General features: G+C 37.0%; 1 protein-coding gene and 6 pseudogenes across 2 annotated transcripts; 5 read left to right on the plus strand and 2 right to left on the minus strand.

Moving 5' to 3' along the window:
- Positions 1-1,701: 1,701 nt before the first annotated feature.
- Positions 1,702-2,625, minus strand: LOC146406213 (olfactory receptor 5AR1-like; annotated as a pseudogene).
- Positions 2,626-11,172: 8,547 nt separating this feature from the next.
- Positions 11,173-14,861, plus strand: LOC146406214 (olfactory receptor 5AP2-like). 2 transcript variants are annotated; one of them, XM_085002870.1, is made up of 2 exons: positions 11,173-11,184; positions 13,941-14,861. In XM_085002870.1, the coding sequence occupies exons 1-2, from the start codon at positions 11,173-11,175 to the stop codon at positions 14,859-14,861; spliced, it is 933 nt and encodes a 310-aa protein (XP_084858996.1). The 2 variants fall into 2 exon arrangements, with proteins under 2 accessions (XP_084858996.1, XP_084858992.1); XM_085002866.1 differs by lacking the exon at positions 11,173-11,184 and having other exon boundaries at positions 13,908-14,861.
- A 4,524-nt stretch (positions 14,862-19,385) lies between these two features.
- Positions 19,386-20,323, plus strand: LOC146406215 (olfactory receptor 5AP2-like; annotated as a pseudogene).
- An 8,488-nt stretch (positions 20,324-28,811) lies between these two features.
- LOC110258902 (olfactory receptor 5M10-like) lies at positions 28,812-29,760 on the plus strand (annotated as a pseudogene).
- An 8,317-nt stretch (positions 29,761-38,077) lies between these two features.
- Positions 38,078-39,048, minus strand: LOC146406216 (olfactory receptor 5M11-like; annotated as a pseudogene).
- A 9,872-nt stretch (positions 39,049-48,920) lies between these two features.
- LOC146406217 (olfactory receptor 5M5-like) lies at positions 48,921-52,058 on the plus strand (annotated as a pseudogene).
- Positions 52,059-66,010: 13,952 nt separating this feature from the next.
- Positions 66,011-66,992, plus strand: LOC146406218 (olfactory receptor 5M11-like; annotated as a pseudogene).
- The last annotated feature ends 5,097 nt before the right edge of the window (positions 66,993-72,089 follow it).

The following is a 72,089-nucleotide window of genomic DNA, read 5'->3' on the forward strand; positions in this document are numbered from 1 at the left end:
TGACATTAGAAGAGAGGTAGAGAAAAAAACATAGGGAAAATTAGGGATGGGACCAGGACAAGAAATCCTGTAGATATTACAGTCTTGTTAAAATTAGCCTTAGGGATTGATCAACACTATATCCTAGGGCATTCTTGAAGACTAAAAGTATGTTGATATGTGAAGTTGATCCAACTGAGATGACTACCAATTCTGAACATTAGGCAAAAGAGACCAAAGGGGTTCAGTGGTTACTAGGTGAAACCAATGACTCGCCATAAGTGAAAACTGAGAACAGAATAAAGGGTATTTTCAATACTCATATGCTAGTTAGAGCTCCAGCTCTTATTTTTGAGTTTTGCATAGCTCTTGATTTCATTGGCGGCAGCAGTTTCACAGAGATCACAAAGTAACAGGAAGCACAACAAAATCCTTGTTGTTGGCACATACCTGTCTTATGTTTATATCCTCTCTTACCTGACACATGTCTAGCATTTATAAGTTTTTGCTGAATATATGAGTAGGTGGATCCTGGATGAGTTAAGTCATCCTTCATACCAGCTCTGTTCCCCATGTTTTTAACTAGACTCTTTCTAACTTACTTTCACAGCTAAGAAATTGTCAATATTTGGATCTAACATTCCTCATGACCCTGAAAAAATATGCTCAGAGTAATTGGCTATTTATTTCCCCTCTCAAGTCCTATCTCCATTTCTAATCAATATGTGAACCAATTTTGAATTAAAAAAAGAGTGCATATTGATTAAGATGAACTTCAAAAATATTAACTTATATTTGCTTCAGATGATAGAGTTAAAGTTTACTGAAAACTCTTCAGTATTTAGGATTGACTTGGAGGATATTATGCTTAATGAAATAAGTCAGACAGAAAAGCAAATACTGTATGATATCACTTATATGTGGACTCTAAAAAAAAACTAGTAAATAAAGCAAAAATTATTATGTATAAAATAAATGTTACATGGATATGTTGTACAGCAAAGGAAATATAGCTAATATTTTATAATAATTATAAATGGCATATAACATTTAAAACTTTTCAATCACTATGTTGTACACTTGAAACTTACATAATATGGTACATCAACCATACTTCAATTTAAAAAGAAAGAACTTAAGATTGAGTCAGCAAGTAGTTGGTAATTCCAGTAGTGTTTATTGGAAAGTTTTTTTATTCTCTATCTTCTGCCACTAACCTTCTGCCCCTATCGTTTACCTGTGATAATAAAATATTTTCAATTTTTGTTATCATTGAGGTTGCAATACTCATATCAGACAAAATTGACTTTAAAACAAAATACATAAAGAAAGACAAAGAAGGACACTCTTTAATGATTAAGGGATCCATCCAAGGAGAGGATGTGACTATCGTCAACGTACATACCCCAAATACAGGAGATCCCAGATACATACAACAAATACTAACAGACATAAATGGAGAAATTGATGGGAATACAATCATAGTAGGAGACTTTAATACCCCACTCACACCAATGGACAGATCCTCTAGGCAGAAAACCAATAAAGCAACAGAGATCTTGAAGGAAACAATAGAAAAGTTAGACTAAATTGATATCTTCAGGACACTACATCCAAAAAAAGCAGAATACACATTCTTCTCAACTGCACATGGAACATTCTCAAGAATCAACCACATATTGTGACACAAGGCTAACCTCAACAAATTTAGGATCATAGAAATTATCTCAAGTATATTTTTCCAATTAATTTTCTGAAAGCAGCTTTCACATCCTTGTTCCGTAAACTGTAGATCAAAGGATTCAACATCGGGATGATAATAGTGTAGAACATGGAGGCCCACTTGTCATGATGCAGGGAGTAGCTGGATGTTGGCCTCAGGTACATAAACATGACTGTGCCATTAAAAAGTGTGAAGCCAGTGAGGTGAGACCCACAGGCGGAGAAAGCCTTTAGGTGGCCTTCAGCTGAGCACATCTTGATATTTGCAATGAGGATGAAGGCATAAGAGATAAAAATGATGAGGATGGTACTGAATTCAGTGAAGCCATACAGACAGAAGAGCAAAATCTCACTGATGTGGGTGTCTGAGCAAGAGAGGGCTGAGAGTGGTGGGATTTTGCAGAAGTGGTTGATGATATTGGAACCATAGTAACTCAAACTGAAGGTGAGGGAAGTGTGGGCTACTAAACTCACCAGACCAGCCAGGTAGAAACCCAGCATGAGAGCCAAGCAGACTCACTTGGACATGAGAGTGCTGTAGTGGAGGGGTCGACAGATGGCCACAAAGCGGTCATAGGCCATGGCAACCAGGATGTAGCACTCAGCATCCACCAAACCTACAACAAAAGCAAACTGGGTGGCACAGCTGGAGAAGGAGATAACTTTGCATTTTGTTAGGAAGTCAGCCAGCATCCTGGGGGCAATAGCTGAGAAGTAACCCAGGTCAACAAAGGAGAGGAAAAAATACATGGGTGTATGCAGCTGAGTGGCTGTTATCATCAGGATAATCATACCCACATTTCCCACTTCATTGACCGGGTAGACTAAGAGGAAGATCACGAAAAAGATGATCTGGAGCTGAGGGTCTTGAGTGATGCTCGTAAAGATAAACTCAGTCACCATCGAGTGGTTTTATTTATCCATCTTTTCCATTTATGTGTGCTTGGATTTGGATAATTGTTTGGGGTGATTCTTAAAAATCCTCCCAGTAATTAGAGTCAATGACTGACCAATAGAGTAACTCGAATGACTTTGCAGAAGACAGTGGTCACATGTCTTCACCAGGAACCCAGTAGAAATAGGACAAGATGTTGGTGTTTTAGGAATGGCAAATTCTGCTTCACCAAAGACCTTGGTGCTCTGAAATCATTTGTCACATGGTACCAAATGTTTGACCTGATCTGTGCAATTATCTGCCTAATTAATTACTGAAGAAGAGCACTTTTGAGTGTGCCTTATTCTTTCTAAAACAAAGCAGATAATGACTAAACATTAACCCTCATTGCAGATAGGCACAAAAAGAAAAATGAACGTTTAACAGATGTGTAACATATCTTGATGTGTAACCTCTCTCTCTTTCTCACACACACAGACACACACAGACACACACACACACACACACACACAAAGTGAAATACTTGGAGAAGAGGGTGAGCATTATTACAATGAGTAGTGGATAAGAATACATTTTAAAAAGCCAAGAGTTACTTACTGAATGTTAACTATACGCCAGCATTGTTAGCACTTCCACACACTACATAATTTCATCCTCACATAGCTCTATGAAACAGGTACCAACATTATCTCCATCTTATATCTGAAAAGAACAGACAATCAACAGCCAGTAAGTAGCAGATCTGGGTCAGTCTGACTCTAGAGTCCTCTTCACTTTATTGTCTTATGTGTATATGCAATTTGATGGAGGTTACATATCCTTATTTTTGTGCCAGCTTTTCTTTCTCCTGTCTTGCCTATTATGCACTGACTCAGAATTAACCCTTTGATTTCCCTGATCTTTAGAAGCACTGAGAAGTTTGGTATGGGTTATAATCAGGATGAAGACATAGCTGTGTCTTTAGGCAATTCCATCACTCACGTAGCCAACAGATTGTCGCACAGCTTGATTCAAGGATCTTTCTCTCAGAGAAACAGAGAAAGTGTTACCCAGCTCTGTGGACACACAGAAGCATGTATTTGGTCATCTTTTGTCTCTTTGGTTGGATAGATATTTGATCCACTGAAGAATTTTCAGGAGGAAGTGTGCAAAACCATAGTAAACCAAACCAAAACATGATATAATTTAGAAATAAGTAGCATCCTCTACCAAAACCTGAAAGGAGAAGTCAGACTTTATCTATTGTAATTGGTTTACTGCTTAAGAACAAAATCGGATATCAGAAAGCAGAAAGAATGCATCATTCATGGGGCTGTGGACGTTCATAATATATTATCTAAAATCATAGGGTGGTTGAAAGTAGTGTTCCATCTTCTAGTTTATGTATAGACACAGGCAACTGCAGCAAAGAAGGTGTCCTATAAACAAACAATCAATAACTTATATATGTAAAAAAGTATATAAATGTAAAATAACTTTTACTTTCAAGTTTATAATTTGAAAGTAAGTATGTTTACTCCTATTGAACTCATCCATAATACGCCGGGAATGTTTTCATTGTTTCATACATTAGGTCAATTAAGAAACAATGAAAAAATAAACCTTGGAGAAATTATTTGAAAAAATATAATTCTCATAAGAATGTGTACCCACAATGCAGGAAGAAAAACCCTTTAAAATTTAATAATAAGAAAACAAACAACCCAAAAGAAATAGGCAAATGTTTGAATAGACACTTCAACAAAGAGGTATATGACTGACAAATAAATGTATGAAAATGCTCTAATTATTTGCATTAGGGTCATACAAATTAAAACCACAAGGTGATATTACTACACATCTATTAGAATGGTTAAAGTGAAAAATATGGGCCATATTGAGTAATGACAAGGAAGGGAGGAACTGGGAATTTCATCACTGTTGGTGGGAAGTGTACAACCATTTTGGAAAATACCTTGGCAGCATACAATTAAACATACAAATATCTACAGTACGGTCCAGCTGTTCCAAAAAAACCTGGGAGCAATCTAAATGCCCATCCATGTGTGGCAGGATAAATACATTTTAATATGTCCAAAAAATGGAAACCTACCCAACAATTAAAAATAACCCACTGTTGATATTTGAAACGTGATGTATGAAACTCAAAGTAATTAAGCAGAGAGAAAACAACCAGATAAAAAGAGTACATCTTATATGATTTTACTTATAAAAATTTAGAAACTACATGCCAAGTAATAGTGAATCTAGTGATGAGATAATGACTGGGGAGAGGTGTGTGTGAAAAGGAGAAGGAAGGAGGGACTAGCGGGGGCATGAGAAACTCTTGGGGGGTGATGTATTTGTTTGCTATGTTGATGTGATGATGCTTTAGTGATATATATATATAAACATTAAATTTTTACTTTACATATATACAGTTTATTGTATATCACTTATACATCAATAAAGCTATTATTATACTTATTATATTATTATACTTATTATACATCAATAAAGCTGTCTCAGTGAGTTTGTTGTAGAATCATTGACTGAATCAGGAGCTGCAAATTTCAACTATACTGCTGTGTTCATCCCGCCTCCAAGCCCACTGCTTTACACAGGAATATAAAAATAACCCACCATGAAATAGCATAAACGATCTACTCTAGCCCTTCTCTTTTTCAGGTTACTCTCCCGGTTTAGCAAGAGAAAAAATAATCCTGTTGTTGACCCCAGGAGGACTCAATTATTCCAACCTCACAATTTTGTAGATGAAGAAACAGACATCAGGCATGAAATGCAAATATGATATTCAACTGTAGCATTTAGAGGGGTGTGCGATGTCTGGTAAGAACACAGCATGAGAGTTAGGACTTATCTGTGTCCAGGTACGTGCTGGCCAACTCATTTCCCTCAATTGGAAAATGTGATTAGAAAATCATTCTTTCCTCCATTATAGATTCAGTGGTCCAGTTAAATAAAGAAGCATATGAGAAGGGGTCTCACTGATCATAAAGCACCTTGCTTGTTCTCAATTATAAAGATCGGACAAATGCAGGTTTTGCCACTTTCTGCTATTGATGGCTATCATTCAACTTATCTTCTCAGAGTCTTGGTTTTTCATTTTTTTAAATTAAAAACTTTGTGCAAGAATAGAATATACATACATATATATTCTTTCTCTCTCTGATGTTTAGTTCAGTGACTGTTATGTGATAATTTATTTATGCATTTGGCAGTTGTGTGTAAGTGAAGATGATTTAACTCAATAGATGAGCGTACATTCAAAATTCCCAGAAAAAACAGAAAGATTTAATGCTTATTCCATAAAAGTGATGTATTATGGACTGCCTTAACATTTAGGGAAGGTGTGATTTTAATGGTACAGCATTTCTATTGAACAATTAAACAGGTAGAGATGAGGCTATAAAATTAGGGCTGATTAAAACAAAAGAAAAAGAAAACCTATGTTTTTCTTTTTAGTCTCTTGTAACTAAAGTACAAATGATTGGACTCTTGAAATGGCAGAATAGTGAGTAAATAAGAACATTCCATAATTAACAATAAACTCCAATATTTAAAAAATACCATCAAAATACTGTCTTCCAGAAGCAAATTAAAGTCAAACATATTTTAGATTTCTATGTTATCACCTGTTTTTGCATATTTATATGTAAAGAATACTGGGGTAAGGCCACGGAATCCTGGATGTGGTCCCCTTTCTCCAACTAATTAATTATTTGAACTTGATGAATTGCTGTGTGATATGCAGCTTCCTTATCTGTGAAATGAATGGGGCAGAGAATGCAAACTCAATTCTAGCATTTTTTAAAATCTGACTTAGAGTGAGACACCTTAAAACCTAACAAATGGTCTATTTCTCTTTTTGAAATTTTAAGATGGGATGAACCTGGGGCCAAGGAAATCCATGCCCAAAGGCACACTGGGTTGTATAACGCTCCACTCCCAATAGGCCACATCTCTTTCTCTTTCTGTCCCAAATTCTCATCTGTCTTTCACTTTCTGGGGCCAAGTTGAATGTTTCCTCTTCTCTTACTGGGTTATACTGGACAAATACTCTGAGGAGAATCCACAGATGGTCAGTCACTCTAGTGGTTGTCTCTGAGTCTCCTGCTCAGTCCACCTTTGCTTCTGTTTGCTGGAAATATTTAAGTTGCAGAATCACAAATTATCCTCAGAGAAAATGTGATGACATTACTTCTGCACTCACAGGAGGCCTAACAATTTGATGAACCATCATCCCCTAAGGGATTTTACTCTCTATTTCTTCAGCTTTAATGATAAAAGAAGGGAACACAGGGGAATTCTTTTCTGCTCTTCTAGTTCTGATGGTTGAGTCAATAATGAGTGCTGTGCATGCACTTTTTTTTTTTTTTTTTACAATCCCATTGCTGTCTTCCTGGTATGATTTTGATGGCAATTTAGAAAGGTCCGTTTGCTAATACCTGAAGCCCTTTCAAACCAGATGCTACTTTCAGTGTTATATGGAGTGACCATATTTACACTGTATTTTAATCTGAGAGAATCTAGCATTGTGACTAAACTCAAAGTAACAAAAAACAAAAAAAAAAAAACAAATCTAAACAAAATGTATGTATCTGAAAATTAACGAAAAAAATCAATGAGATTCATCTTTTTTGAAAGCCTAGTTTGGTGGATAGGAAAAGGAACAAGTGAGGCTCTAGGAAATTAATAATTTTTGCTTAAAAATATTTATTCACCAGAGACTCTTCAGGGCACTTTCTGTATATGATCCATTGGATTTTCTGTTGATAATATTATTGCCCCAACTTAGGATGAAGTGAATGACTTATTGATATATAAGTAAAGTGCGTGAGTGAAGACTGTTTGACTTTTCCAGGAAGCACAATTAGTAGTTTCAGAATGAAAACACTCACCTATTTAAGTCTGACAAGGTCGCCATTCATAGGTCAAAGATTCCTACTCCAGGAAGAGATCTAGGGTAGCTTACCAAACATTGTTGTTTCTTTCTTTGTGTGTGTGTGTGCTTTTTAGGGCCTCATCTGCAACACATGGAGGTTCCCAGGCTAGGGGTCTAATCGGAACTGTAGCTGCTGGCCTACGCCAGAGCCACAGCAACACCAGATCTGAGCTGCATGTATGACCTACACCACAGTTCACAGCAACGCTGGATCCTTAACCCACTGAAGGAGCCCAAGGATTGAACCTGAAATCTCATGGTTACTAGTTGGATTCATTTCCACTGCACCATGATGGGAACTCTCATTATTGTTTCTTATCCCATGATAAATATTTGTAAGGAAAACAGGATGAAAAACATGATTAAGGAGATCCTACTGTGGCATGATGGGATTAAGCACACCTCTGTAGCATCAGGACACAGATTTGACCTCCAGCCCAGCACACTAGGTTAAAAGATCTGGCATTGCTATAACTGCAGTGTAGGTCACAGCTGTGGTTCAGATCTGAAACCTGGCCAGGGAACCCTAGAAGCTGTGGGGTGGCCAAAAAAAGAAGGAAAAATGATTAAGTTGGTAAAAATTACATGCTTTAATTTTTTTTTAATTTTAAGAGATAGCATAAAAATTTTTTCAGCTTTTCCATTATATAAAGTAAAAGGCAAATGAGCAATTATAAGGGTCTCACTGCCTACACGGCCTGCATTTTTAAAAAATGTATTACAGTTGATTTACTATGTTCTGTCAATTTCTGCTATACAGCAAAGTGACCCAGTTTTATAGACACACATGTGCACACACTCTTTTTCTCATATTATCTTCCATTATGTTCTATCACAAGTGACTGGATAGAGTTTCCTTGCTATAGAGTAGGACCTCATTTCTTATCCATTCTAAGTGTGGTATTTGCATCTACCAAGCCAAAATTCCCAGTCCACCCAGCTCCCTCCCGTGGTAACCACAAATCTTCTCTTCATGTCTGTGCATCTATTCCTGTTCTTAGATAGGTTCATCTGTGCCATATATTAGATTCCCCCCATATGTGATAGCATATGGTATTTGTATTTCTCTTTCTAGCTTACCCCCACAGTATGAGAATCTCTAGTTCCATTCATGTTGCTGCAAGTGGCATTATTTTGTTCATTTTATGGCTGAGTAGTATTCCATTGTGTGTATATACCGAATCTTCTTAATCCATTCACCCGTCAATGGACATTTAGGTAGTTTCCACGTCTTGGCTATTGTGAATAGTGCCACAGTGAACATAGGGTTGCATCCATATTTTTGAATGAGAGTTTTGTCCAGATATATGCCCAGGAGTGGGATTGCTGGATCACATGGTAGTTCTGTATTTAATTTTCTAAGGAAACTCCATCTTGTTTTCTACAGTGGTTGTACTAATTGACATTCTTGCCAAGAGTGTAGGAAAAGCCTCCTAATTTGGAAATGCTGTTTGATCTGAGAAGAATTTTCATTCTAGAAGAAAAAAAGATTCAAAAATAAAATAAAATAATACAATATTTGTAATATATATATATTTTTACCTTTTTAAAATTAAAGTATACTGGATTTAAAATGTGCCAATTTCTGATGTAATAGCTTTTCAGGTTTTTTAACTTTCAGCCTATGTGTGTCCTTAAAGAGCTTTTAGACAGAATATAGTTGGATATTGTCTTTAAATCTAGCTTCTTTAATTTTATTTTTAAATCTCATTTTATAATGAAAAGTTAATTTCTAATAACATTTACATATTCTATTATTAATAATATTTGTTTTCAAGTCAGATTTCAATTCAAAATAAATATTATTCTCTCTTTTATCCAGCTGAATAATACTCCCTTTCATGGATATACCATTGTTTATTTATCAAGTATCCTTTTGATATACATTTGAGTTCATTTTGGTCTTTTGTTATTGGAAGAAAGAAATCTGACAATAAATAGCTTAGTGCACATTTTTTTCCTACTTTTACAAGCACATCACCTAAGTGGGTTCTGAGGAGTGGGATTGTTGAGTCATAGGGGAATTTAATATGAAATTTTGCTAAATATTCCAATTTTTCCCAGGCAATGTAAAGGAGTGCTTGTTTCCTTACAGTTGATAAATACATCCTCAATGTTTGCAAATTATGTTTCAAACTGTGTGTTGATTGGAGCCTACTCTATTTTCCCTCCAATGTACTAACATAAAAAAGCAAAGGTTTAATATTTAACAAAATAATGCAAATATTGTCTGAATTGCTAGAGGTAAAGCAACACATCTTTTAAATGTTTATATCCCTTAGTATTTAGTGAAAATTTCAGTGATTACATTGATTGAGAGATGAACTTATTAGTGTGTCTTCTTAAAGATAGACAATGTAAATGATCATAAGATATTGGTCTTTGTTTCAGACTCTGCATCTCTTATATGGAAGATATATTCAGGCAATGGGAAATCTTGTACATCTCTCTCTAGGCTACATAGGCTGATAATAATTTCTTACTCGGGACTGTTAGGAGTCAGAGTGGGGAAAACATCTATCTACGATCATTGGATGCAACAGTTCACATTCATTTAATTATCTGCAGAGTCATCCCATGGGGTATATATCTATATTCTCACATAGAAATGAACAAGCCAAGGCCCAATTGGATTTTATGCATTATCTGAAGTCACACAATTGGTGAGATACAGAGCCAGGACTGAAATCTAAGACAATCCTTGTTCTGGCTACATCCTTGCACCTCCTGCAATTAGTCCCCCACCATGATTCAGGCAGGATAACTTATATGTGCCCAAAGTACTTACACAAGGCAAGGCCAGAAGTGGAACTAAAGTGCTCTTTTTTGGAGACTTTAAATATTCCCAAGGGGACCACCACTGACTGTCAGGAAGGGACAAGAAAAAGATGTTTAATAGTGGTTAGGAATATGGGACTGAAAATTCTTTCTCTGCTGGGAATTGAGCCCAGCTGTCTTGAGGGTAAAGGAGAGAAATATGAAAGGGACATGTAATTTCTTTAGTTCCATAGAGAAATAAAACCAGTGGAATAAAATGAAGTGACATGAGGGATGTAGTCCCCAGAGACCAAAGAACAAATAAAATATCCTGTTTAAAATAAGATGAGATGCTTCTTCTAGCCTCTGGACTAGGGATTCCACGATTCGAAATAGCTGGAAAAAAATATTGCAGCTGCACTGCAGCAACATACTCTATATTTTGAAATGTATTTTACATTTTAACAGATTGAGGTACTTACCTTTAAGGAAAATAAAGAAGGATTCAGTCTCTGCTGAATTCAAGATAAACACTCTTATTACAGGGAAGGTATAAAGTGTTGCAGTTTTCTTATCTCTGTAACAAATGGTGTTTTAAGTCTCTTCCACCTGAGCCTACTGCTTAACCTGGGAGAATTATAGTGGAAATCTTCTCTAAGAATATTTTAGTTTTTATTTTTCCTGATTTTCTCTTTTTGGTGAATTTAGGCACTGGACAAGAACAAGCAAAGGAATCAAATAGAAGTCAAGCAGTTAAGAATGGTAAGAGAATATATTGAAGGTTCTGTCCATGTAAGTTACTAACCTGAAGAAAAATTCACAATCCTGTTAATTTTTCCAATCACCTTTACACCCAAAGTTCCAAGGGCACTGAATGGCTAAGAAAGTATGTTAAATAAATACTCTGTCCATTTTTATCAATACATGATCTGTTAGCCATTAGGAGAAATATAAAGGGCACTAAATAATATGATTTTAAGGTCTTTTTAAATACCAGTAGTCTCAGGAAATCTCACTATTATTTCCACAAACTCTTAGAAATTGACAACCAAGATGGAAAATCTCTGGACTAGGGTGTTGACTGTGAAATTTCAGAATGAGAACTGAAAGTTTCATTAACTGGAAATAAATTAGACCTCCATAGGCTATCTCTGGGATTCTGGACAAGTCACCGACCTTCTGCTCCTTCCATTTCCCATGTGCAAAAAATAGTTATAATACTGTTTATCTCATACAATTTAAATAAAATCCTGCAGCAAAAATCTTAACACAGTGCTTGCAAAGCATAGGGAGCGCTCAATACATCTTGGGACCTTGTTGTTTTTATTCATCATTGCCTTTGCATGTCTAGCACACATACAAAAATGTCTCAGGCATTTTATTCCTTTTATTATTTCTGATAGGAAAGGACTCTCAGGGAAAGTTTCTGGTTGAAGATGAGAGGAAAAATCCATTCCTCCTTTTAATTCCTTCCAGAGATGCTTATCTTTGAAGTTTAAAGAGAAAGTTTAGTCCAAGGAAGAGGACCAGGGATATACATCTGTCCAGTGAAATCAGAAGAGAGGCAATGCAGTGTTGGGGAAGTAATAATGTGGCCTCCAGAGACCTAGGTTCTGGCTTGGATTCACCATGGATTATCTCGGAAAGCCCTACATTTCACTGACCTGTTTAGATAATCTTATTAATATAATCAAAAGATAATCTTATTAATGCTCTTGAACTTGTACTTGCTTATTTTCTTCACTGATTTGTGGCAAGCCTAGATAAGATAAATGGGTATAATGACACTTTGAGGGTATTTTAATACTGTATAAAAATGCCAGGTTTTATTGCTGGTTAGGATTTTGAGGCCCTGTCCCACTGGAAACTAGGTGAAGCAGAGCATGAATAGGCACTTTTGTATACTTGTGTGCAGCAGTGTCTGTGATAATGGAACAGTTGCTGCCCACCCTTCTTCCCAACTGTGCTTAATAACTCCTTTAACTCCAATATTAGCATAGGTGTTGGGTTGCTTTGATCTGTGTTTCGATTTTAGATAGCATCAAATAACTTCCTGCTGTGAATGATAAAGAATTCAACACTTTGAGCTATAAGTTGCCAGCTGGATTAGAACCATTTTCACTACTGTTTAATAATCTGAAGTCATGGATGAAGTAGAGAATTGGAGTGGAAGTGGAGAAGATCTCCACTGGGGTTGTTGCCTAAACTTTAACTTGGAAGATCTAGGTTGGACATCTATTCTGAATTTTCTTTTTGCCTTCTTTCCTCTCCTCCACTCCTTCCTTCCCTCCCTCCCTCATTTCTTTCTTTCTTTCCTTCTTTCTTTCCTTCTTTCTTCCTTCCTTCCTTTCTTTCTTTTTCTTTCCTTTCATGATTTTGTTTTGTCTTTTTAGGGCCACACCTGTGGCATGTGGAAGTTCCCAGGCTAGGGGTCCAATTGGAGCTACAGCTGCCAGCCTATGCCACAGCAACACCAGATCGGAGCTGCATCTGTGACCTACACCATAGCTCACAGCAATGCCGGATCTTCAACCCACTGAGCGAGGCCAAGGAATGAACCCACAACCTCATGGTTCCTAGTCAGAATTGTTTCCACTGTGCCACGACAGGAACTAAATCCCTTCCTTCCTTCCTTCCTTCCTTCCTCCCTCTCTTCCTTCCTTTCTTCCTTTCTTTCTATCTTTTCTTCTGTCTTCTTTTCTTTTGTCCTAGATTTCACTTCATTACATGTTGCAGGGAGTGGATTTTATTTCCATTTAGATGATCTGGTGTTAAATTATTCCCCAGATTGAATATGGTAGCTAGAATATTCCTCTTGCTGATGGTGATATCTCTTTGTTCTGTCATGATCCTGTGAATCCAAGAGTTAGGAGCTTTCACTGCTATGGCTTGTTCTTACTGCTTTTGACTGGGATGTCTACTCATTCTCACAGTGTGATTCTCTAAATATTGGAGGGAATTATTCAAAATGCTCAATATTTAACTGATTTTTTTTCTGTAAATGCTGATGTTGGAAAATGTGAATAGGGTTGGAACCATGCTAGCTGTAAGGGGTATCCTATCTCTTGGCTTGGCCAACAATTTTTAAAATTCCCCCCACCCCCATGAAACCAAACTCTTTTTTATTGTTTGGCATTGCTGATTAGTTTTATTGACTTTCAATATTTTTCACTCATGCCGTTAATACTGTAGAGGAACAGTCAGGGGCCTGAATTCATTTGGACATTTTTCTCTAGAAGTTGTGTCTAAAAGGGTATGCATTTATTTATTTTTCATTATTTATTTATCATAAATAATGACAAAATACTTCTTCAGGATAGGTTTCTGTAATTACCCAATAAATAGTTCATGCTAGAAGTGATCTTAGTTAAGAGCTATTAAGTCACTCTTCTGAAAATCATTTGCTAGTGGGCAGCACACATAGAGCTCAACAGTCTTTCATGTATTTTTACTTGACATCAAGTCTAATACACATTTTAATAAGGTTTTCACGTTGCACACTTCTGTTAGAATTTGAATGTGTACATGTCAGCAAAAATATGTTAATAGCTCTGTCATGTATTCATCTGACCAAATGGATGCTCTATCTTCTTTCTTATTGTAGCTCGAATGATCAGATATACCAAAGATGTCCAAGGCAAGAATCAAACAGAGGTGACAGAATTTATTCTCTTAGGACTCTCAGACAATTCAGATCTACAAGTTGTCCTCTTTGGATTGTTTCTAATAATCTATATGACCACCATGGTGGGTAACTTGGGGATGGTTTTGTTAATTAAGATTGATCCCTGTCTTCACACCCCCATGTATTTCTTTCTCAGCAGCCTTTCCTTTGTTGATGCCTCTTACTCCTCTTCTGTCACTCCTAAGATGCTGGTGAACCTTGTCGCTGAGAGCAAGGCCATTTCTTTTAAAGGGTGTGCTGCCCAGTTCTATTTCTTTGGCTCCTTCTTGGGGACTGAATGCTTCCTGTTAGCCATGATGGCATATGACCGCTATGCAGCCATTTGGAATCCCCTGCTCTATCCTGTTCTCATGTCTGGGAGAATTTGCTTCTTGCTAGTAGCTACCTCATTCCTAACAGGCTTTGGGAATGCAGCCATACACACAGGAATGACTTTCAGATTGTCTTTTTGTGGTTCCAATAAGATTAATCATTTCTACTGTGATACTCCCCCCCTGCTCAAACTCTCTTGCTCTGACACCCACATCAACAGCATTGTGATCATGGCTTTCTCCAGTTTTATTGTTATAACCTGTGTTATGATTGTCCTCATTTCCTACCTGTGCATCCTCATTGCCATCTTGAGGATTCCCTCCCTAGAGGGCAGACACAAAGCCTTCTCCACCTGTGCCTCTCACCTCATGGCTGTCACCATACTCTTTGGGACAATTCTCTTCATGTACTTGCGTCCTACATCCAGCTATTCAATGGAACAGGACAAGATTGTCTCTGTTTTTTATACAGTAGTGATCCCTATGCTAAATCCTCTCATCTACAGTGTGAAAAATAAGGATGTGAAAGAGGCCCTAAAGAAGGTTTTACATAAACAGATATTGTAAAAATCCATGTTATCCATCATCTTGTTATGGAAGAAGAAAATGTTTTCATGTTAACTGTATTGTCTACGTGCTTATGCTGTTTTTCTATGTTAAAGTAGATTGTTTAAAATGAGGTATACTGATGTGGGGAGTTCATTTCAAGAAGTAATTATTCAGTAATTCCTTATTAAATAAACAGTAATGGTTTACAATTATTAAAAAATAAAATAAGTTGTACTTCTTAATCTTCTGGTGTCTTAAATGTGTATCCATGGGCTAGAGGATCAATAAACACAGTTGGGGAAGAAGTGCCTGGTAAAGTATCAAACTACTTGGAATTGGCAGTCCTGAGTCTAAGACTCTATTTCAATATTTTTGTTTTTTTACACTCTGTTTTATTATAAATACATATATATAATAAATGTGTGTATGTGTGTATATATGTATATATATGTGTGTATGTATATATATCTATATCTATATATCTATGTCTATATTTATATATATGTTAGTGTTTGATTAGATCTGGGCAAACAGACTCTGTCACGAGACATGTTTCTACAATATTTTCTTAGCCTCTTTTCTGAAAATTCCATCTTGTCCTGCTTTACTTTACCCCATCTTCCTGCTTGGAAAACAGTTGCAGTGCAGGTAAATGACTTAAGCTTAAGAACAAAGACCTAAAGGTAAAAGTTATTCATAGGGTCAGCTGAATGAGGACTTAATCAGTTGGTCTAGGCCCGCAGTTTGCACAGCATGATACGTCCACTTAAGAATAAAAGAAAGAGGAGCCTCATGGCCCCAAGGGGTTTATGAGGGGTCTTTAGCAGGATATGCATTAGCAAGGAGAACTGAGGTGCAAACCTAGGCACACCGTCTGCAGAATCACAATGGTGATTCTCTAGATGCTATGCATAGATAGCTCATGCCAAGCTTCCTCAAATGTTAATGATTGTTAAATGCCTAAAGGTCAGAATAAAAGCTTAATCAGCAACCGGCTATGTGACTTAAAATAACTAAAAAAAAAACCCCTATATCCTGTGATATTAGCTTGGTATAAAAGAGGTATGTTGGTGCTGGACAAAGCCAACCTCTGGATGAGGTGGGCCAGGTGCTGGTTTGGAGGTGCCATCCATGGTAAAAGGTTTGGGTGAGCTGGTCCTCTGGGTAATGCTGGGGCAAGGTGTGTATCAGCTAGATTGATGGACAGTGACAGAGATGATGTCTGCCAGTACTGGGCCAGGTAGGTGGAAGAAGAGAAAAACAAAAGGTGCCCATCAGGGCTTTCATTCCTAGAGAAAGTTTCACCAGATACCAATCCCTTTAGCACAAGTCCTAAAATGAATCAAGGAGTCTCCTCATACAACTCAGGAGCTTTCATTCTTTTACCTCTGTAAAAGATGGTGATATTATGTGCAAGCCCTTCCAGAGTGTAGTATCTGTTTCCCATAGCACTCTGGTTTCCAAAGCCAGATGTTATGGAGGCTCATGTTCCTGGTGCAGATCCCCAAAGCTGGGGAACCTGACGCAAGTCTCAGACCTCTCTCCCCTCAGAGAGGATCTCTGAGGTTATGATATCCCTCCTACTTGTAACTTTCCACACTGGCAGTGTGAATAAACAAGATTGATTTTGATTACTCTACCAGTACCACGGATACTTCCACCACATAAAACAAATTCACTCCTTATTTGTTGAATGAATGAATTAATGCAGTGAGATTCATATTCTAATAGAAATAAGTGAGGATTACATTTTAAGTGGAATTCTGAAATTGAAGGAAGGACCTAATAAGTCCTGTTCCACTTTTTTCAATTTGATGTGCAATGGATTCTGAAGACTATCAAAGAGATTTTGCCTTTCTCTAATTTCTAAGTTATCCTCCAGGGTATGAATGGCTCACTAGGGAAAATGCAGTTCAATTATCTCAGTGAAAAATAAGTGGATGTTTTAATTTTGGACTAGCTTATATCAAGCTTTGTATTTTTTAGTGTTTTGTAGAGATGATTACCTCTCAAGAGCACTGTCACAACTATAATAGGCTGAACCTCTGCCTCAGATTCAGAAGCAGCATTTTCTACTATTTGTTGAATTAATTAACCATGTCTTAATGGTGTCATAGCTGAATTCTTTATGCCACTTCTATTTTCATTGAAGCTATAAATTTCACATTGCAAGGAAGAAAACTCATATTCCTCCAAAAACCGATAAATAAAACTAGACTAAAATAATAAATACTACTACTTCCAGTGAATATTTCTTAAAGGCAAAAGGTAAGATGATTTAATTTATCTTAAGTGTTTGAATATAGAAAGTTTTCAAGAGGATTCAAAAAACATTCAAGTAATTAAGACTAAATTTCTTAAATGTAATATGTCTGAAACATTTAATTTAATATTGCCAACTAAACAAACATGGATTTTTCTAGAAGCAAGGGTTAATAACAGATGATAATTTTATACAATACTCCACACATGCATACACCATATATATGTATACATGCATATATGTGTGCATATATGTATATATGTGTGTTTTTGTGTGTGTATAAAGTTTGGATATTTAATTAATTTCATGAAGAAAGAGTGCCAAAATACTTGGCATATTTAATGTTCTCTGCAGGGCATTAAATAAAATTATTTTGTACAATTAAATGCACAGATAGAGAAAATACTTCAATATTCAGCCTTTATCTGCATATATATGTACATTTATGTAAGATTCTATACATCATATAGAATATAATTCCCATTTCTGTCAATTTATATGTTTGTTAATATATATGAATATTTCATATGTATGCATAAGGTAGAGCTCTACAAAATGGCTGCACGATTTTAAAGGTAGCATTTTACAGGAAAGGATTTTGGCTGATTTTAGAGATAGAAAGATAACTTAAAGGGCTATTGCAATAATCTAGATGGAAAGATGATGTGTGCTTGAGGCTTCCTATCGGAATAGAGGTGGTTGGAGGTGGTTGGCTTGTCGATATAGTTATTTTGAAGGTAGAGACAACACAACAATCTGATAGACTGGTTACAGAGTGTGTGAGAAAGAAAAGAGAACAATTTTTCTAATATCTATTTGTTTGTATTTAGTTTTATCTGAACAAATGGGAGTAGAGAGTTGTCATTTACTTGAGATAGGGAATGTTATGTTTTGAAAAAAATTAAAGGACCAAATAAGTTGTGGGTCATGTTGAGTCACTATCAAGTAGTGACTCAACATGAAGATGTAAATAAGCAGTTGAATTATAAGCCAAATTTGGAGAAAAGATCAGGATTGGAGATATAAATTCAGAAGTCATAAGTGTATAGATAGTATTTGAAGTCATGAGGCTGAACAAGATCACCAAGGTGGAGTGTAAACAGAACAGCAAGGAGGATCAAGAAGTGAGTAGCTCTGAGCTACTCTAACCTTCAGAGTCAAAGAAAAGAAGAGGGACAAACAAAGATTGAGAAGAAGCAATCCCTACAATAGGAGGAAACCTCAGACTGGTGTCTGAGTAGTGAGATAAAAAAGTTTTTCAAGGTGTAGTTAGCAATGAACTCTGCTAAATGTTATTAATAGATCAAAAAGATGAGGACTGAGAATTGACCACTGAATTCGGCAATGTAACGACCCCTGATGACTTTGATAGGAGCAATTTCTGTGGAGTGATGAATGAAAGCTTGATTAGACTGGGTTTAATAGAAAACAGAAGAAACGGAACTGTATACAGCAAGTGTATTCAGTTGTATCATACATTTCACTGCCAAGGGGAATACAAAGAAATTAGATAATCATGAAGTCAGGAACAAGGGAGGAGGAGATAAAGGTTGGGAAGTAGAGTAGGATATAGACGAATGGGGTTGATTATGAAAGACCACACACACACACACACACACACACATATTTAATTGCCACATCTGTGGTATATGGAAGTTCCTAAGCCAGGGGTCAAATCGGAGCTGGAGCTGAGGCCACAGCCACAGCCACAGCAACAGTGGATCTAAGCCACATATGTGACCTATTCCATAGCTTGTGGCAATGCCATATCCTTAACCCACTGAGTAAGTCCAGGGATCAAACCCACATCCTCACAGAGACAATGCTGTGTCCTTATCCCACTGAGCCACAATGGAAACTCCTAAATATTCATTTTTAAATAAAATAGTTTACTGAGTTTACTTAAGAAATCTGTTTTATTCTGTTGCAGTTTTGCAGAAAAATGAAAGAGAAGGAAAGAAAGAAAGAAAGAAAGAAAGAAAGAAAGAAAGAAAGAAAGAAAGAAAGAAAGAAAGAAAGAAAGGGAAAGAAAGAAAGAAAGAAAGAAAGGAAGAAAGAAAGAAAGAAAGAAAGAAAGAAAGAAAGAAAGAAAGAAAGAAAGAAAGAGAAAGAAAGAGAGAAAGAAAGAAGTTTAGTACACACATTCCTAGGCCATTTTGGAAGAGATCTTACTTAGAGCAGAAAATTAATTGTTTGATTTTCTTGGTATTTTTTGTAAAATTTATTTCCTTGGGTTCTGTCTTATCTCCACAAGTGAATCATCCATTCTGAGACAAGGTATGTGCATCTATTCATCAGTGACTGAATTCATTTTCCTGGGGTTTAGCGATCATCCAGAGCCACAGTGTCTTCTTTTTATGGCACTTCTACTCATCTATATGATCACTGTGTTTCAAAATCTTGGCATGATCCTAATAATCAAGATTGACTCACATCTTCACACTCCAATGTACTTTTTCCTCAGTACCTTGTCCCTCATTGACTTCTGTTATTCTTCTGTCATTACCCCTAATATGCTGGTGAATTTCTGGGTGAAGAACCCCATCATTTCATGTAGTGCATGTGCCACTCAATTCTTCTTTTTTGGTTCTTTTGCTGGCATTGAGGGCTTCCTGTTGACCATGATGGCCTATGACTGTTATGCAGCCATTTTAAGCCTCTTCTTTACACAGTCACTATGTCCCCCTATCTTAATGTCCCGCTGGTGCTGACCACGTATCTTGCAGGCTTTATAAATGCTGCCATTCACACTGGCCTTACCTTCCAACAGTCATTCTGCCATTTAAATGTCATCAACCACTTTTTCTGTGACACGCCACTGCTCCTGAAACTCTCTTGTTCTGACACACGTGTCAATGAAATTGTCATTTTTGCTTTTGACAGTTTTAATGAACTGAGTTGCCTTCTGACTATTCTCATTTCATATCTCTACATCCTCACTGTGATCTTGAAGATCAGTTCTGCTGAGCGGAGGCACAAAGCCTTCTCCACCTGTGCTTCCCACTTGGTGGGGGTCACCATCTTCTTTGGCACAATCCTGTTCATTTATCTCTGCCCCAGCTCCAGTTATGCGATGGACCAAGACAAAGTGGTGTCCGTATTTTACACGGTGGTCATCCCCATGTTAAATCCTCTTATCTACAGTCTGAGAGACAAAGAGGTTAAAACCTCCTTAGGTAAAATTTTTAAAACAACCTCTTTTTGCTTCTGTATTTAGAATGATTAAAGCCTGGGGTTTTAGGACTCTGGGGGAACTTAGAAATGACAAAATCCACCTTCATGTACTCTGGCTCCATATCATTCTGCTACAAAGTTCTGATAGTGGAATTTGACCAAATGTCTCAGACATCCTGGAGAATATTGTTGCTCTGTATAAATCCCACTTACTCCATAGAACCTATATACTTGAAAATAAACATATATCACATTTCAACTCCCTGCTTGGAGGCATAAAACCCAATACAGGCATACACCTTGGAGATACTCTGGGTTCAATTCCAGATCAAAGCAGCAAAGTAAGCATCATAATACAGCAAGTTACAGAATGGCATATATATATATATATATATATATATATATATATATAGATGTATGTGTGTGTGTGTGTGTGTGTGCGTTGTGTGTATATATGATATATATGGCATTATATATTATATATATATATGGTTTTTCAATGCATGTAGAAGTTACATCCTCATTGTACTATAGTTTATTAAGTACACAATAGCATTATGTCTAAAAACTAATGTATATACCCTAATTAAAAATGCTTTATTGCTAGAAGATACTAACTTCATCTGAGCATTCAAAAGTCATAATCTTTTTGCTAGAGGAGGGTCTTTCCTCAATGTTGATGCTGACTGACCAGGGTGGCAGTTGCTGAATGTTGAGTGGGCAATTTCTTAAAATGAGACAATAATGGGAGTTCTTGTCATGGCTCAGCAGTTAATGAACCTGACTAGCATCCATGAGGATGCAGGTTTGATCCCTGGCCTCACTCAGTGGGTTAAGGATCCAGCGTTGCCATGAGCTGTGGTGTAGGTCACAGACATGGCTCAGATTCAGAGTTGCTGTGGCTCTGGTGTAGGCCAGTGGCCAGAGCTCCAATTGGACCCTTAGTCTGGGAACTTCCATATGCCACGGGTGTGGCCCTAAAAAAATCAAAAGGAAAAAAAGCGAGAGAGACAATAATGAAGTTTGCCCATCAACTGATCATTCTTTCACAAACAATTTCTTTGATGCAAGCAATGCTATTCCATAGTATTTTACCCACATTAGAACTTCTTTTAAGGAGTTCCCATCATGGCTTAGTGATAATGAACCCAACTAGTATCTACGAGGACATGGGTTTGATCTCTGGCCTTGCTCATTGGGTTAAGGATCCAATTTTGCCATAAGCTGTGGTGTAGGTCACAGATGTGGCTTGGAACTCATGTTGCTGTGGCTTGGGCATAGGCCGGAAGCTACCAATTTGACTCCTAGCCAGAAATTTCATACGCTGTGGGTGCAGCCCTAAAAAGACAAACAAACAAACAAACAAAAGAAGAACCTCTTTTAAACTGGGGTCATTCCTCTCAACCTGCCAGTACTTCATCAATTAATTTTATATTATATTCTAAATTCTTTATTATCATTTCAATAGTCTTCACAGCAGCTTCACCAGTAGGTTATCCCTCAAGAAACCACTTTCTGTGCTCATCTATAGAAGCAGCTCCTCCACTGTTAAAGTTTGATCATGATATTTCAGCAATTCAGTCACATCTTCAGGCCCACTTCTAATTCTAGTTTTCTTGCTATTCCACCACATCTGCAGTTATTTTCTCCACTAAAATCATAGGCCCCTCAAAGTCATCTAAAAATGTTTTTCCAAACTCTCATTAATATTGATATTTCGACATCTTGTCCTGGATCATGAAGGTTCTTAGTGACATACAGAATAGTGAATCCTTTCTATAAGGTTTTTAATTTGTTTCGCCAAGATCCATCAGATGAATCACTACTTATGACTACTGTAGTCCTACAAAACCTATTTCTTAAATAAAGACTTGAAATTCAAATGATTCTTTGATTCATGGACTACAGAATGGATGTTGTGTTAGCAGGCATAGGACAACATTAATATTATTGTACATCTTGATCAGAGCTCTTTGATGAACATGTGGATCATTGATGAGTAATCATATTTTTATTAAAGGTATTTTTTTTAATGAGCAGTAGTTCTCAATAGCTGGCTTAAAATATTCAGTAAACTATGTTGTAAATAAATGTGCTGTTTTCCAGGCTTCATTGTTTCAGGTAGAGTAGATTTAGTATACTTTTTAAGGACCCTAGAGTTTTCAGAATGGTAAACCAGCATCGGCTTCAATTTAAAGTCATGAGCTGCAATAGCCTCTATTGAAGAAGTCAACATATCCTTTGAAATTTTAAGGTAAATACTTCTCTCTAGCCATGAAAATCCTAGATGGCATCTTCTTCCAATTTCAGACTCTTTCATTTACAATGAAAATCTGTGGTTTAGTGTAGACATTTTTATTATCTTAGCTAGATATTCTGAATCTAAGGTTACTATAAGGTTAATGATCAGCTTAATTCCAATGTCATTGTGTCTCAGATAATAGATAAGCCCTAGTAGAGGAAGAGAGGGAACAAGTAGTCAGTGTGCCAGTCAGATCACGCAAAACATTTATTAAGTTCATTCTCTTATATGGACACAGCTTGCGATGTACAAAAAAAATTTAGAGTTTTGGGGCACCAAAACTGTGTCCATCAAAGACCACTGATCACGGATTACCATAACAACTGTACGAACAGTGAAAAAAAAGGAAATAATGTGAGAATTACCAATATGTGACACATATTTTTCCTAGTTCATGTCTTGTTTTTTCATTATTGTAACATTACTTTTGAAGAATACAAATGAGTGAAATTTTCATGTTTTGACACTTGGTGACATGAAACATGTAATTTTTTGTTTCATGATTAATGATTCTCCTGTCCTTCATAAGACAGATTTGTTACTTCAAGATCATGCTACCTCCCCCCACCCACCCCCAGAGGACTTGTAGACTTATTTATTTTTCATCTTTCTTTGTGGGGGGGTTGAACCTGGGACATATGGAAGTCTCCAGGCTAGAGGTGGAATTGGAGCTGTAGCTGCCCACCTACACCAAAGCTCACTGCAATGTGGGATCCTTAAACCACTGAGCAAGGCCACAGGTTGAATCCTCATCTTCATGGATATTAGGTGGGTTTTCCGCTGAGCCACAGTGGGAATTCCAGACTTATAGACTTAGGAATCACATTTCAATGTATGATTCACATCAAGTTAATTTTGGAGTATTAGGTTATGATATGATATAAAGATGGAAATTAAAATTTTCTATACAGATACTCAATTGTCCCAGTAGTATTCTTCATTGAAATACATTTGTGCATTTGTTCTAAAACCCACTTACCATATATAAATGGATATATTTATGGTACTCTATTCTGTATCATTAATCTCTTAGCCTTGGTTCCACACATTGTTTTGAGTACTGTACTTTCTTATTGACACTTAACATGAGGTAGTATATATCCTTAAATTTTTCTTCTCAAAATTTTTTTGGCTAACCCAAGTCTTCTTTTATATATTATATATTTTAGAGTCAGTTATAGATTAAAAACATAAGCTGTTCAAATGTTGACTGAACCAGTGTTAAAACTATTAATCAATTTAGGAAGACTTGGCAACATAAAAATATTGAAGATTCCAATCCACAAGTGAGAAATATCTCTCCATTATTAAGGTCATCTTTAATTTCTTTCTACATTTATTTTGCAGTTTTCTGTATGTACCCCTTGCAGTTTTTTAGCAAATCATTTCTATCTAGTTTATGCTTTATTTTCTTTTTTTCTTACTCCATGAATTTATTACATTTGTAATTGTACAATGATCATCACAATCCACTTTTATAGGATTTCCATCCCACGATCACACTAGTTTATGCCTCTGCTGTTAAAACAAAATAATATTGAAAATATTTTCCAACTGTGCTTTGCTTTCATATTATAATGTAATAATCTATGTATATTGATTTTATAATGATATGACCTTCCAAAATATACTCTTAACTTTTCTTTTGCACATTAAAAAAATTTTCAGGGGTACAAAATGATTCAATATTAGTTTATATTGTAAAATGATTACCAAAATGTCTAGTTAATATTCCTTTTGCATATACTAAAAAGAAGATTCTAACATCATGGGCTCTAAGAATAACATAACTTTTATTTTTTCTTTCTAGTTAGCATAACTTTATGGAACATATTAGAACTTCCAGTAAAATGCTGAACATGCTACAACTTTAACAAAATAGACAATTAAATAATCACAGAAAGACAAGTAAAAAAACTAACAATGTTAGGGTGGCATTTCTAATTATCTGACTCTTATGATGTTTATGTATCTAAAGTCAACAGGTATTCATTTAGCAGACACACGTAAGTGTTTATAGAGAATCATTGAAGCTTTCTGATGAGAATATTATTATTTTACATATTAAAATTCCAAATTCTTCCATCCATATTCTCTTCCCATCATAATATTTTTTATTATTGATATATATTTTATTTTATTTTATTTCTATTTTTTTGATTTTCCCACTGTACAGCAAGGGGAAGAAGTTATCCTTACATGTATACATTACAATTACAGTTTTTCCCCCACCCTTTCTTCTGTTGCAACATGAGTATCTAGACATAGTTCTCACTGCTATTCAGCAGGATCTCCTTGTAAATGTATTCCAAGTTGTGTCTGATAAGCCCAAGCTCCCGATCCCTCCCACTCCCTCCCCCCCCATCAGGCAGTCACAAGACTCTTCTCCAAGTCTATGATTTTCTTTTCTGAGGAGATGTTCATTTGTGCTGGATATTAGATTCCAGTTATAAGTGATATCATATGGTATTTGTCTTTGTCTTTCTGGCTCATTTCACTCAGGATGAGAGTCTCTAGTTCCATCCATGTTGCTGCAAGTGGCATTATGTCATTCTTTTTATGGCTGAGTAGTATTCCATTGTGTATATATACCACTTCTTCCAAATCCAATCATCTGTCGATGGACATTTGGGTTGTTTCCATGTCCTGGCTATTGTGAATAGGGCTGCAATGAACATGCAGGTGCATGTGTCTCTTTTAAGTAGAGTTTTACCCGGATAGATGCCCAAGAGTGGGATTGCGGGGTCATACGGAAGTTCTATGTATAGATTTCTAAGGTATCTCCAAACTGTTCTCCATAGTGGCTGTACCAGTTTACCTTCCGACCAACAGTGCAGGAGGGTTCCCTTTTCTCCACAGCCCCTCCAGAATTTGTTTGTGGATTTATTAATGATGGCCATTCTGACTGGTGTGAGGTGGTGTCTCATGGTAGTTTTGATTTGCATTTCACTCATGATCAGTGATGATGAGCATTTTTTCATGTGTTTGCTGGCTATCTGCATATCTTCCTTGGAGAAATGTCTATTCAGGTCTTTTGCCCATTTTTCCATTGATTGATTGGCATTTTTGTTGTTGAGTTGTATAAGATGCTTGTATATTCTAGAGATTAAGCCCTTGTCGGTTGCATCGTTTGAAACTATTTTCTCTCATTCTGAAAGTTGTCTTTTTGGTTTCTTTTGGGTTTCCTTTGCTGTGCAAAAGCTTTTCAGTTTGATTAGGTCCCATGGGTTTATTTTTGCTCTAATTTCTATTGTTTTGGGAGACTGACCTGAGAAAATATTCATGATGTTGATGTCAGAGAGTGTTTTCCTCTAGGAGCTTGATGGTGTCCTGTCGTATATTTAAGTCTTTCAGCCATTTGGAGCTTATGTTTGTGCATGGTGTGAGGGTGTGTTCTCGTTTCATTGCTTTGCATGTAGCTGTCCAGGTTTCCCAGCAATGCCTGCTGAATAGACTTTCTTTTTCCCATTTTATGTCTTGCCTCCCTGGTCAAAGATTAATTGACCAAAGGTGTCAGGGTTTATTTCCGGGTTCTCTATATTCTGTTCCATTGGTCTGTCTGTCTGTTTTGATATGAGTACCACACTGTTTTGATTACTGTGGCTTTGTAGTATTTCTTGAAGTCTGGGCGAGTTATGCCTCCTGCTTGGTTTTTGTTTCTCAGGATTGCTTTGGCGATTCTGGGTCTTTTGTTGTTCCATATAAATGTTTGGATTGTTTGTTCTAGTTCTGTGAAAAATGTCATGGGTCATTTGATAGAGATTGCACTGAATCTGTAGTTTGCTTTGGGTAGTATGGCCATTTTTACAATATGGATTTTCCCAATCCAGGAACATGGAATATCTTTCCATTTCTTTCCATCTTCTTTGATTTCTTTGATTAAAGTTTTATAGTTCTCGGCATATAGGTCCTTTATCTCCTTGGTCAGGTGTATTCCGAGGTATTTGATTTTGTGAGGTACAATTTTAAAAGGTATCGTGTTTTTGTATTCCTTTTCTAATATTTCATTGCTGGTATACAGAAATGCGACTGAGTTCTTATACCCTGCTACTTTGCTGAATTTATAAATCAGTTCAAGTAGTTTTGGGGTTGAGTCTTAGGGTTTTCTATGTATCTGCATACAGTGACAGTTTTATCTCTTCTCTTCCTATATGGATGCCTTTTATTTCTTTTGTTTGTCTAATTGCTGTGGCTAGGACTTCCAAAAGTTATGTTGAAGAGCAGTGGTGAGAGTGGGCATCCCTGTCTTGTTCCAGATTTGAGTGAGAAGGCTTTCAGTTTTTCCCCATTGAGGATTATATTTGCTGTGGGTTTATCATAAATGGCTTTGGTTATATTTCGGAATGTTCCCTCTATACCCACTTTGGTGAGGGTCTTGATCATGAATGGATGTTAGATTTTGTCAAATGCTTTTTCTGCATCTATTGAGATGATCATATGATTTTTAACTTTTCTTTTGTTAATGTGGTTTATGATGTTGATTGATTTGCATATGTTGCACCATCCTTGTGAACTGGGGATGAACTCTACCTGGTCATGGTTTATGATTTTTTTCGTATGTTGTTGGATTCGGTTGGCTGATATTTTGTTGAGAATTTTTGCATCTATATTCATCAATGATATTGGGCGATAGTTTTCTTTTGGTGGTATCTCTGTCTGGTTTTGGAATGAGGGTGATGGTGGCATCATAGAATGTCTTTGGGAGTATTATTAAAAGGGTTGGTTAATTTCCCTATTTTTATCAAAGATCTTAGGCATTTAGTACCAAACAGAATAAAACGATGTTGGGTATAGATTTTGGCCTTGAAGGAGAATCTAAGACCTCAAAGCATGAAATTAAAGTTATGCGCTTGAGAAACAAAACTTATTTTGATTGTATTTTAATATTTATTTTTAAAATGCCCTAGGGAACATTCCTAAGAAATACATTATAAATCTTCCCATCTTGTTTTCAGAAAATATGATGTCATCATTTACAGGTAGGTCATTTTCTACATTTATTTGTTAAAAAGATATGTTTGTGCTTTTGTTTGATATCTCACTAATTTTGAAAAAAAATAGTTTGATCTATTGTGCTTGATTTTTCTATTCATATGTTAATATTTCAGAGCATCTCTAAATAATCAGTTCTAACATGAAAGCTCTTGTGATGTCCATGTGAAAACTAAATTTAAAAAGGCCAAGGTGCAATTCTTGAGGCACATTTTTTTCAGTCATATCTTTTTCTTCTGAAGAAAAAGTAAAACAAAACAGAGACACTGACTCCATCTGGGAGCTAAGTCCACATTTAAATATTATCCTAATGTGTTACACATATATTAGTTAAAAAAATGTTAAAAATGGAGCCAAAAATGACGACTTGCTTCTCTAGATACTTGAATTCTTTTTTTATTGTTCAAATTCTGTTTTCTCTGAATAGCCATCTAAAAGCACACCATCTTTGATAGCTTACAAGTATTTTCTTCTAATTTACATTCTGTTGTAGATCTTTGTCTATGTGGTCCGTATCTCTTCTTTCTCCTACAATGCAAGCTTTATGAAGATAGAGAATCTGCTCACTGCTATAAACCCAAAATCTAAAAAAGAAAAAAAAAGTAATTAGATTGTACATAAATATTGAGTGGGTGACTTTACCAAGCAGAGAAAATAATTCTTCATTCTGTCATTTCTTAGTCATATTTCAAGAGATAAATTTACTAACTCAATGTCCTCTGAATGTAATGAAGACAGAAAAGTCTGGGTTTCAGGTGAAAATGCTGTTCTGAAGGCATGCCTTAGATTTTGTGTCTGAAACACTGGGATATCAAAACTAGAGGGAGTAAAAATTCAACTACTTTCACTTGTCTGTTTGAATGATGCTACTGGTCTGCTGTTTTTCGTACATGATATTCGTTTCCCTGGTTTTCATTTTCACAAATATGAAAACATACCATATGTGGAGTTCTCCAAGAAGACAGGTATAAATGTGCATGTGTATATATACACACACAACTTAGAGATACATAGGAAGAGAGAGAGAGAGTTTGTGAGTGTGTGTTTGAGATATATAGGGAAAGAGACAACACAAGATTAATGTTTATGATGATATTTTGACAAATTTGTTGAGAAGAGTAATTTTTGCACATATAAATAGACCGAAAGGAATGGCATAAGAATGGAATAAATCTAAAGTCAAGATCAGAGCAAATTCTTCGCATTTTTGTGACTTTTGGTTTCAAGCGATAAGAACATGTCTTCCTCAAACCACACTGTAGTGACGGAGTTCATTCTCCTGGGACTCACAGGTGACTCAGTGCTAGAGAAGATCCTGTTTGGGGTGTTTCTGGTGATCTACCTAATCACACTGGCAGGGAATCTGGGCATGATCCTGCTGATCAGGACCCATCCCCACCTCCAGACGCCCATGTACTTCTTCTTGAGCCACCTCTCCTTTGTGGACATTTGCTATTCCTCCAACATTCCTCCAAACATCCTGTGCAATTTCCTCACAGACCAGAAGACCAGCTCCTGTGCCGGGTGCTTCACACAGTGTCTTCTCTTCCTTGCCCTGGTGATCGCTGAGTTTTTTATCCTTGCTTCAATGGCCTTGGATCACTATGTAGCCATCTGCAGCCCTTTACATTACAGCACCAGGATGTCCAAGAACATCTGCCTCTCTCTAGCCACAGTCCCTTACACCTGTGGCTTCCTTAATGGACTCTCGCAGACACTGCTGACTTCTCACTTGTCCTTCTGTGGCTCCCTTGAGATCAATCATTTCTACCGTGCTGATCCTCCCCTCATAATGTTGGCCTGCTCTGACACCTAGGTCAAAAAGATGGCAATGTTTGCAGTTGCTGGTTTTACTCTCTCGAGCTCTCTCTTCATTATCCTCCTGTCCTACCTTTTCATCATCACAGCCATCCTGAGGATCCATTCTTCAGAAGGCAGGCACAAAGCCTTTTCTACTTGTGGTTCCCATCTGACAACAGTTACTCTATTTTATGGGACCCTCTTCTGCATGCACTTAAGGCCTCCATCTGAGAAGTCTGTGGAGGGGTCCAAAACAGTCGCTGTCTTTTAGAGTTTTATGAGCCCAATGCTGAACCCATTGATCTACAGTTTACAGAACAAGCATGTGGTCCATGACATGCAGCAAATGATTAAGGGAACTTTTTTTTCATAGAATTGCAGTTTAGGTATCTGTTCATTTGTAATTACTGAGTATCTGTGATTACATAGTGACTCCCTTTAAAAGAAAACTTACTGGTTAATAGTCATAGTTTTTTCTGTTTTCACAAACTCCCCTCAATCTTAATACCTTCAAGATAAATTGTTTCATTAAAAACTTTAATATTGAAATTCAAAATTATTTTCTTTAGCAGAACCTCTGAAAATAAATTGGGTGGTATTCAGTAATTCCATATTATAGTTTAATATCTTTACTGACTTTGTGAGTAGATATTATAATTAACTCACTCTGATGGTTCTGCTAAAAATCCATTTCATTTGAATTTTATGGTTTACATAACTAATGTTATGTTCAAAATAAGATGATAGGTTTTAAACTTAATTTTTTAGAACTTTACTTATTTATACGTTTTTCTTTATATGGCCACATCAGTGGCATATGGAAGTTCCCTGGGTTAGGTGTTGAATTTGTGCTGCAGCTGCAGGTTTGTGCCAGCGTCACAGCAATAATGGATCTGAACCACATCTTCAATCTATGCCACAAGCTGCAGCAATGACAGATCTTTAACACACTAGCTGAGGCCAGGGATGTAACACACATCTTCAGTGATACTATGTGTGGTTCTCAACTTGCTGAGCCACAATAGGAACTCCCAATGCTTCCTTTTTTTTTTTTTTTTTTTTTTTTTAATTTCTTAGGGCTGCACCTGGGACATATGGAATTGCCCAGATTAGGGGTAAAATCTGAGCTACAGCTGCTGCCCTACACCACAGCCAGAGCAACAGGGATCCAAGCTGCATCTGAGACCTTCACCATAGCTCATGGCAATGCTGGATGCCCAACACACTGAGCAAGGCCAGGGATTTAATGTGCATCCTCGTGGATACTAGTTGCACTATTTTCCATAGTGCCACAACAGGAATGCCTTAATTTTTTTAAATTATGAAGTAATTTCTTCTTCAATGTGTCATTTAGAACAATGGGTCTGGTGCCTGATTAATCACTAGAATAATCTCTGGGAAATTTTAAATATATGGATCACCCACAGGTTGAAATTACTATGTTCTTTTTTTTCCACAACCCAAATCAGAGATATCCTGAGAAACTTTTTGTTCATTTTTAAACAGTGGTTATGCTTCTCATTATGGAATATAATCTGTCAACCATGTTTAAAAATTTTCAATGATACAGATTCAATCATCGGTAAAGTTTAGTGGCACTGTAGGAATATTTCTCATGTAGTAGCTCTGACCTAGGTCTAATTTATTTAGAGTAAATAGAGCCTATCATTTGGATCAAAACAAGCCCTGAAACAGCACACAAATGAATCTATGTTCAGGTAACTCTCTGGCAGAGAACACCCAATGTTTACTTCATTTCATAAAACTGTGACATTACTTTCTACACAACATTGTTCTAGCAGTTTTCAAAATTCCTACTGAGAAAACCAATAGTGTAGAAGCTTATAGTAAGAGATACATAGTTCATCCTCATTGTATGTGCATTAGTGGTCAACTAGATGATGATGTGTTGAAACACAGAGTAAACTTTTAAAAATTTGTCCTAAGTGTTTGTATTCTAATATCGTGCACTCTGATTTTAATTAAGACCACAATACTAGGTACTAATATGAAATCAACTCCTATATTCACTGTAATGTGTTCAAATTATTTTCCAGAAAATCACCCAGATGACCATCAGTTTTAGAAAATTGGGCTCCATTCTTAAGTCTTAATTGATTGAAAAGGGTTGATTGTGTTCACTAAAAATAAATGAAAATACAGATGGTTGTGAGGAAGTAATTTTATCAGCAATGTCTTCCAAACCAAAGGACAACTTCTGTACATATTTTGCTATATATTCTCAAATAAATTGGCATGCATACATATTCTGATAATTCATAAATAAAAATTGGAATAGTATGCCATATACAAGTTTGAATATTGATATTTCACTTGCTAGTATAATGTCTGTATTTTTATACAGGCTAAATTTTTCAGTGAACATAATTTTTGATGTAGTATAATACACAATATCCAATCATACTTGATTTCAATTATAAAAATACTATATATCAGTGCAGAAAAGCACATTGAAATATACTGAAGATTTTTGTAACTTTTAACATTTAAGATTTTTCAATTTTAGAATATTATTTAATGTCAATTTTAGAATAAAAGCAGCACAATTTATTTGTAATCTCCTAATAAAAGAGAGATCCTCTCTGCATTTGATGTATTTTTTCCATTTACCTTATCGCACAAACCACTATTCCATCATATTGATGCTCTTAGCATTAGAATTGATTCATATCTCTAAGTATATATTCCTCTGATTTCCCTTAGGATAGATTTATAAATGTGGAAATAATGATTTTAATCTCGGACACTTTAAAAATCACTCACTGCTAAATTTTTCTGTGAATAACATTTTCTCCAGAAGACATGAACCATTTACATTTGTGACTGGTAATATTCAAGAGTAATCATTTCACCATAGCCTTATTTTTTCTTTTGAAAAATAAAAGTTGACTTACAGTATTATATTAGTTTCAGGTGTACAGCATAGTTATTCAATATTTTTACATATTATATTCTATTTAAAGTTACTGTAAAACACTGATGATGTTCCTTGTGTTGTACATTATGTTTGTAGCTTATTTATTTTACCCATAGTAGCTTTTATCTTTGAATCTCTTATCCCTATCTTGCTCCTATCCCCTTCCCTCCTCTCATCGATAATCTCTAGATCTTCATATATGTGACTCTATTTCTCTTTCTGTTTGTTGTTGTTTTCTCTCTCTCTTTTTTTGTTTGTTTGTCTTTTTGTCTTTTTAGGGCCTCACCCTAGGTATATGGAGGTTCTCAGGCTAGGGGTCTAATTGGAGCTGCAGCTGCCGACCGATTTGTTTCCACTGTGCCATGATGGGAACTCCTATTTTGTTACAGTCATCCACCAAAATTTATTAACATTAGAAAATAATATTTACGCTTGTCTGCTTCTTTGTTATTTCATCTAAGATTCTTGGGAAAGGAATATGTTTTCATTCGAACAGAAGAATTTGAATATATATTTAACAAATAAAGAATATAATTTCAATTGAATGATCATTTTTGATATTTCTGATGATTACTCACTTGAAGAATATATTTTTGGAAAAACGATAATTTTTCATTTGTCTTATGGCTTTTTTCCATCCTAAAATTAAATAATCAATTATCTATAGTATGTCATCATTTTTTCACAGCCTTCTCATATAGGAACATCTTTAATATTCTAAATAAAGTTTTGTTGTCTATTGTAATATTACACTTAACTTTTTTCTTACATGTTAATCTATTTCCTCCTGCTATTTATTGAGCAATGCTTTATTGTTCTACTAATTTGTGATATTTTCTTCATTGTACACTGAATTAATCATTTTTTATATTTGTCTAATCTCTATATGTATTTTAAATTAAATTGTAATTTATGTGGATTTAATGTATGTTTTAATTTCTAGTTGAGAAATTCCATCATAGGAGTTCCCGTCGTGGCGCAGTGGTTAACGAATCCGACTAGGAACCATGAGGTTGCGGGTTCGGTCCCTGCCCTTGCTCAGTGGGTTAACGATCCGGCGTTGCCGTGAGCTGTGGTGTAGGTTGCAGACGTGGCTCGGATCCTGCGTTGCTGTGGCTCTGGCGTAGGCCGGTGGCTACAGCTCCGATTCAACCCCTAGCCTGGGAACCTCCATATGCCGCGGGAGCGGCCCAAGAAATAGCAACAATAATAACAACAACAACAACAAAAAGACAAAAAAAAGACAAAGACAAAGAAATTCCATAATAATAATTTGTCCCTTTCAAATTTATCTCAGGATAATATGAATCAGAGTTTCCAGTTATCCAAATTTTTTTTTTTGGCATTTTGGGGCTGAACCCATGGAATACAGAAGTTCCCATGCTAGGGGTCGAATTGGAGCTACAGCTGCCAGCTTACACCTCAGCCACAGCAGTGTGGGATCCAAGCCATGTCTTCAACATACACCACAGCTCACAGCAATGTCAGATCCTTAACCCACTGAGCTAGACCAGGGATCAAACCTGCATCCTCATAGATACTATTGGGATTCATTTCTACTGGGCCACGATGGGAACTCCTATCCAATATTTTAAAGTTGGAAGTAGGAGTTCCCTTTGTGGCTCAGTGGTTAACGAATCTGACTAGGAACCATGACGTTGAGGGTTCAATCCCTGGCCTTGCTCAGTGGATTGAGGATCTGCCATTGCTATGAGCTGTGGTGTGGGTTGCAGATGCAGCTCAGATCCTGCATCACCGTGGCTGCAGCATAGGCCGGCAGCTACAGCATGGATTAGAGCCCTAGCCTGGGAACCTCCACAAGCCACGAGTGAGGCCCTAAAAAAAAAACTTGGAAGTAATGCATATCACTGTTCAGTTTATGAACTATATCTATATCTATATACATACACATACATAAAAATCAAACAATCAAGTATGACTATATATATATAATACATATTCATTGTAAATTATTTGAAAAAATGCAAAAATATTTTACTATTATATTGCTATAGTTTGGTCCCATGATCCAGAGAGGAGATGTATGGAATGGGGGAGAAAATTAAGTAACCTTGGGATATTAATGTTTTTATATATGAACACTTTTACATAAACATTTATTTTGCACTATTTCAGTGTCTGTAATGAAAAATATTTTTTCAACAAAGGTATCTAAATACAGAATCTTATTCCTGACGGGATTTTCCTTTTTCCAACAACCATTCCCTAAAAGAATTGACCTGCCCATTTGTACCCTCAACTGTGAGTCATTTAATCACTGAAAAATTTTTGTGTTTATCATAGTGAACATAAGCATTAAACATTTCATATTGAGAAAAAATCTCTCAGCTTTATAGGAGTGAGAGCAGTTCACAATAGAAAAGTCACTTGAATTTGACTTAAAATAATTTAATTATTTTGCTCGAATAATGTAAAATTAAGCAACACCCACCAAACTGACAAAGGATTTTGTCTCAAGTCAGAAAAAAATGGAAACAGTATTAAACTTAAGTCCATAGAAATCACATGAAAAATGGCATGTTGAAGGCTATGAATAGAAAAGTAATAAAAATTAACAAATGTTAAAATTAATGACTAAAATTACTGGTTATCAAAAATACAAATTAAGGAGTTCCAGTCATGGCTCAGTGGTTAATGAGCCTGACTAGACTAGTAGCCTTGAGGACATGGGTTAAGGATCCAGTGTTTCCATGAGCTGTGGTGTATGTTGCAGGCACAGATCAGATCTGGTGTTGCTGTGGCTGTGGAGTAGGCTGGTGGCCACAACTCTGATTCAACCCTTAGCCTGGGAACCTCCTTGTGCTGTGGGTGTGGCCCTAAAAAGAAAAAAAAAAACAAGTACAAATTAAGATACTGTTTTGTATATCTATATTTGTGAAGAAAACAAAAAAACAAACAAACAAAAGTCCTGGCCTTTTCATACACTGGTGATGTCAGGAAAAATAATAATACAATAAATGGAAATCACATAATGTTACGTTTTAGGGAGTCTTAAAAAAGTTTCTACCCTTTTACTCAGTCCTGTTTTAAAAATGTGCTGAAGGCATAATAAGAAACTTAGGTAAAGATTTTCATTGCAATGTTTAGAGTTGAGTTAAAGGGGAAAAGTGATATGCTAATACAGGCAGCCCTCACTTTGCATGATCTTGCTTAACTGCACCCACAGAACCAGGAAATATGTCCTTGCTTTGAGTGAATCTCAGTGACCACAGCACTGTGCAAAGGGAGGACTTCCTGCATTCAATACACACTTATGCACAGGCAGATGCCAGACAGAGCAGGGGCTGCATGAATATAACTAGAACCCCTGGAAGGGGTGCTGGCTGTGGTCATAAGGGAGAGCGTCACGCTCACATGACAGATTTTGCATTAGAATGTTATACAGACATTAAAATAGAGAACCTCCCAATTAAGAAAAGGCCATGTCTTTTCATGCAGTTTATTTACAGGAAAAGGATACTTCAATACATATTAACTTTGTAAAATACTAGGATTAAGGAAAATTAAAACTCATTCTTTATATCTATGTGCCAATTTTCTTTTGTAAAGAGTTATTGCTTTTAATTTTTTTTTTTTAATTTTTTGTTGTCCTCTTAGGCCCACACCCACGGCACATGGAGGTTCTCAGGCTAAGGGTCGAATCTGAACTGTAGCTGCCAGCCTGAGCCACAGCCATAGCAACTCGGGATCCAAGCCAAGCTTCATCTACGACCTACACCACAGCTCATGGCAATGTTGGGCGATCCTTAACCCACTGAGTGAGGCCAGGGATAGATCCTGCATTCTCAGAGATACTAGTCAGACTCATTTGTTTCTGCTGAGCCACTGTTGGAACTCCAAGTTATTGCTTTTATAAGCAAGAAAATAAAAAAAAAATAACAAATGCATATTTCCAGATTCATCCAGATCCTGATATAAAATTAAAGCATCTTTATTTATTGATGTTAGAATTTAAATATGATAGTAGGAAAAAGCAGGGTTTAAAACTTGTTCTCTAAAGGTATTAAAGTGATGATCATCCAGAGTCCTAATTCAAGCTTCTATTATTTTTCCCTTTTAAAATATTGTGCTTTGGAATAGATTGAGATCTTCAGATATTTAACAAAGCTATCTTTATATGTTAGTAGTGAGGGATGAGGGCATATGAAAATCACTATCTCCCACTTCACTGTTTTAATCCAGAAACCAAATTTTTCTTTCTTACAGAAATTTACTTCTCAAGAGAGATTTCCTCCGAATAAAGTATTTATTCTGGAAATTAAATATCACTAGCCCAGTAGCTATGATACTGTATTATAAAATTGAGAAAAAGTGAAAAAATATGGATTCCAATTGTTTCTGTTGCATGAATATTTTCTATATTGCATTTATATCTACTATTTTCACACAATAAAATGATACTCCTAATGTTATTAAGGATATAGGGAAACTAGGGTACACATTTTTTGGTGTTGATTTCATATGTGACTACATCCAAAAAAAAATAAATAAATATGAAGAATAAAACTGTGGTAATTTATTTTAACATAACTGATTGGAAGTAATAACTTATACGCATAAAGATTTTCCTAAAAGTGGAAAAATTAAAATTCCCTAAGTATTAAAAGGAAGTGATGAACGATATATGTCATATCACAGTTAAGTTATATTATGCTTTTAAGTAAAGACCAATTCCAAAGATTATCAAGCAGTCTGGATTATGCTTGCACATATTTAGCTGCAAAACACTAAAACAAAATTTTCATGTGTATTAGACCAGCGTTTATTTTAAAATTGTTTGTGGCTGGACAAGAACCAAAAGATACTATTTAAAATTATGTTAGAAATAATGCTAATATTGTAGGGACAAAATGATCTAAATATCTTACGTAAGAAATAAAAATTATAAATCAAGCTTGGGAACCTCCCATTCATAAGGGTATCTGTTTTGATTAAAGGACACTAATGAAACAAATCATTGGGTTCATAAAATGTAAAATATCAAGTATTTTTGTTGAAATAATAAAACCCATATAGTTTTACACTCAAGAGGAGTAAACACAAAAATTAATCCAAAGTTTATTCAGGACAGATATTGAAAATTAGAGAAATGAAATTTTTTTGAAGATAATCAACTTTCATTAAAAGAATACATGAAATATGTCCTAGGGAATATGTTACCATATATTTGAGGAAATATACTGTAATGCACGTCACTTTGCTGGAACGAATAGCTCAGTGATGCTCATCATCGGTAACCTAAGAAGTAAAAGGAAGAACTGCTCTCTGCCAGTTAGTCAAGAGGAAGTGAATTCTTGAGTGAGACTAAAACTTGAACCTGCTTAATCATAAACAGCTGACTTCTGTTGCTCTTTCCTACCAATCATCATCTCCAAACAATTCCTCAATTATTTGTTTGCATTAGATTCTCATTGATCCTGCCCTCTGCATATAGAATGTTATTGCTAGGAGTTCCCGTCATGGCTCAGTGGTTAGGGAACCCGACTGGCATCCATGGGGATGCAGGTTTGATCCCTGACCTTGCTCAGAGGGTTGAGAATCTGGCATTGCTGTGGCTGTGGCATAGGCCTGCAGCTTTGGCTCCAATTTGACCCCTAGCCTGGGAACCTCCGGATGCCAAGGGTGTGGCCCCAAAAAGACAAGAATAAAATAAAACAAAATGTTATTGCTAGTCCAGATAATTTCATTCCAATGTTGGCAGAACCTACAACAGATACTTTTGGATTGTTTTAAAGACTTATTTTTCATTGGGAAACTGTTAAAATAGAACTTTTCTCCATGGTCCTAAGTTTTCTTGTACATGTGCTTCTTAAAGCCTGTTCCACATCCTTGTTCCTCAAGCTATAGATAAACGGATTCAGCATGGCACTCACAAAAATGCAAAACACTGACACAATTTTCCCTTGTTCAACCGGTTGTTCATTTGTGGGTCTCAGATACATGCAGAAAAGGGACCCATAGACCATCGTGACAGCTGTCAGGTAGAGAAGGCTTTGCACTGCCCTTCATGGGAATGGATGCTTGTAATGGTGTTGAAAATGAAAACATAGGAGATGAGGATGATGAGGAGGGAACCTGTGAGGTAAATCCCTGCAGACATAAACAGGGCAGTTTGCTTTATGTAAGTGTCAAAACATGTCAACATTAGGAGGGGTGGGTCAGCACAGTAGAAATGGTTGATGGTGTTGGGTCCACAAAAGGACAAGTGAGAGGGCAATATTACCTGCATGGTGCCCACTGTAGATCCCCAGAAGTAGGGGAAAGTGACCAGGCAGATGCAACGTGGCCTGGACATTCTGCTGTTGTAATGCAAAGGTTTGCAGATTGCCATGTACCTGTCATAGGCCATGGCACCAAGCATGTAATACTCAGTAAGGAACAGAGTCACAAAAACAAAACATTGGGCCAGACACCCTGTGTAGGAAATGTTTTTCTTCTCAGATAAGAAATTAAAAAGCATCTGAGGAGAGACATTAGTAGAATAAAAAATATCTACACATGCTAAGTGGGTGAGGAAAAAGTACATGGGGGTTTGCAGCTGGGGAGTGAATCTGATTAATAAAATCATCCCCAAGTTTCTGGTCAGGGTGATGAGGTAAATCAGGAGAAACACCACAAAAAGGATGGGCTGCAGCTCTGGTTGACTGGTCAGTCCCAGCAGAACAAACTCAGTTGCTTCAGTGCCGTTGTGTTGGGGAAATATCTTCCTCTTCATTTTCTCTATTAAGAGAAGAATAATTTTTCAGTTATAAAATTCAGAATTTATTTTTCAGATATAAAAAGAGAAATGAATTGTATGCAGTTCAAGACCAGACAAAATTAGCACTAAAACCAATTGGTTTTGAAAAGAGAAGTTAAAATAAGTTATTGCAAGAGTTTCAATAGATGCCTTCAGATGGTTGATGGTGCTGATTAAACTGGACAATATATTTGATAAATATGTTTTGAAGTTCATGCACCACCTGTGTTGGCATCTTTGAAACTCCCACCTTAATTCATCTAGCCCATATTGAATTTGAGTTAGCCCTTTGGTGTCCCTCTGTAGAATCAGAACACCTGATACTCAGCCATAACTACTGCCATCATCTGATTATGACATAAATGCTCGATTGGGCAAAGAAGAGAATGGTTGGCTTTCTCACATCGGTTCTATTATTGTCACCGAAGTCAAACCTTCCACAATCGAAGAGGCATATACTTCTTGAGAGCCTCTTGTACATTTATTAAGATTCAGTTTCTTCTTTATTTTTCCCTTACTTTCCAGTAGCAATAAACTTCTCCCAGTCCTTTGATGTTCTCCATCCCATCTCCATGTTCTATGTCAACAACTGGTAATCTGGGTTATTTCTTACCCTAATACCTGCTATATATTAGATTCACATTTCAGTTAATCTCATACCTTTGACTTCACACCTTATAAATAAATAAACTATCAGAAAGTCTCATCTGCTCTACCTTTAACACATTTTGTACTGAATCTTAAAACATCTTGGCAGCATTTTCTCCTTACCTGTCAGGTCTACAGTAAAATTAGCTCTTACTTAAGCTACTTAATAACTTTCCCTCATCCACAGTTGAAAGCTTTTACCCTCCCACACAAGCCACTGATCTTTTATGAACATAAAAATATCATGCTACTGATCTGGTAAAGTGGTCCAAGACTTTTCACTAGACTTCTTACCAGAGTATAGAGGGACTTGTGTAATGTCTTTCAGACTCTTCCACGACTTTCTCTTTAGTCCTTTTCTCCTGCCATATTGACCTTTATGCTGTTTATTTCATTTTTTAAAAAAATCAAACTATAGTTGATTTACAATGTTGTCTCAATTTCTACCGTACAGAAAAGTGACCAAGTCATACATGTATACATATATATGTGTATACATATGTGCCTGTGTGTGTGTGTGTCTGTATACACATGAAAGGGATATGTGTGTGCATTCCCTTTCTTATATCTTCCACCATGGTCCATCCCAAGCTGTATCTTGAACATTCTGACCACATTCTTGCTTCAGGGCCTTTGCACATACTGTTCCTTCCACCTAGACTGTTCTTCCCTGGGACCCATAAGTGACTCATTTCATCATTTCATTTACATCTCACTTCTAATAACATATACACTGAAAGGCATTGCCTGGTCTCTTGTCTCAGTTACTCCATCCCCAAAACAGTTGAATTGTAATCCATATTTTTTCTCATATCATTTATTGCTTCTGAGATTATTACTTATTCATACAAATAACTGTTAGTTTCATGTATTATTGTCCGTCCCTCCCATCCTTGGAATGTGAGCCACATACGGGCAGGAATTTTTTGTGTGGTATAGCCCCAGAATATGAGAAAATGCTTAATTATGGTCAATAAGCAGCATCTATCTCTTAAGTAAATGGATGAACTAGTGAGGTAACTTTTCCACTTACATACATTAATTAATTTTCCATGGCTTGTAGATCTCTTACCTCCATGATGTAAGAGAGATGGAGTTACCAAAAACAACTACAGATGTCATGGAAACAATGTACAGGAAGGAAGCACAATTAAGGCGTGGTTATAATAATGCAATCTAGTGATAATGATTCCTGATTTAAACCCTTGATAACTGACAGTTAAAAATGGCAGGGTGGTCTTTTGGGAACAGGTGGAAGTTGACTGAAATGAGTTATAGTTATCTCTATAGCAAATTTTGCAAGGGTAGGAGGCCATAGAAAGATCACATTTTTAAACAGATAATTCTATAGCTTTATTAAAGTAATATATTCATATATCTAAGACTCAGATCAGTGGTTACAGACACTGTCTTCACATTGGAATCAGGTGTGGAGCTTCTAAAATCACTGATCCTTGGGACCCAGCTCAACCGAGGTGGGTACACAAGTTGGTGTATCTTTAACAAGTTTTAATGCACAGCCAGGGCTGAAGAATTTAGTAAAACAATTGAGATGATATACTTAATCTAAATAAAAGGAGTCATATAATTTTACCCTATGATAACTTACACCATCCCTTTTCAGTGAATTCTGAGGCATTGCACTAAACCCCCTAATATAGAATTATCATCATCAATGGTATACAGACACTTGTTGATTAACTCTTTTTTTCCTTGTAGGGTTGCCCATGGCCCATGGCATAAAGAAGTTCCCAGGTTAGGGACTGAATAGAGCTACAGTTGCCAGCCTATGCCATAACCACAGCAATGCCAGATCTGAGCCATGTCTATGACCCACTGAGGAGGGCCAAGGATAGTACCCATATCCTCATGGATACTAGTTGTGTTCTTAACATACTGAGCCAAAACAGGAACTCTGTTAATTAACTATAATGAAGGAAAAAATCCCATTCTATGATTTCAGCCCTTGTAACATTCTTTAGGTTTTAGGAAGCTGGGAAAGAAAATATCTTCCTGAGAGACTCTGTAATTTCATCTTAAGTTTTCTCATATTCAGGAAATAGAAGGAAAAGGAAGAAACCGTATCAAGGATAACACCCTTTTATTATTAATTACATGTGGTTGCGGGCTTAGTTCTGGGATTCACATGCAGAAACACCATTTTTGAAAAGATTTAGTGTAGTTATGTTTCAAGTTAGGAGCTGAAGTGAAGGAGTGGAAGTGAAAGATTTATTGTTCTCATTCTCACTAAAGTATTCAGAGTTGTAAAAATACCAATGCACATTGCTTGTGCTGAACGGTGTCTGAGAATTTTTCAGTCCCCCCCATTAAATATCACAGCCCTTGATGCCATGGATCTCCACCATATGGCTTCATTCCAAATTGTTGAGATCCTCTTCATTCCACAAGGAAGGTGTGTGAGAAAATGAGAGTGATAAAGATATTCCAAAAGAAGATAACAGTTAAATGTATAAAATCATTACAGTTCAAATAGTAGAACTATTGAAAAGAATCACCATTATACTTAGCATAGGTAAGAATTCAAAATTAAAGATCCATGCATGGAGTTCCCTGGTGGCTCACTGGGTTAGGAGTTGAGCATTGTCACTTTCGTGGCTGGGGTCCCTGGCCTAGAAACTTTCACATGCCATAGGTGCAGCGAAAAAAACAAACAAACAAACAAACAAACCCCCCCCTCCACACAAAACAAGTTTCATGAACAATGCAGGGGGAAGAAAACCAATTTTTTTTTAATCTCTATAAGGTCTTTTCTAAGAACATTGGTCAAACAGGATGATTCAGCTGAAATTTAAATAAAATTCACAGCAGTGTTGGAAGGAACACAAATACGGTAGAGAAAAGTATATTCCCCTTGAATAAAACACTGTAAACCTGTTTTGATGATTCTGAATACACCAAAGCTATCATATTTCAATGCAAAACTAAATTGGAAAAACCTGAGAAATTCTTTCAAATGAAGAAGACATTTGTTTCATTTGTTTTATTCTTTCTCACCTTTAACCTAATGCTCATTTACCCAAATCCCTTTACACTTTCCTCTCAAAAAATAAGTGTTTGAAATCATTAAGAACATATGGAGTGGGAGTATATTGTCTTGTGCCAAATTCTAAGAGGCTAGGATTGAAGAAGGAAAACATGTTAGAAGGGAAGTACGATATTTGGACTTTTTAAATTCCAAAAATTAGCTAACACTCCATAAATTACTCTAAATCTTAACTATATTGTGAAATGAACCTGTAAGTAAAGTCAGGGGTGGTTGTAAGGCCTGTCTGACCTCTTAATACATCACAAGTCACCTGCTGTCTTTGACAGAAAAAGTCTGGGGTCTGTCTGTCTGCTGCTTGGTCTTAATGTGGCATTTTTAGAGTCACTACTAATTGCATTTTTATGTTTGAAAGAGGAAATAGTAAGAAATCAAATAATATTTCTTATGAATTCTTGGTTTTCAGAAATGTCAGACTTACCTGTGAAGGAATGGTGGTTTCTTAGGTTCCTTAGAGGTCCCCAAATAGGAGGATTTACACCTGAAGGGCTAACTGGGGAGGGGAGTGGGGCGAGGCTCATCCCTGAAGCATTCACCAAGAAGTTACCTAGAGGATGTTATTAGAACTCCCTCTGGAGGTGGTTACAAAAGTCACATACTAATAAACAGGATCTTAATGTATGGGTTGATCATTAGAAGCTCACAGTGTCTTTTAGTAAACGTAAAAGCACATAGTACCAATTTTGACATTGGGAGTAGTTCTAAGGCAGCTGAAACTACATTCCCACATTCTTTGTAATAAAAGATCTCTTATCTTATCTCTTTGTAATAAAAGATTTGCTTATCTTATCCTCAGCTGGAATAACTTTCTGTCTTCTGAATCCCCATGGCTGTTTCTCTGCCTCTTTCACAATCCTTGTCTCCTTTTATAACTTTTCTATTTCTTTTAAGGACAGTAAGTATCTGAGGACAAACTTCATGTCAATTCATTTGATTTCTCCAGTTGCAATCTGTAAATATTTGGGTTCATGGGTAAAATGTAGTGAAGACTTATTGAATAAACACCAAACGGTGATGATAGAGTGTTGCGAATTAGTGGTTTTTCATGTAAACTGTACTTTACCTCATTTTCACTGGTAATATAAGGTAATTTCATCTCATGAACTAAAGTGCAAGTTGCAGGGGAATCAGCTTTTAGACTCTCAGATCTAATGAACAGTTAGTTTACATGAAATTAGTTCAAGTAGACGTATTAGCTTGGAACACTTGTTTAGTTTATGATCCTTGATAACTATTAACTCATATACTATTTCCTTTTAGGGTCTTGTCTACACTAGTATTTGAAATCAGAGTCAAATCCTAGTATTTCTGGCTAGGTTTATAAGAATATTATTACAGATAACAACGAAAATAGGATGATAGTCTTACATCTTCTATATGATTAAACCAATCTTTCTTATCCAAACTCCATTCACCTTTTATGCTTGACATTTAAAAAAATGTTGATTATGACAGAAAAAAATTAAAGAGCTCTAAGCCATGCCTTTCAGCATGGAAATACTAACAATCAATAGAAAAATAGCAAAAGGTTATTCAAGGGTGTAGGGGATCTGTCTGAGGCTGGGTATCCCAGTCTCCTTGCTATAGACTCTGGCCTTGAGTCATTTGGTTGGACAGTCAAAGCAAAGTAAACTTTGGGCTCAGCTTACTTAAGCAGTTCATACTTGGACTTGAGTTAATGCTCCTACAGTAACTTTAGTTTCCTTGAGGTATAACCAGTAACCTGGTTCCCAAATTTCCAGTGTCTTCCTAATCGTCCTAATCGAGAAATATGAAAACAGCTAAAATTTGATGATGAAGACATGTTGCACCAGAGAATTGGAATACTGTACAGTAGACTTCCTAGACCAGGTCCCAGTAAATATAAAGACCCTAAACAGAGTCACTAATTCCCTCAAGAGCCAAGCTGCAGCTGGGCCAGCAGAGAAAATTAGCAGGCTCTGTCCAGCAGAGAGAGTAACAACCCCAAGACACATTTGTGCTGGTGGATAGCAGCAAAGCAGAGTATCCATGCAGGTGAGAGGCCAAAAAATACTAGAAAGAAGCAGACAAATAATAGATGCAGATCAAAGCTTCTCTTCCCCATGCTGGGAGGCCTCATGAGTCATATGAGGGGGAAAAGCATTAAACTATGAGGATTGAGCATTTACCTAAAAGAAAGATCAACTAAGACTTTATTGAAATAATTGACTGTTCTAAGTCCAAAATTCCTCTTTTAAGGAAAACCATTCTTCACAAGTCTACATGTAATTATATCTTACATAACAACTTACCTAATATGATGATTAAAGCTATTGGTCATTAACATTTTTCTGAAAAGATGAGATAAATATACTATATATATATATTATATATTTTTCTAAAAATTTGAGATAAATATTGTGTGTGTATATATATATACATTATATATATATGTATATATGTTGCCATAAACATGCAAAGAATGAATAAATAAAAGCACATAAAAGCACTTTATTTATCAGGTGGGCAAAGACCCTACTGATTAGGGGGAGAAAAGGCCGTATAAGTTCTTTAATTTGTCATTCTGAAAATGTTTTTCTGTTGAGTTGGTTTATTGACATGGGTAAAACTATCCTATAATATTATTCTCTCATGTTTTATGACATTTATTCCTAAATACATGTTATTGTCAAATTCTTCATTAAATATATTGGTTAGAAGAAATGACATTTATTTATTTATTTATTTATTTATTTTTTTTTTAGGGCCGCACTCGCAGGATATGGAGGTTTCCAGACTAGGGGTCAAATGGGAGCTACAGCTTCCAGCCTACACCACAGCCACAGCAACATGGGATCTGCACCTCATCTGTGACTGACACCACAGCTCACGGCAATGGCAGATCCTTAACCCACTGAGCGAGGCCAGGGATTGAACTGGCATCCTCATGGACACTAGTTGGGTTCATTAACCACTGAGCCATGACAGGAACTCCAGAAATTACATTTTAATGTGTAGTTAAGAAATTGTATTTCTTCCCTTAAGATGATATTTCGGGTTCATTATAAAATTTGAATTTGCTCATTAATGTTATGATCATTGATATACCACAATGACCTCATGGACGTTTTTTACAATTAACTTCAACATTATATACTCTGTACAAATGCCTTTGGTAGCTGCAATTCTCTCTGACTTTTTAAAATTCAGGTTGAACAAATACAATTAGTTTTATAGTAGATTCACTATAAAAAACATACTTTAAAAACTTGTTTTATCATATCTCTGCTCAGGTGACTGGGACTCCTGTGGAAGACGAAAGCAGTTACAGAGAATTTATAAAGCTGCCTTTTCACAATTTATTTATATTTTATGGTTGTAAAGTGCATACATTTGCAGCTCTCAGTTTGACAGTTACTACCTTCTGTTGGATATTTATTAGATCCCAGAATCTAGTGTGACGAATGTATTAAAATAGATATACATATTTATTATCAAGGAAAATTAAAGCTTCTTTAATACTATGATATCTCTGTGCTAGAGATATTATAATTTATTTCATAGAGATGAAAACCCTGAATATTGGAGAAATCAGACATTTTTTTCCAAGGATGTAGAGCTAGGTTTCAAGATAAATTATTCTTTTAGATATTTCTGGGCTGATTCTGCAAACAATTCACATCACATGGGTTTAGATGTTTAATGGGTATTTATGTTTCAGCCAATTTTCAAAATTGCTGAATTGTGTGTGTGTCTTCATTATACATAAATACACACTATATATACACACATGTATATACACATGCATATGCATTATATGTGTGTGTGTGTATATATATATATAAAATATATATGTAAAGTGTATATATTGTGCAGATATTCCAAGCTAAAAGGATGGAGTCTGGAACTAGGTTAATAGTGTGATAGTACAGGATGAGATAAAATGTGGTCAGAATCATTACTTGTTTTTCTTGCATCATGCAACTCCAAGTCATAGCACTTCCCTAAAGTTGAAATTTTTATATGAGAAATAAATTAATAAAACTTGTTTTTAGCTTTTAAGAGAAGACATCTCCCAGGGAGTTCCCTGGCAATCTAGTGGTTATGACTCAATGCTTTTACTGTTGCTGGTCAAGTTCAAACCCTGATCCCACATCAAGCTGCTGCTGCTTACTGTGGCCAAAAAACAAAATAAAATAAACAAACAAAACCCCAAATCGAGAAAAGGGGTCTCCCCAAACTTTTCAACTATTGTTGCAAATTTCTTTGAAGTTCTTTTCAATAGCAAGAATTCTTTTCTTTCCTCCTTCTCTCCTCCTCTTCATCCTCCTCCTCTTCCTTCTTCCTCATGTAGAAAAATTGGACCTTTAAGATAGTTAAAAAGTCAAGAAGGTAATATTTGGTTAAGGGAGGTAGTGGGAATGAAAGGGGAGAAATCATGGATGACAGAAATTTCTGGAATGTGTACACAGATGAAAGAGGGTGTAAAATATGATAAAAAGGATTAATGCAGAGGGTTTTAAATGACTTTAGGGGGAAAATTTTGGAGAACTTCAGATTCTTCTCCATATACACCACCAAATCAACCTTAGTAGGGTGAATGGAGATTAGCGAGAGTATGAAAAAGATCCTTGCAGCTGCCTAGCTGTCAATACAAAACATTCTCTTCCTCTGTATGTGATTGATGTACATGTCTCATCTCAGTGGAACATGCTGACTAGTTGTAGCTCTGGAAAGGGAAGAGGGGAGCAAATTTTCTTGTAGCTCTTCTATGCCTGGGTGAGGTCAGTTCAGAGAAAAGGGACAGAAAATCATGCCTAAGCTGCATCCTCGAATCCAATTTCACCTGCAACAGAGCATCCTTTGTATAGTCTTTACTTGATCCAGCATCCAGAAGAAGGGTGATTCAATGGCCCTTTGGACCTCCAACAATGGTGAAGCCAGGAATATCTCAAATCTTTAAACTTTTAACAAAATGAATAATTATTCTTACTTCTATAATTTCCACTGTGACATTTATTGAATAACTACTGTGTGTCAATCTAGCATGAGTCAGGACACGTCCTTAAAAAAATCTACTCAGAATATTTAACTGAAGAGTATTTAATGAAAAGACAGACTACAAGTAAAGGAAAATCAGTCGAGAAGCTGAAGCACTTGGAGGCTAATTGCAGAAAGGAATTTCCATCCTTAGTCCCAAAGCAGCCAGAGGCTACTATCAGGAATCCAGTGAGAGCTAGAACCAGGGAGAACGTTACTCAGAGCAGTTTTCCTTGTGAAACTGGGGGAAAATACAAAACCAAATTGGGCTACTATTTTCTTCCTCCTACTTCTGACATGCTCCTGGTTTCTCCCAAGGTCCAAAGTTAGATGGAAAGTAGGCACCAAAAGAGCTCTATTGATGGAATCCAAGGATGAAATTCCAGGTAGAGAAAGCAAAGTAGAAAAGAAAAGACAACAAGTTTGGGTGGGGAAGGCTGATAAAGGAATAATCACCAGCACATTTATATTATCGCTATATCTACAAGGTTCCCTTTGTGGATATAAAGATAATATTCAAAATGTAAAGAACAAGACTCAGAATCAGGAAATAATTAGCTCAAATTCTAGAATTGTTAATTGATATTCCAATGGTTTTCCACACTCCAAAACTTATTCTGTATACCGTGCAGTTTTCTATCTTGTTTGTGGTAAATAAGATAACTTACTATATCCCAAGTCAAGTCTCAAATTATCAGACATTAAAATAAAGAGGGAATCCCACTGTTTCATCACTTCAGGAGATTTGCTTCCTTGATGACACTGGGGAGTGACAAAAAATCATGTCCTCGGTGAGCCTAAGTTTTAAAACAAAAAAATTATAATGGTTGCTTATAGTCTGAATGACATTCTGCTAGAAATAATTGAACCATAAGGAGTTGGTCCCTCTGTGACAAATCTGTTATAAACTCGAGTTTCTTCATATCCGTACTGTCATTGGGAGATCACTCTTCTTTCATAGGTAGGATTAGTAATTGTTAAAACATATTTTGAAATTAGAGATAACATTTTAATTAATATGAATAAAATTATGGTCCAAAACACATTCTGGTGAATTAGCAAATGTCTTGATTTAAATTCTGCCATTCTTCTCAGAGTACAAATATTTTTAACTATACAGTGAAGTAGGATCATAATGGAAAAAGAAGTAGATGAAAGGCTACCTGACAGAGCCTCAAGGTGAAGGTGATCTTTAAGGATGCAAAGCCTGTTTGTCCCATGAGCCACTTCTCTCCACTTACTAATGCTTTCTCAGCTTTCTTTGCTCAGTAACGTAGGACATTGTGTTCTATTTTATCAGGTAAGGTTATTACCATAAAGTACTCCATTAAATGATCTATTGTGTTCATTGTTTGCACTGCTTCATTCCTCACAGTGAAAATGGGTGAATATATTAATTATTTTGACTCTTTATTAATGATTTAATAATTAGAGATGTTAAAAATACACCCCTAGAACCAAAAGAATGTTTACTTACTATGACAATTATAATGTTATGAACTTAGAAAACCAGAGAACGATTATGATTTCATTGATTTAAGTGATTTGTCTTGCATTTTGTCACCCTGGTTAGTAAGTCCAAAGTCCTCAAGTGCAGAATGAGATAATGCAAAGGGGTAAGAAAGCTGGAGTGATTCATTTACAAAGGACTTACAGGAGTTCCCACTGTGGCACAGCAGAAATGGATCCAACTAGTAACCATGTGGTTGCCTGTTCGATCCTTGGCCTCACTCAGTGGGTTAAGGATCTGGCATTGCCATGAGCTGTGGTATAGGCTGCAGACACTGCTCGGATCCTGCATTGCTGTGGCTGTGGCATAGGCCAGCAGCTAGAGCTCTGATTGGGCCCTTAGCCTGGGAATCTCCATGTGCCATGGGTGCAGCCCTAAAAACCGAAAGCAAAAAAAGCAAAACAATTAACAAATGCCTTACAAAGTGACCTATGTCCATTTAGGCACTACAGCTATTAACAAGAGTCAGTATAACATTGACATAGCTGGTTATTGACTATTGAAGGAAAATACAGATTTTTTTCCATGATGGTCTTCATGGTCATTTTTATACTGCACAAATGTTGGGAGATAGACTCTATATGATTTCTTATATACTGCCTCAGTTGTATGGGTAATGAGATTATTATTATCAATATGATATTTTACATGTTTTAAAGAACTTTAATTCAGGTTATGTTTTGCATGAATTAACTTGAGGTAGATTTACAAGGATAGTCATTAGGATTTGGGGATATATATGTCAATCTTTTTTTAAATAATTGTCAGCTACTCAACCAGGGAGACTTTTAATACTTTATTTTTTCCCCTAATCAGTATCCCCCCTTGAAAATGTAATACCTTGAAAATGTGTAAGTATATACCTACACACATATATATTATGTATTGTTTATGTACTACATGTTTATTTTTATACAAAAAACATTGATTTTTGTGTCCCATGTACCAAGCTTTGACCCTAACAATTCTCTATATTATACAAACCCAACCCTCTCCTGAGCTGAGTCTAAAAATTTAAGTAAGATTTGGTATATGAGGGCCATTGAGATAGATAAGTGTGGTGAAAAGGTGTTTGCAGTACAGGATGAGGGACCTGCTTGAAAATGATCTTGATTTTAAAAGGGCAGGTAGACAGACCCTGTTTCTATAAGGATCTGTGTCACATGTCAGTTCAACTTCCTTTTATTTTATTCAGCTGTGAAAGCACCAGAGCTTCAATGACCTATGCTTTAGATACTACAGCAAAAGGTATATTGAAAAACAAAGGATCATAATTTCGAAGAAAAGCAATGTTTAAGGGGACCCTAAGTAATCAATTTACAATAGTGGTATTTGCAGAAAAGATAAAGCCTTTTCAAATATGGAAAGATTTGCAGAAAAGCATTTAAAACTATAACTTCTTTTATATAAAGGAGCTATATATTAATTTAGATATTGAACATCAATTACATGCTTACTAGTTTCTTTTATCTTTCCTTTTTTTTCTTTCCCCTTTTTTTAATGGCTGTATCAGCAGCATATGGAAGGTCTTAGACCAGGAACTGAGTGTGAGCCGCAGCTTTGACCTAAAATGCAGCTGCCCCCATACCAGATCCTTTAACCCACTTCCCAGGGCCAGGATCTAACTCACATCTCTGCAGCAACCTGAGCTGCTGCAGTCGGATTCTTAACCCAACAAGCCACAGTGGAGACCCCTAGGCTATTTTTTGATGCCACACATATTTACAAGTTTGAGGACAGTATGTATTAGATGACATGATGTGCGTAGCAGCAAAATAACAAAAGACAAATGCGATGTTTATTTCCTCTACTTTAGACCTCATTTGACTCTAAGTAACAACTACACAGCGGTGACTGAGTTTATTCTCCTGGGACTGACAGATCGACCTGAGTTGCAGCCTCTCCTTTTTGTGGTATTCCTCGTCATCTACCTTATCACAGTAATCGGCAATGTCAGCATGATTTTATTAATCAGAAGTGACTCAAAACTTCATACTCCGATGTACTTCTTCCTCAGCCACCTTGCCTTTGTAGATCTCTGTTACACCACTACTGTCACTCCTCAGATGCTGGTTCATTTCTTATCCAAGAGAAAAACCATTTCCTTTCTTGGTTGCTTCATACAGTTCCACTTTATCATTGCCCTGGTGATCACAGATTATTATTTGCTCACAGTGATGGCTTATGACCGCTACATGGCCATTGGCAAACCCTTGCTCTATGGGAGCAAAATGTCCCAAAGTGTCTGCCTCGCTCTTGTTGCTACTCCTTACATTTACGGCTTTGCCAATGGTCTAGCACAGACCATCCTGATGCTCCGCCTCTCCTTCTGTGGACCCAATGAAATCAGCCACTTCTACTGTGCTGACCCACCTCTCTTAGTCCTGGCCTGCTCAGATATGTATGTCAAAGAGACTGCCATGTTTGTGGTGGCTGGTTTCAACCTCACCTGTTCTCTCACCATCATCCTCATCCCCTACATTTTTATTTTCACAGCCATTCTGCGTATCCACTCTGTTAGGGGAGCACAAGGCTTTCTCCACCTGTGGGTCCCACCTGACGGCTGTCACTGTGTTTTATGGGACACTGTTCTGCATGTATCTGAGACCTCCTTCTGAGGCATCTGTAGAATAAGGGGAAATTGTAGCTGTTTTCTACATCTTTGTGAGTCCCATGGTAAACCCTTTGATCTATAGCCTTCGGAACAAAGATGTTAAAGGAGCAATAAGGAGAATGTTTCAAAGGAAATTGTTTGTCATATAGGGTAAACACTTTGATCACAATTATGTAACATATCTATACCCTGAACAATATGTGAGCACGTTAAATTAAAAAATCACCTTTTGTCACTGGGTATTACTTTGTCATTTGTAATTTGCCTGTGAGATTTAGATGAATGTGTCCAATCATTAGCTCATGTTGTCTCAGTCAAATAAAAGAAATACCACATAGAAATTCAAAGATAAGTCCAGAAAGTATTATGATTGCTCTATAAAACCAGTAAATGACAGGTAATTCTATCCAGAGTACTCATATGTGTACCGAGTTATAAAACAGGGAATTATCAAATAATGCTACAGCATTGACAATTTAGATTTTCAGGTTTTAATGATTCTCAAACTATTTTCCAGAAGCTTCTCAACTATAACATGAATTATTTTGGTTTTTTTTCATTGTAGTCAAGTTATATAAAAATGAAAATCCTGAGGAATCTCAGGTTATTACTCCAAGAAGGGTTTTGATGAAAATTCCAAACTTCCTTTGCATTTTTTAATTTTAATTTTTAATTTTTTTCTTTTTTTATGGCTGCTCCTGCAGCATATGGAAGGTCCCAAGATCATATTCAAATCAGAGCTGCTGCCGAGGCCCACAGCACAGCCACAGCAACATTGGATCCAAGCCTCAGCTGTGACCTATGCCACAGCTTGTGACAACCCCAGATCTTTTGCCCACTGAGCAAGGCCAGGGATTGAACCCAAGTCCTCATGGACACTGAAAGGTTTTTAACCCACTGAGCTGCAAAGAGAACTCCTGAATTATTTTTTAATTGTTTCTTTTTTTTTTCTCTCTTTTTTTCAGCCATACCCTCGACATATGGAAATTCCTGCACCAAGGATGGAATCTGAGCTGCAGCTGCAACCTATGCCACAGCTGTGACAATGCTATGTTCTTAACTCCCATGCCACAGAAGGAGCTCCAAATGCTTTCTTTTAATTTTTTTCTAATCAATGTGTTTCCATGTCTTAAAATTGATTTTGTGGTTTCAGCTTTTGTTTATTTTTGGTTATGAACTCTTTCCAATACATAGCCAAACATGTAAACTAGTATAAAGACCACTAGTATAAGCATAATTAATCATTTATGTCTTCACACGACATCACTTTTGTTTCAGATATTTTAGAAACTCAGATATTGCACACCCTTCCATGTCATGGAACCCTTTTTGTCGTCTTTGACATCTTCTCCTGAGCCATTTAAGATGGAGAAGCCTGTGTTGGTGGAAAGCTCTGAAAAGAGATGGAAGTTGAGCAGAGCAGGGCTCAATTACATCAATCTACTTGATTTTTTTTGTTGTTGTTGTTCTTTTTTCAGATCTTCAGTATCTCTAAAAATATTTTATTGTTTCATGTATAAAACCTGAGAGAAATGTTTGTAGATTCGTGTCTTTCTTTTTGTAATTTTTTTCTTTAAGCATTGAGGCTATATTATTATATCAGGTCAGGTACTGAAATAATATTATTCCTTTTATCATTTATAGTTTCTATCCCGTCTCTGATGCTTAAAATCTAAAAGTCTTTCCTGATATTTGTAGATCTTCAGCAGTATTTTTTAGTTGTTTTTGGTTAGTTGGCACCTGTTATATGCATTTCTACCCTTTGTTAAATTTAAGTATAGTTGATTGACAATATTATATAAGTTTCAGGTGTATAACACAGTGATTCACAATTTTTAAAGTTATACTCCATTTATAGTCATTATTAAATATTGGCTATATCCTTGTGGCATACAATATACCTTGTAACTCATTTATTTTATTACCAGTAGTTTGTACCTGTTAATTCTCTAAACCTATCTTGTCCCTCCCCCTTCCTTCTCCCCACTGGTAACCGCTAGTTTCTTCTCTGTATCTGCAAATCTATTTCTTTTTTAAAGTTACTATTTTTTTTGACTTTTCAGATTCCGCTTATAATGATATTTTACAGTATTTTTTTTCATTTATTTGACTTATTTCCCTATGAACAACACACTTTTATTTTCAGGCCCCGAGTCCTTTTAATCATGGAGTTTCTTATTTTACTGTGAGTATTGATACTTAGGAATAGAATACTTCCTAACAGTGTATTTTGTGCTTTCTACAAATTTTTTCCTATGCCTTTTTACCCATTACCTACTCTAAATTAAATTGCATTTTCTAAGTTTCTTTTCTTTTTACTTCCTCTTTGATTATTACATATTTGATTTTAATAAATTCCCTTAAATTTTAATATTCATACTCAACTCTCTGTTAATTGGTAAGTCTACTTTGCTATGAAATAATAAAAGAAATTTAGAATATTTTTAATCTAGTTATATCCTGCTTCTAATTTATATGCTGTCATTTGTAACTTTAGAATAAATCATTCATAATAAATTATTATTTAATCATGAACTTTAGATATTATATATTATATATAATTACAATTATGCTTATACTTAATATTATCCAATATCACTGTTCCTTTAACTTTGGTGAACTTCTCAGTGATTCTCTCACTGCAATCTTTGCACCCAAGCCTCATTCATGATTTAGTTTTCTTCTGTGTGATACGAACCCTTAATCAGTTCCTTCAGTGAGAGTTTTTCTGTTTTCATTTGTCTGAGAATTTCTTGTCTTAACTTTCATCCTCAAAGAAGAATTTATTTGGGTGTGAATGTAAACAGACAGATAATTGTTTTCAGTACTTAAAAGTATTTCATTTTCTGACTTCATTTAATTTGGTTATACAGATAGTGGTACTACCATTTTATTTGTTATTTCTCTGTCTTTTTAAAAAAATTTTCTGATTGTCAGTTTCAGTTTTTGCCTTGTTGGAATTTAGTTGTATTTATGCTTCTGCATTTTCAGTGCCTCCTTGACTGATCTCTTGAAGTCCTATCCTCTTAGTGTATGTTCTCACAACATCCTATAACTTTATAGAACTGTCCACAACTATAATTTCAACATTACATGTATGACTGATTCATTGTTATATTATACCCAGGGTTGTCAGCTTCCTAAGGGCCAGGTGTATATCTGACTTTGCTCACTGGTCAAAGTTAGCATTTTCCCAAAAACCTAAGATGTTAATAGTTCTTCGTAAACACCTATTGACCTAAAAATCACCATGCCCCTTGCATTATAGCTATTTGAGTAGTATAAGCTCTACTACCTTTCACTTTCCAACATGACTTTCACTAATTCTTGATAATCTAAAACCTGATTTTACAACTTGCATGGCTCCCCTCCCCCACAAAACCAAAACACTTTAAGGACACAAACCATCTTTTGACTTTCTCTTACACACCTCTGCATTTATAGTATGGTGTTTCCTCTGAATATTTGTTAACTATATGGATGAATGAATGAATGAATGAATTACTGGTTGAACGAATGCTGCTGTACTCAGAGAGTCCATTGCATTGTGTAAGCTTGTCACAGTTCTTTCCTAATCAATGTGATAACAAAAGATTATTGATTGGCCTAATTGAACCTCGGCCTTACAATTTATTAGCTATACATATCAGGCAAATTAATTAACCTCTACTAGCTTCAGTTTCTCTTCTATAAAATGAAGGAGATAACACTAAAAACCCACAGAAATTGTGAAGATTAATTCAGCTAATGCTTGTACAGTCATAAAGCTAATAATGCCTGGCACATATTAAGTATTCAATGCCTATTACCTATATCTAATTATTATTCCCACTTGTCTTCTTTTTTTTTTTTTTTTTTTTTTTAATTTTATTATCCCACTGTACAGCAAGGGGGTCAGGTTATCCTTACATGTATACATTACAATTACAGTTTTTCCCCCACCATTTCTTCTGTTGCAACATGAGTATCTAGACATAGTTCTCAATGCTATTCAGCGGGATCTCCTTGTAAATCTATTCTAAGTTGTGTCTGATAAGCCCAAGCTCCCGATCCCTCCCACTCCCTCCCCCTCCCATCAGGCAACCACAAGTCTCTTCTCCAAGTCCATGATTGATTTTCTTTTCTGAGGAGATGTTCATTTGTGCTGGATATTAGATTCCAGTTATAAGTGATGTCATATGGTATTTGTCTTTGTCTTTCTGGCTCATTTCACTCAGTATGAGATTCTCTAGTTCCATCCATGTTGCTGCAAATGGCATGATGTCATCCTTTTTTATGGCTGAGTAGTATTCCATCGTGTATATATACCACCTCTTCCGAATCCAATCCTCTGTCGATGGACATTTGGATTGTTTCCATGTCCTGGCTATTGTGAATAGTGCTGCAATGAACATGCGGGTGCATGTGTCTCTTTTAAGTAGAGCTTTGTCCGGATAGATGCCCAAGAGTGGGATTGCAGGGTCATATGGAAGTTCTATGTATAGATTTCTAAGGTATCTCCAAACTGTTCTCCATAGTGGCTGTACCAGTTGACATTCCCACCAGCAGTGCAGGAGGGTTCCCTTTTCTCCACAGCCCCTCCAGCACTTGTTATTTGTGGACTTCTGAATGATGGCCATTCTGACTGGTGTGAGGTGGTATCTCATGGTAGTTTTGATTTGCATTTCTCTTATAATCAGCGATGTTGAGCATTTTTTCATGTGTTTGTTGGCCATCTGTATATCTTCCTTGGAGAAATGTCTATTCAGGTCTTTTGCCCATTTTTCCATTGATGGATTGGTTTTTTTGCTGTTGAGTTGTATAAGTTGCTTGTATATTCTAGAGATTAAGCCCTTGTCAGTTGCATCATTTGAAACTATTTTCTCCCATTCTGTAAGTTGTCTTTTTGTTTTCTTTGGGGTTTCCTTTGCTGTGCAAAAGCTTTTCAGTTTGATGAGGTCCCATGGGTTTATTTTTGCTCTAATTTCTATTGCTTTGGGAGACTGACCTGAGAAAATATTCATGATGTTGATGTCAGAGAGTGTTTTGCCTATGTTTTCTTCTAGGAGTTTGATGGTGTCCTGTCGTATATTTAAGTCTTTCAGCCATTTGGAGTTTATTTTTGTGCATGGTGTGAGGGTGTGTTCTAGTTTCATTGCTTTGCATACAGCTGTCCAGGTTTCCCAGCAATGCTTGCTGAATAGACTTTCCTTTTCCCATTTGATGTTCTTGCCTCCCTTGTCAAAGATTAATTGACCATAGGTGTCAGGGTTAATTTCCAGATTCTCTCTTCTGTTCCATTGGTCTGTCTGTCTGTTTTGATACCAGTACCACACTGTTTTGATGACTGTGGCTTTGTAGTATTTCTTGAAGTCTGGGAGAGTGATGCCTCCTGCTTGGTTTTTGTTTCTCAGGATTGCTTTGGCGATTCTCGGTCTTTTGTGGTTCCATATAAATGTTTGGATTGTTTGTTCTAGTTCTGTGAAAAATGTCATGGGTAATTTGATAGGGATTGCATTGACTCTGTAGATTGCTTTGGGTAGGATGGCCATTTTTACAATATGGATTTTTCCAATCCATGAACATGGAATATCTTTCCATTTTTTTACATCTTCTTTGATTTCTTTGATTAAGGTTTTATAGTTCTCGGCATATAGGTCCTTTACCTCTTTGGTTAGGTGTATTCCGAGGTATTCGATTTTGTGAGGTACAATTTTAAAAGGTATCGTATTTTTGTATTCCTTTTCTAATGCTTCATTGCTGGTATACAGAAATGCAACTGACTTCTGAATGTTAATCTTATATCCTGCCACTTTGCTGAATTTATTAATCAGTTCAAGGAGTTTTGGGGTTGAGTCCTTAGGGTTTTCTAGGTATAGAATCATGTCATCTGCATACAGTGACAGTTTGATCTCTTCTCTTCCTATATGGATGCCTTTTATTTCTTTTGTTTGTCTAATTGCTGTGGCTAAGACTTCCAAAACGATGTTGAAGAGCAGTGGTGAGAGTGGGCATCCCTGTCTTGTTCCAGATTTGAGTGAGAAGGCTTTCAGTTTTTCCCCATTGAGGATTATATTTGCTGTGGGTTTATCATAAATGGCTTTGATTATATTCAGGAATGTTCCCTCTATACCCACTTTGGCGAGGGTCTTGATCATGAATGGATGTTGAACTTTGTCAAATGCTTTTTCTGCATCTATTGAGATGATCATATGATTTTTGACTTTTTTTTTGTTAATGTGGTGTATGATGTTGATTGATTTGCGTATGTTGAACCATCCTTGTGAACCTGGGATGAACCCAACCTGGTCATGGTGTATAATTTTTTTGATATGTTGTTGGATTCGGTTGGCTAAGATTTTGTTGAGAATTGTTGCATCTATATTCATCAATGATATTGGGCGATAGTTTTCTTTTTTGGTGGTATCTCTGCCTGGTTTTGGAATGAGGGTGATGGTGGCATCATAGAATGTCTTTGGGAGTATTCCTTCTTCTTCAACCTTTTGAAAGAGTTTAAGGAGGATGGGCACCAATTCCTCTTTATATGTTTGATAGAATTCACCTGTGAAGCCATCTGGTCCTGGGCTTTTATTTGTAGGGAGTGATTTTATGACCTCTTCAATTTCATTTCTGGTGATTGGTCTGTTCAGTTGGTCTGTTTCTGCTTGATTCAGTTTTGGCAGGCTGTAAGATTCTAGAAAATTGTCCATTTCTTCCAGATTGTCAAACTTATTGCCATATAGTTGTTCATAGTTTTCTCTTATGGTTTTTTGTATTTCTGCTGTATCCGTTGTGATTTCTCCTTTTTCATTTATGATTTTGGTGATTTGGGTTCTTTCTCTCCTCTTTTTAGTGAGTCTGGCCAGGGGTTTATCAATTTTGTTCACCTTTTCAAAGAACCAGCTCTTGGTTTTATTAATTTTCTCTATTGTTTTTTGAGTCTCTATTTTATTGATTTCTTCTTTGATCTTTACAATTTCCTTCCTTCTGCTGACTTTAGGACTTCTTTGTTCTTCTTTTTCTAATTCGTTTAGGTGGAGGGTTAAGTTGTCAATTTGGGATCCTTCTTCTTTTTTGAGAAAGGCCTGGATTGCTATAAATTTCCCTCTGAGCACTGCTTTTGCAGCATCCCATAGATTTTGAGAGGTTGTGTCTTCATTATCATTTGTTTCAAGATAGTTTTTAATTTCCTTCTTGATTTCCTCATTGACCCATTGGTTTTTTAGTAGCATGTTGTTTAGTCTCCATGGAGTAGGTTTTTTCTCTTTCCTTTTCCCATGGTTGATTTCTAATTTCATGGCATTGTGGTCAGAGAAGATACTTGAGATAATTTCTATGCTCCTAAATTTATTGAGATTCGCTTTATGTCCCAATATGTGGTCGATTCTTGAGAATGTTCCATGAGCATTTGAGAAGAATGTGTATTCTGATTTTTTTGGATGTAGTGTCCTGAAGATATCAATTAAGTCTAACTTTTCTATTGTTTCCTTTAGGATCTCTGTTGCTTTATTGGTTTTCTGTCTAGAGGATCTGTCCATTGATGTGAGGGGGGTATTTAGGTCTCCTACTATGATTGTATTCTCATCAATATCTCCCTTTATGTCTGTTAATATTTGTTGTATGTATCTGGGTGCTCCTATGTTTGGGGCATATATGTTGATGATAGTAACATCCTCTCCTTGGATGGATCCCTTAATCATTAAATAGTGTCCTTCTTTGTCTTTCTTTATGTCTTTTGTTTTAAAGTCTATTTTGTCTGATATGAGCGTTGCAACTCCTGCTTTTCTGTCATGTCTATTGGCATGAAATACTTTTCCCCAGCCTTTCACTTTCAATCTATATGTATCTTTTGTCCTAAGGTGAGTTTCTTGTAGGCAGCATATTGAAGGTTTTTGCCGTTTTATCCACTCAGCCATTCTGTGTCTTTTGATTGGGGCATTCAGTCCATTGACATTTAAGGTGATAATTGATAGATGATTATTTATTGCCATTTGATCCTCGTGTTCCAGTTGATTCTATGGTTCTCCATTCTTCCTTTCTTTTTTTTTTTTTTTTTTTTTTTTTTTTTTGGTTGGATGGTCTCCTGTTATTATCTGCTTGAGTGTATTTTTTTTTTCATTTTTTGCAAATGCAATATTTGGTTTTGGCTTGTGGTTGCCCTGTTTTTTAAGTATGCTAACCCCTTCCCATAATTGTGTGTTTTAGCCTGATGGTCCTGTAAGTTCAAACACTTCATTATTATATTAAAATTAAGAAGAGAGACATACATACAAACAAAAAGGATTATTTACCTCCTAACATCCCTTGCCCACATTTTATGGTTTTGATGACTCTTTTATTTTTTTCTTTTTAATTTTATTTTGTTTGAAGCATGTTCATGATTAAATCTGTATGCTGGCTTATTTGAGTGACTGCTCTCTGATTGTATCTTCCTCAGTCCTAGTTCTTCCTCTTCTTCTTCTTCTTTTTTTTTTTTTTTCTTTTCTTTTTTCTTCCCTTTCCTTCCTTTCTTTTTGGTTTAGAGAAGCCCTTTCAATATTTCCTTTAACCTGGGTTTTGTGTTGCTGTATTCTTTAAGTTTTTGTTTGTTGGGAAAAATTTTTATTTCCCCTTCTATTTTAAATGATATTCTTGCTGGATAAAGTATTCTAGGTTGCATATTTTTTCCTTTGAGCACTTTAAATATCTCTTGCCATTCCCTCCTGGCCTGTAGTGTTTCTGTAGAGAAATCAGCTGATATTCTTATGGGGGTTCCCTTGTAGGTAACATTCTGTTTTTCTCTTGCTGCCTTTAGGATCCTCTCTTTATCACTAACTTTTGCCATTTTTATTATGATGTGTCTTGGTGTGGGTCTGTTTGGGTTCAGTTTGTTTGGGGCCCTCTGTGCTTCTTGTATCTTGAATCCAGTATCCTTTAGATTTGGGAAGTTTCCAGCGATAATTTCTTCAAATATATTTTCCATTCCCTTATCTTTTTCTACTCCTTCTGGAATTCCTATTATGCGTAGATTGGCCCGTTTATATTATCCCATAGGTCTCTTATATTGCTTTCCAGTTTTTTGATTCGGTTTTCTGTCTGTTGACCAGATTGAGTGATTTCCATTATTCTATCTTCCATATAACTGATTCGTTCTTCTGCATTATTCATTCTGGTTTTACTGCCCCTAGTTCAGTTTGCATCTCTGCAAATGAATGTTCTAGTTTTTCTTGGCTCCTCCTTATATTTTCTAGCTCCTTTCTGAGGGTATCTGCATTGCTGTTCATATCTTCTCTTAATTCCTTCAGTATTTTCACTATTTCTCTTTTGAACTCCAGGTCTGTCAGACTGCAGAGATCAGTTTCATTGTTGACTGTTTTAGGTGAGTTCTCCTGTTGGTTTGACTGGGGGTGGTTTCTCAGCTTCTTCATCTTGCTTGTTGTCTTCTTTCTCCTGAGGGAGTTGTACTCTCCGTGATCGGGTAGTGTTTGCCTTGTCACTGCCCTGGAATATTTCCTGAGGGCTGTCGTTGTTGGTCAATCTTTTTTTGAGGCAGTGTGGCTTTTCTGGAGTGTTGATGGGACTAACAGTGTTTCTTTGAAGCAAAGGAGGACTTCCTGAGGGCAGACAGGACTGGGAGGTCCACCCCACGATGGTAGCAGATTTCACTTGGTTCTCAGCACCCCCTGGGGTCTTGGGCGGGTAGCAGGGCCCTTGGAGACTCAAGAGGTTCCTCCCCAGGGCACCCCGACTCAGAAAGACCGTCTGAGATCTTTTCCCGATTCCGCCAGGCTTGTTGCAGCTTTTCTGGGCTGCAGGGGGTCCTGCCTGGAGCTGGCAGTCCTATGCAGCTGGTCCACTAGGTCTCAGCACCCCTTGGGGTCTTCGGCGAGTAGCAGGGCCTTTGGAGACTCAAGAGGCTCCTCCCCAGAACAGCCCGACTCAGAAAGACCGTCTGAGATCTTTTCCCAAGTCGGCCAGGCTTGTTGCAGCTTTTCTGGGCTGCAGGGGGTCCTGCCTGGAGCTGGCAGTCCTATGCAGCTGGTCCACTAGGTCTTAGCACCCCCTGGGGTCTTGGGCGTGTAGCAAGGCCCTTGGAGACTCAAGAGGCTCCTCCCCGGGGGAGCCCGTCTCAGAAAAACCGTCGGAGAATTAGGTCGATCTATTCACGGCCTGGCTAGGCTTGTTCTAGCTTTTCTGGGCTGCAGGCCTTTTCTAGGGGGCTCGTGGTGTTTGGTGCTGCTCTGTGGAAGTGTAGCCCCTCCAAAGGGCAAGCAGGCCTGTGCAGGGAGAGCCCCTGCGGTGGTAGGCTTCAGGCAATTGTTGAGGCCAGCCCTCCTGGATGGCAGGCAGCCCCAGGTTCGGCGAGAGCGTAGGGGGTGGCGGGGGTGGGGGGAGGGAATGCACTGGGAAGCACAGCTTTCTGCTAGCTAGCGGGCCTGTAAGCTTGCTGTGGCGTGGGGGGTATTCTATGGGGACCCACCCCTTCTTCTCTCCCCTCCCCAGCACGGGCGCAGACCAGGCTCTTCTCCCAGGTTCCCTCTGAGGTGGCTTTCCACTTCCCCGCCCCTAGAGTATTGCTCCCTTCCTCTGCGACAGCTTTGTTTTCTAGTCTCCCAGGCAGTCTCTGCCCCGTCAAATGGTTTAGAGACCTCCCAAGCAGTTTCCGCTCTTCCCCGCCCCCCTAGCCCGGGGACTAATCTCTGGAGCCGAGGTCTCGGTGCCCAGCCCCCACCCAGGCGGCGCCCCCCGGCCCTTTCTTGGGGACTAACCTTCGGAGGCGAGGTCTCGGTGCCCAGCCCCAACCCAGGCGTCCCCTGGCCCCCTCTCGGGGACCAACCTTCAGAGCTGAGGTCTTGGTGCCCAGCCCCCACCCAGGCGTCCCCCGGCCCTTTCCCGGGGACTAACCTCTGGAGCCGAGGATTCGGTGCCCAGCCCCCACCCAGGCGTCTCAATTTTTGGTGACTGTGCCCGTAGTTCAGATGGTCCGTTGGGTTCTTGATCGTTTTTCCGTACTCCGACTTACTGCTACACTCTTCTCTGCATCTGGAGATTCCTCCGGTTCGTTTGATCTTTCCCCCGGTAGGAGACTTTCCAGGGTGCGGGATCCCTTTCTCCTCCGCAGTTCCCTTTCGGGAGCGCCCGTCCCGCTCGGATTCACCTTCTCTCACTCTCCTCTTTTCTCCCGTTCTGCCCAATAATGTCACGAACTTCTTGCCGTTATTGGAGTTTAGGTTCCTCTGCCAGCGATTGGTTGTTGTTCTGTGCGAGTCATTTCTTCTGTAGATGTGCTTTTTTTGTTGTGTTTGTGGGAGAGGGCGAGCGTGTCCCCCTACTCCTCCGCCATCTTGTCCTCCTCCCCACTTGTCTTCTTTCCTGTGTTTTTTAAACAAGAGAGTCTCATCCCATATCATCTCCCTACTGAGTTTCATTTTTGAGGAATGAAGAAATGCATTCAATAATAAGTAGAGTTATCTGAGGGAGGATAACCAAAATTTGTGGTACCTTCCCTGAATTAACTGCACGTTGCACACTCCTTAAATTATTCAGGAGGAATTTATTGATCAGCTATTATCTTCAGGTGTGTGCTAGCTGTGGCGATCACAGTCTTTTCTTGCAAGAGTTTGTGATCTGGTGATAGCAATAGACATGTTAGCGGATAACTAAAACAGACTGTGTGAGCCGATAACTAAAACAGTGTGTTAGCCAACAGTGGTGCAGCATGGAAGATGGAGGTCAAACCCAGTTCTGTGGAGGCGGAGAAAGGATCATTGGAGAAGACTTCAATTTGAGCCTCTTAGTCAGTGCCAGGACACACTGGAATCCGATGAGAAGGAAAGCTAATGAAGTATTTAAAAAATGGCGAACGGGTGAAGGACAAGCTATGACTTTAGATTGAGAGATGGAAGCTACCTGCAATTGAAACAGCCATCAACTGGGTATGTGAAGGCAAGAATTCAAATCCTACCCTGTCTCTTTCAAGCCATGTGGCACAGGGTTTACTGTTCCTTAGTGGAACCTCTGGCTCTTTAGCTGAAAGTGCAGGTTGGAGTCCCTACCTCTAAGAGTTACTTTGAGGAATCAATTAAATTGCCTACATGAAAGGTGTTTGCCAATCACCTTGTCTGTGTCACATTCCCGCGCATACCTGACCCTACCCAAGACATTGATATTCATCAGGAAAGACATTTATAAGAGCTCTGGATATTGGAAAGGAGAGTTTTGGTTTAAAGAAAAAGAAGGATTCCCGTTTTCACTTGGTGGGTTAAGAATCCAACATAGTGTTTGTGAGGATGAGGGTTCACCTCGTGGCCTCACTCAGTGGGTTAAGGATCTAGAATTACTGCAAGCTGTGGTGTAGGTTGCAGATGCAGCTTGGATCTGGCTTTGTGGTACCAGTGGTGTAGGCCTGCAGCTGCAGCTCTGATTAGACCTCTAGCTTGGAAACTTCCGTATGCTGCAGGTGCAGCTGTAAAAAGAAAAAAAAAAAACATATAAAATATCAGACAATCATCAAAATTTCAAGTTGAAATTTCATGTGTGCATTCCACATAAGCTCTTTGGGCAAGTAGTTATATGAAATGATGGAGAATACAACTGAGGCCTGTGATTTGCTTTCTGATCCCAAGTGTTCCAATTAATCCTGAGAATGGTTAGTCCCATGTCATACTCATTTATGTTGCTCTTACATCTTTCTGAGATTTGCTTTAAAAGCAGCTTCCTGGAGTTCCTGTCGTGGCGCAGTGGTTAACGAATCCGACTAGGAACCATGAGGTTGCAGGTTCGATCCCTGCCCTTGCTCAGTGGGTCAAGGTTCCGGCGTTGCTGTGAGCTGTGGTGTAGGTTACAGAGGCGGCTCGGATCCCGCGTTGCTGTGGCTCTGGTGTAGGCTGGTGTCAACAGCTCCGATTAGACCCCTAGCCTGGGAACCTCCATATGCCGCAGGAGCAGCCCAACAAATGGCAAAAGACAAAATAAATAAATAAATAAATAAAATTAAAAAAATAAAATAAAAGCAGCTTCCTACTTCCCATTTCCTACTAGAAATGCGACTACGTTTTTCAGCTTATAGAGGACCAATGAACTTCCTTAATCAGAGGTTGAGAAAATAGGTGCCTATTCAAAGCAGAAGTAAGTCTATGTTTCTACCTTTATTTTTAGTCAAAGGGAGATTGTAGTAATGTTTCAAATGGAGGCCCACAAATTTTACCCTCTTTGCTCAAAATATGCTTTTAGTAGGAGAGTTTGAACCGCAACTGATTTCCAAGACAACAGGCTTATTGAAATTTCTATTGAATTTCCCAGAAATATTTTACAGTTGTGTCACAGTTGCAAAAGAATAGAGAAAGGCAAACATTCTGCAGACCCCTCACAAATGTGAGGACATTTTCAGGCATTGGAGAGAGCTGAGTTCTTATTGTTAGAAATACACACAAGTTTTTTGTTGTTGTTGTTGTTGTTAGAAACAGGCAATCTATTAGCTCCTCATATATTGTTTTGTGGATTTTTTAATGTAAGATATTGCAATTGTACATTTATTTTGGTTGATAATCTATAATTTCAATAGGTTTTCATAGTTTGGAATTTAATAAAAGAAGAGTAAAGACAATATTCCAATGAATTCTTGCTAAAAGTTTGCTGTTAACCTTATTTCCCTTTTTTTCCTTCTGAAACAAACAAAGTCTTTTTTCATTTCCTTGTAATTAGAAAATTAATCTAGACAGCTAGTCCATTAAGCTGAGTTCCACTCTAGTATAATCTTGCCAGGGCTTAAACCTTGTCATCAGGCTTCTTTCTCCTTCTCTCTATCCTTTTCTTTTGCCTGTTTCCTAGGACTCTCTCCCGCTCCCCCCTCCACCCTGGCCTACAGCCCCACTTAACCCCCCAGCCACTTGCCAGTAGGCAAGTACAGAGATATAGATATCTAAAGGTACATTCCCAGAATCACACTATAAAAGTCATAATCACACAGGTAAAAGATAGAAAAATAATAGTGGTTCAGAAATAAGAAAGCTGAAATAATGGCTCAGTAGAAATAAAACATTAGTTTATGGTAGTATTCATTGAATGGCATCTGGAAGTGTAGAGAAAAATCCTTTCACAGTCAGCGATAAGATGTTCACCTTCCCGTCTGCTTTGATTGCTTATGTTTCCGGTGAAGAAAGTGCCCATCACCAATGCCAGTGCACTGACAGAAGTCATCCTCCTGGGACTCACAGATTGCCCAGAACTCCAGCCTCTCCTCTTTATGCTGTTCCTGGTCATTTACCTCGTCACCATCCTAGGCAACCTGGGCTTGATGGTGTTAATCCAACTGGATCCTCGCCTTCACACCCCCATGTATTTATTCCTCACCAACTTAGCCTTTGTGGACTTGTGCTACACCTCAAATGCAACCCCACAGATGCTGACTAATCTGTTCTCAGAGAAGAAGACCATCTCATTTGCTGGCTGTTTTGCACAGTGTTACATTTTCATAGCACTGCTCCTCACTGAGCTTTACATGCTGGCAGCCACGGCCTATGACAGCTCTGTGGCCATATGCGACCCTTTGCGCTACAGTGTTAAGATGTCCAGGCGTGTCTGCTTGTGCTTGGCCACATTTCTTTATGCTTATGCCTTCTCAAATGGCTGTTCCAGGCCATCCTGACCTTCTGTTTGACCCTCTGTAGATCCAATGTCATCCACCATTTCTACTGTGCTGACCCACCACTCATTAACTTTCTTGCTCTGATACTTATGTCAAAGAGCATGCCATGCTCATATCAGCTGGTTTCAACCTTTCCAACTCCCTCACCATCATCCCAGTGTCTTATGCCTTCATTATTGCCACCGTCCGCAGGATCAAATCAGCAGAGGGAAGGCACAAGGCATTCTCCACCTGTGGTTCCCACATGATGGGTGTAACCCTCTTTTATGGCACCCTCTTCTGCATGTATGTAAGACCACCCATAGAGCAGACTGTTGAAGAATCCAAAATCACAGCTGTCTTCTACACCTTTGTAAGTCCACTGCCTTATCCGTTGATCTACAGCCTGTGGAACAAAGATGTAAAACAGGCCTTGAAGAGAGTGCTCAGTAGAAATGTCACTAAGATGGCAATGCCTCCCATTTTCAATAAACCATAATTCTAATCCTTTGTCTCAAACATGTTTGGATTTGTGTGATGAGTTTTCAAGTTCTTTCTGGCCATGTTTCAAATATCCTCGGGTCTGCGAGTAAACAGTCTGCACTTATTTATTATTCTAGATCCTTGCCCTTAATATGCTGTCCATGGATCAGTAGAAATAGCACTAGTTTGGATATTTCAGAAATGAAGAATTGCATTTTGCTCCTCAGATTCACTATATTTAAATCAATATTTTAACTGAATCTTAGGTGTTTTGTATACACATTACATTTGGAGAAGCCCTGCTCTAAGTGAAAATTACACTTGGTATTCCCTGGAACACTGGTATGCTCTTACTGTTTAAAATGATAAACAGAATAAACATGCTCTCAGCTTAGTTCCTTATATTTATTCTATTTTTGTCACCATAAATTTTGGGATGTCTGGGAATCTAAGAAGTATAGCCTTCTGTAGGCATCCCCCGACTTACCAAGTAAACTAGTAATTTTGGTTCATGATAGTAATTTTCTGTTTCTTATGAGTAGTCTTGTATTGGTCTGTATGGAATAGGAAGTGAGAGTAATAGAATAATCATTCTTTTCTTAGACCTGTGTTTGTGGATATAGTGTGTGGTCTTTATCTGTAGGGACCTACGTCTTAACTCAGACCTGCAATCTTGGATCAAGGAGCTCAGATCTAGGAACACAGTGAATGTTTTATGTGTGCTTGGACTTGAAAAATTTAGAATTTACTTGGGTTTTCCTTTTACCTCCTTTTCTAGTTTTTTTTTAAACAAATTTGGATTATTGATTTGTCTTGCTTCTTATACAAAATTTTATATATTTTGCCTACATTGTGCATTCTCTGAAACCCCTCACTTTTGTATGTTTTATCCCTTAGCTTGAAATATTTTATTATTTTTCCAGTGCCTTTGTTAACCTGTGCACTGTTTAGAAGATGGTGCTTAATGAACATATATGTGATTTTAAAAGATTTTTCATGGTTCTATATTTACAATTTAGTTCTATTTTTCAGAGAACATATGCCTTATGATTTTAATATTGAAAATGTATAGTGAGACTGTCCACTATAAAAATACCGAGCATGTTTCCAAATTTATTGATATATAACTGACATGTAATATTTTGTAAGTTTAGTATGATGTGATGATAGCTCAATGGGATGGTGTGATATATTTATATATTGAAAAAGGATTATCACAATAATACTGGTTGTCACATCTATCATCTCACCCAAGGACAATTTGTTGTTGTTTTTCTACAGTGGTGAAAACATTGAAGATCTGTTCTCTTAGCACTTTCAAATGTGCCATACATTAGATAGTTAACTGTAGTCACTATGCTATACATTAGCTCCCCAGACTTCATTCATCTTATATCTGGAAGTTTGTACCCTTTGATCAGCATCTCCCCATTTCTCTCACTTCCTGGCCCTGACTGCCATCTGTTAGTCCAACGTTTTTAGAATCCACATAAACCTGAGATCATTCCTGTTTGTCTAACTTATTTCACCTAATATAATGTCCTCAAGGATCATTCATGTTGTAGCAAATGCAAATTTCCTTCTCTTTTTGCTGAATAATATTCCCTTGTAAACACATTTTTTTTAAGCATGTGTGTGGTTGCGTGTGTGTGTCTTTATACATTAATCAACTGATGGGCCCTTAGGTTGTCTCCATATCTTGGCTGTGGTGAAATGAACATGGTGCAAATACCTCTGACATCACAATTTTATTTCCTCTGGAAATACATCCAGAAGTGGATCTACTGGAGCATATGATAGTTCTATTTTTGATTTTTTAAGGAATCCCGATACCTCTACACTGTTTTCCATAGTGACTCCACCAATTTACATTTTCATCAATAGTATATTTGGGTTCTCTTTTGTCCACATTCTTTCCAGCACTTATTATCTCTTGCCTTTTTGATAATAGCCATTCTAACAGTGTGAGGTTATATCTGCTATGGTTTTGATTTGTATTTCACTGATGATTGGTGATATTGAGTACCTTCTTCATGTACTTGTTGGCCATTTATATGTCTTCTTTGGAAAAATATCTATTCTGGTCTTTTTCTCATTTTTAAAAATTGGATTATTTGGCTTTTTTGCACTTTTATGAGTCTTTGAATATATATGTACAAATAATGCATATATATTATTATTTATTCATTATGAATGGTTACAAATATTCGGGTTTTGATTTGCAAATATTTTCTCCCAAACCGTTTTTTTTCCTTTTCATTTTGCTGGTGGTTTCTTTTGCTTTGCAGAGTTTATAAGTTTAATATAGTCTCATGTGGCTAATTTTGTTTTTGTTGCTTATGCCTTTTGCGTCGTATACAAAAAGCCATCTCCAAGACTAATGTCAAAGAGGTTTTACACCTCTTCTAAGTATTGCATCATTGCAAATCTTAAGTTTAAGTCTTTAATCCATTTCGAGTAACATTTTTGTGAGTGATTTATGATGAGTCAATCTAATTTTTCAGCATATGGTTGTCCGGCATTTCTACCATCCTTCATTGAAGAGACTAACCTGTCTGTACTAAGTATTTCCAGCACTTTTTGAAATTTTCGTTCATCAAATGTGCATACGTTTATTTCTAGGCTTTCAACTCTGTGTTATCAGTCTATGTGTATGTTTTTATGTCCATGCTGTTTTCATTGTTAATTAATTAATCCATTAATTAATCCATTGTTTTCATTCATTGTAAAATAATTTCATATCAGGAAGTGTCAAGTGACTTTGTTCTTTTCCATGTTGCTTTGACTATTCAGGATCCATTGTGGTTCCATATGAATTTAAGAGTTATTTACTGTTTCTGTTAAAACATGCCACTGGCATTTTTATGGGCATTGAATTGAATCTGTAAATGGTTTTGAGTAGTACAAATATTTTAACAAATTTAGCCCTTCCAGGCCTTGAAGATGAGATACTTTCCATTTATGTCTTCATCAATTTTTTTCATCCATGGCTAATTGTTTTCATTTTACAGATTTTTTTAACATCTTAAATTTATTTCTAAGTATTTTATTGTTTTGGGTGCTATTCTAAATGAGATTTTCTTTACCAACTAGTTTATTGTTAGTATATAGAAATGCAATTGAATTTTGCATGTTGATTTTATATCCATAAAGTTACTAAAATTGTTCATTTGTTCCAGAGTTTTCATTTAGTCTTTAGGGTTTTCTGCATATAAGATCAAATCATCTGGAATCAGAGACAATTTTATGTTTTGCTTTCTGATATTGGATGCTGCTTATGTTTCCCTAATTGCTCTAACTCAGACTTGTAATGCTATGTTGAATACAAGTGGTGCTAGTGTGTAGTCTTCTCATTTCTGATCTTAGAGGAAAAGTTTTAAATCTTTTGCCTTAAAGAATGATGTTAACTGGAGTTCCTGTCATGGCAGAGTGGTTAACGAATTTGACTAGGAACCATGAGGTTGCAGGTTTGATCCCTGCCCTTGCTCAGATGGTTAAGGATCCGGGGTTGCTGTGAGCTGTTGTGTAGTTTGCAGACGCAGCTCGGACCCCGAGTTGCTGTGGCTCTGGCATAGGCTGGCGGCTACAGCTGTGATTCGACCCCTAGTCTGGGAATCTCCATATGCCATGGGAGTGGCCCTAGAAAAGACAAAAAGGCCGAAAAAAAAAAAAAAAAAAGAATGATGTTAACTGTGGGCTGGTCATGTATGGTCCTTATTATGTAGAGTTATATTCTTTTTATACCCAGTTTGTTGAGGTTTTATCATGAAAGGATTTTGAATTTTGTCAAGTGTTTTTCTGTATCTATGGAAAAGATCATCTGATTTTAATTTTTGATTATATTAATCCACATATTTCCTCACAAACAACTGCTCTCTGTGGAGAAGGTATACTATTTTTTTTAAATTTTTTATTACTCAAATGAATTTATCACATCTGTTCTTGTATAATGATCATAACAATCTGATTTCACAGGATTTTCAACCCAAAGCCCAAGCACATCCCCCCACCCCCCAAACTGTCTCCTCCGGAGACCATAAATTTTTCAATGTCTGAGTCAGCATCTCTTCTGCAAAGAAGTTCAGTCTGTCCCTTTTTCAGATTCCACGCGTCAGTGAAAGCATTTGATGTTGGTGTCTCATTGTCTGGCTGACCTCACTTAGCATGATAGTTTCTAGGTCCGTCCATGTTGCTAAAAATGCCGGTATTTTTTCCTTTTAATGGCTGAGGAATATTCCATGGTGTATATGTACCACATCTTCTTGATCCACTCCTCTGTCAATGGACATTTAGGTCATTTCCATGTTTTTGCTATTGTAAATAGTGCTGCAATGAACATTGGAGTACATGTGTCCTTGCGATTCATGGCTTTCTCTGGGTAGATGCCCCAGAGTGGGATTGCTGGATCAAATGGCAGTTCTATGTTTAGCTTTCTGAGGAATCTCCATACTGCTTTCCACAGTGGTTGCACCAATTTACAATCCCACCAACAGCATACTAGGGTTCGTTTTTCTCCACACACTCTCCAACACTTATTGTTTATAGACTTTTTGATGATGGCCATTCTGGCTGGTGGAAGGTGGTACCTCAGAGTGGTTTTGATTTGTACCTCTCTAATAATGAGAGATGTTGAACATCCTTTCATGTGTTTCTCAGCCATGTGTATGTCTTCTTTGAGAACTGTCTGTTTAGATCTACTGCCCATTTTTTGATAGGCTTGTTTGTTTTTTTGGTATGGAGCTGCAGAAGTTGTTTATAAATTTTGGAGATCAATCCCTTGTCAGCGATTCACTTGCACAGATTTTCTCCCATTCTGTGGGTTGTCTTTTTGCGTTGTCTAGGGTTTACTTGGCTGTGCAGAAACTTTGAAGTTTGATTAGGTTCCATTTGTTTATTTTTGTTTTTGTTCTCAGTACTCTGAGAGGTGGATCTGAGAAGATGTTGCTGTCGTTTATGTCAGAGAGTGTTTGGCCTATGTTTTTCTCTAAGAGTTTTATAGTGTCTGGTCTTATATCTAGGTTTTTAGTCCATTTTGAGTTTATTTTTGTGTATGGTGTTATGGAGTGTTCTCATTTCATTCTTTTCCATGTGGCTGTCCATTTTTCCCAGCACC

Source organism: Sus scrofa, chromosome 1 (genome assembly GCF_054392235.1).
Source record: "Sus scrofa isolate SSC_HxYL_T2T_F1_AM1 chromosome 1, Sscrofa_HxYL_maternal_Yorkshire_Landrace_v2.0, whole genome shotgun sequence".
NCBI lineage: Eukaryota > Metazoa > Chordata > Mammalia > Artiodactyla > Suidae > Sus > Sus scrofa.

What these genes read in the sequence shown, in the direction of transcription:
- LOC146406214 (XM_085002866.1), top strand. Translation starts at nt 13,908, where the DNA reads ATGATCAGATATACCAAAGATGTCCAAGGCAAGAATCAAACAGAGGTG.